General features: G+C 37.1%; 2 protein-coding genes across 5 annotated transcripts; one reads left to right on the forward strand and one right to left on the reverse strand.

Annotated features, from left to right (window-relative positions):
• Positions 1 to 6,065: 6,065 nt before the first annotated feature.
• LOC116709722 (uncharacterized) lies at positions 6,066 to 11,430 on the reverse strand. Of its 3 annotated transcripts, none has more exons than XM_032548358.1 (3): positions 11,332 to 11,430; positions 10,744 to 10,893; positions 6,066 to 7,584 (listed from the first exon to the last, which is right to left on the reverse strand). In XM_032548358.1, the coding sequence occupies exons 2-3, from the start codon at positions 10,889 to 10,891 to the stop codon at positions 6,638 to 6,640; spliced, it is 1,095 nt and encodes a 364-aa protein (XP_032404249.1). In that variant the 5' UTR covers positions 10,892 to 10,893; positions 11,332 to 11,430; the 3' UTR covers positions 6,066 to 6,637. The 3 variants fall into 3 exon arrangements, with proteins under 3 accessions (XP_032404249.1, XP_032404251.1, XP_032404248.1); XM_032548360.1 differs by lacking the exon at positions 11,332 to 11,430 and adding an exon at positions 11,272 to 11,306; XM_032548357.1 differs by lacking the exon at positions 11,332 to 11,430 and having other exon boundaries at positions 10,744 to 11,225.
• A 6,886-nt stretch (positions 11,431 to 18,316) lies between these two features.
• On the forward strand, positions 18,317 to 37,077 carry znf362a (zinc finger protein 362a). Of its 2 annotated transcripts, none has more exons than XM_032550668.1 (9): positions 18,317 to 18,757; positions 24,054 to 24,117; positions 26,867 to 27,107; positions 28,200 to 28,325; positions 29,552 to 29,879; positions 31,669 to 31,893; positions 33,769 to 33,847; positions 35,217 to 35,375; positions 36,667 to 37,077. In XM_032550668.1, exons 2-9 carry the CDS (start codon positions 24,055 to 24,057, stop codon positions 36,784 to 36,786), a joined length of 1,341 nt encoding a protein of 446 aa, XP_032406559.1. In that variant the 5' UTR covers positions 18,317 to 18,757; position 24,054; the 3' UTR covers positions 36,787 to 37,077. The 2 variants fall into 2 exon arrangements, with proteins under 2 accessions (XP_032406559.1, XP_032406560.1); XM_032550669.1 differs by having other exon boundaries at positions 18,318 to 18,757; positions 26,900 to 27,107.
• The last annotated feature ends 17,585 nt before the right edge of the window (positions 37,078 to 54,662 follow it).

Consider the following 54,662-nt stretch of genomic DNA (forward strand, 5'->3'; position numbering starts at 1 on the left):
GTTTGAGACAACAGGCCATACTCATCATGCTGCCTCTGAATGTGGGTACGTCTCTCAGCTCAACGCAGTGATTTTTATCAGAGGACAGAACGCCTGTCCTGTCATGAACACGTTGTTCCTGGGGGGAACATGTCCATTAAACAGCCACTGAAGTCTCCTTAGAGAGATTTGATTCCTGTGTGCTGCGGCTCTCCTGAGGCAGGAGTGTGAGGTTTCTAATCTTGCAAGCAATATGGGGACGAAAAGCAGAAATGACGCCTCCATTTTCATTCTGGTTACCAACAAGACTTTCAGCTATGATGCTGGTGGCATGAACAGACTCATCATCGGTGTTATTGAATGTTCTGGGATTACTTACAGTGCTCGGTGGCTGGAGGCCTGTTATTAAGCTCTCAATGTGAAACAATGAGACAAAAGATGCCCTCATTTTCTGCGTTTCCATTACAAATGTCCAAAAAAACTTTGTCTATATTCCACTAATGTAAAAAAAACAACACAATTTTGCAATTGCAGTGTTTCCATTAAAGGGGCTGTATTATGTGTTTTCCAAGCACTTAGTGCTATTTATAACATAATCAAGTAACTATATTACCTTCAGTTTTTATAAACATACTCTGTATATTAAACATGACTTAAAAGAAATACCGTATTTTTCAGACTATAAGCCGCTAATGTTTTCCTACACTTTGAATCATGCAGCTTGTAGCCCGGTGCGGCTTTTCTGTGGATTTTTCTTCTCTCTTTAGCAGGAAGTGAATCATTGGAAGTCAAAATTGGAAATCAAAGAAGAAAGCTCTAATTTTCATCTAGAACAAGCACATGCTAGCGGCAGAAATGTTTTCAAACTCATATGATGCAGCTTGTAAGTTGAAGGCTATCGATCTGGCAGTACAGATCGAGAGCCGCTGCTCGTAAGCTCGGCGTGAACGAATCCATGGTTCGGCGTTGGAGACGCCGGACCATGGCGTCTCCATGGTTCATTTATTAAGTGAAAAACCGAGAGCGGCGGAGATACCAGTGGTTTATGGCCCGGTGCGGCTTACATATGTACGTTTCCAGTTTGTTTTTTGTTTTTTTAAACTTGTAGGTGCGGCTTATAATGAGGTGCGCTCTATAGTCCGGAAAGTACGGTAATTGTGCCTCTGTCTCTTTCAGAAGCTCCTGCTCTTTCCGACACTCCCCTTCCTGCTCATCATCACAACACCCTTCGTTTTTACCAGCTTACTGAGAAGTAGTTCCTAATAACCTGAGTAGATGCGCAATTCCACCAGGTGTTTGCCTCTGGCTAGTCTGAAGGAGCCGAGCGGGGGAGTCGTGGGGAACGGCCACTCAGTCAGGCGGAAACTTGGAAGCTTTTAAACTGCAGCTCCAAGGAGAAGGAAGAGATTATAACATTTAGAAAAACTCAAAAAAGTCGATTTTACAAAATACTGCTCCTTTAGATAAGAAATATAATTAAAATCACGCATGAATAAGTTTGTTCTCACCATAAGTCATTAGAAAAACATGCTGCACTGTCATTCTCCTACAACTTCCTGTCTGGTTGTTGATCCCATGTGATGTGAAAAAAGCTTTTCCATTGCAAGTTTGCGAAATAGTCTAATTTCAATATGGCTGAAAAACCACTTCATCCTATCCTAACACTTTTTTTGGAAAAATGTGAATTTTTTAAAAATGGGAATGTCTCTATTATGCAAATGTATTTTTATTTAAGTCCATATATGGACAATGGAAACACAGCTACAGTCTCATCGCCCCACCGGCTCCCAGGATGTTTCAGAGATGATTTTGAACATTTGTTTGTTTTTAAAGATGTTAAAGGCATTGCAGCTTCTTATTTATGTGACACCTGGCCCAGTCAGGGCTTTTTGTTCTGCTGACCAACATCTTTTGGAAGTCCTCAGGTTAAAGTCCAGACCGTGGGGTGACCATTCATTTGATGGAGGCGGTCCAAAACTCTGGAATTCATTACCTTTTTAATTGTGGCTCATCAATGATCCATTTTTGTTTAAGTCTAAACTAAAACCACATTTGTTTAGAGCCGTGTTAGCACACTGTGACTCTTATGTTTCTACCAATGTTGTCACCGTGTTTTTATTATAATCTGTTTAATCCTGCATGAATGGAAAGCAGTTTGGTTCAGTAAATGTTGTAAAGTGACATACAAACTAATTTTATTATCTGACTTAAATTAGTCTGCAAGCCTTTTAAAAGGTACACACATGCTCTTACGCGACTGTGCATATTTTTGAGCTGCAGTATAGGAGGAATGGAGAGAGAGAGAGTGGACTTGGATTCAACCCCAGGACCTTGCTGTGAGCAGCTGAACCGTCCCAGTGCCAAATATAATTCTCAGTGTTTTGCTCCCAGTGTAAAAAACCCTGAACTGAATCTCAGATGACTTGAAGAAACTATTCGTATTAATGTCTGCTTCCCTTTCAGAGGATAACTTTACAATTAGTCAACAACCTGATTGCTAACATTCCTTCTTTCCCTTCATTCCTCTGGTATTAGAGGTCTAATAATGAACAACATGAGTTTCGGGTCCTTTTCTGGGACAGGGCGCCATCTGGTGGTGAGTTGTGTCCTCAACTCACCAGAGCAGGTCAAGTTACTTTTGACCTGCTGTTTCTCATTAGTGGGTTGACAGGACCAAGCTGAGGAATTTGGTTAATGCATTGGATCAGATTCTTGTGTTATTTCTGAATTATGATGTAATACAACTTTGTAATAAAATAGAGAAATGATTCCTTGACTAGTTCCTGGACTCTCAGAGTGGATCCACCAGCTCCTAAGATAAATCCAGGGTAAAACAGATTCTCACTCAGTTTGTTTTTGTTTTTTTGGGGGTTTTAAAAATTGATTTTCATAACTTTATGTAAACATCAACAAAAGTAAACAAAAAATCAACCCACCCCAAATCAACAAGGAGCACTGCAGTGTCCATCTCACTCAGTTTTAATGTTAATCTACAACATAAACTTTTGTGTCGATACACTCCTGAAAAGTGAAGATAAAGGAAACTGTGGGTTGAGTGTTTACTAGTTTGTGTCCTCAGAGCACTTAATATTCCTGATCTATAAGGATGAGTCGCTACCAAGCTGCTGCAGAACCTGATGGCGTTATTAATTCCTTTATTCAGTGTGCTAATAGTGTGTAAAGGCAGAAAACGTGCAGGACCGCGTTCCTCGATGAGCAATATTGGGAAGGACTGAATTAAAGCACAAAAGGGAAACAAAGTGTTGCAAACATGGATTTTCCTTCCGGTTCTGTGTTTTCATGTTGAAAGTCTGTTTGTTTTTGAATGGGCTTACTGAAATCTCATACTATTATGTCTTATTTTTGTCCTTAATTTCCAACTTTTAAAAAAGCAAACTGCATTTTTTTAATTAGCCTGAGTGGTTTGGAGCAGAATGCTGCACCGACTTGTCTGATTTGGCATGGGAGTAAAAGGCAGGATCAGAACGTGTTCCTTGAAATGAGAGGCTAAAACTCACAGCACCAAGTCTCAAACCTGCGGACAGACGTTTAAATCAAGTGGATTGAGTAAGGTTGACCTTTACGGTGAGGTCAGAGGTTGGAGAAGGGTTAACGTTGGTAAATACAATATTGAACTAAGACACAAAGGATGCTGGGAACAAAGATACCACCTTGTCTGGGCTGGAAAAAATCTGCTGATGCTTGCAGACACAATATCTTGTTTGCTTAACTAATCCACACTTAAGCCAGCACCATTTTAAAAGGATCAAGTTCTTCTTGACCTTTATTTTGTTTCATGTTGTCATTTGGACACAAGTAATGAAAAAAAAAACAGCAAGTCAAAAAGAAGGGATTTACAGTGATGAAAAATGAGGAAATTCAATTATTTGTCCTTTAATGTCTAAAAAGAAAAGTCATATATTTATTATTAAGCAACATACTTACCCTTGTTTTCCTCATTTAACAAACAATATTACCAAAATAAACCCTAAACAAACAAATGACCCACAGCAATAGCCCGCTGTAGGTCAGTTGATGACATTGTAGGTTTTTTGCCGACTTCTTTTAAAATCTTGCGGTCTGCTTTCTAGATAAACTTGTTGGCCGTTGTTGTAAGTGAGCACCTCCTACATGGAAGCAGCTTCTGAATGCATTTTCAAACTTTAATCTACTTGTTATGTTGCTTTTGGATGAATATCTTCTTCCTGGTTTAGTGGCCTATTTGCCGATGATGGTAAAGGACATAATTAACTGGATAATGACACAGCAACTGTGTTTCCAATACAAATGTGCACAAAACATTGTCAATGTTCCACTGCTGTCAAAAAAACACAATTTTGCAATTGTTGTGTTTCCATTAAATAAGCAACAAAGCATCAATACGCACCAAAATCGCACATGGATAAGTTTGTTCATGTGATGAGTGATTAAAAAACATTCCATGTCGTCATCCTCCAACTACTTCCTGTCATCTTCTTCTTCATGGTTAGCGCCATTGGCAACATCCGGTTGTTGATCATGTGACTTGTGTTTCCATTGCAGTTTTGCAAAATACACAAATTTCAAACACTTCATCCTAGCAGCAAAACATTTTATTGAAAAACATTATTTTTTAGAAATTGGTGTTTCTATGAAGCAAATTTCGAAAATATCAAATTATATGGGAAATGGAAACGTAGCTTTTCTCCTCAGCTTCAGCCAGAATCTTTACGCGATATTTTCCTTTTGTTCTTGATTTTCACATTTCGCTCCAAATCACGTTTCCATGGCGTTTTCCCGTGTTTATACTGTTTGAACAGACAAACGTGTCGCTTTTAGGCGTCTTGAAATGTTTGTCTTTTTGACATCGTCCCTGAATTCATCTGATTTTTCATGAGGTCACACAGGAGGACATTTGTTTGAGGTCATTGCTTTAAAATACAACCAGAAGCATAAAAACTCAGATATTGTGAATCAGCCTATCAGGAGCTATTGCATCATCATTCAAGATTTCCCAAATTTCATAAAGGTAAAAATATTAGTGTGGGTAAACCTATGTATTTCAAAACTGATCTATAATAGGGAATGTTTACTTTAAATTCATGCCAGTGAAGTGATATTTGTCTTGCTTGGAGTGTCTGTAGAGTTGTAGAAGATTTGAATTACTCCATGGCTGAAATAAGTAGCAACTTTGCTTAGACTTAAATCTTACAAGAGCCTGTTCCAAGTCATTGCATATAAAACATGTTTATCCATCATATTTCTTATAACCACGTGATATTTTTCTAACTTTGCACCTGGCTGTTCTTGTAGAGTGTCCTGTCTGTAGGGAAAGCAAATTGAATAAGAAAAAAAAAAACAAATTTCTCTTTATGCAAAACAGCTTCTTCACCACCTCCAGCAGATGAACAGAATATTAAAGTTATAAGTTTCAGAAGAATCTGAAACAGGAACTGAATGATGTTTCTTTCTTTAGGATGACAAGTTTAGCTTTAACCCCAAGTTGCTTATTGATCAGCGTATTGGTGTATGAACGTGTGTGGTTGGGTTAATTTGGTCAGCATGACACCTGAGTGAAGTTGGCCCAACTCCTTCAAATTAAACAAAATTCGTGTCAAATTTGTGCGCAGATATCGTTTTAAATGTATTAATAAATGTTTTGTTAACGTATTAAGATAACCGGTTGACTATCCCTGGTCAAAATCAAATTCCCATAAATATGTTGTCAATCAATTGTACTACATTTGTGCAGCAAAAATTTCCCTTTGTCATTATAATTTTTAAGATTAAAAACAATATATAAAAAAACGTCTCCAGAGGTCACCAGAGATTGACCTCTGCCCTCATCCCCACATTAACAAAATAAAATAAACTTGACCTGAAATATTTGTGCAGCTAAAACATTTGTAGCACAGTCTGTTTACACCAAAGTTTTGTTTGGTTGATTCTTGGTAATCTGTGGAAACATTTATTAATATTTTCTAAATGATAGCAATAAAACATTTGATACCAATAATAGTAACATTTACTTCTCAGTTTCACCGGATTTTATTTAAGGGTATCAGAGTAAAGGAGCAGAATACAAATGCATGCCACACTTCTAAGACTTTTCTTGGTGAAAACTTCTTTTTTTATTTCACTTCATACAGTTACACAACTTTGTGCTGGTCTCTCCTTTAACATCCCACTCAAATATCATTGAGGCAAAATGTAAAAAAACCCAACATGGATGATTTTCAAGGCACAGACAGTCTGATGACCCCATAATAGCAGGAAAAACTCCATCTGTTTGCCCTCGAGTCCCTCGGTTTTCATTACATATATCTTCATGTCAGGCAGCATCAGCAGACTTTATGTTACACATTGCAAGATGCTGTTTGCCCCTGGATCAATCTCACATAAACCGTGGCTTTGTGTAAAGACAAACGTCTGAGGAAACTGATGCCCCGAGGAATTTTAAAAGTACTTGGTGTTGCTCTGCAAGCACGCCTTGACCTGCCTCCTCAGCACCTCTCTGCACTCTACAAGTACTATCCCCAACATGTGAAAAGCTGCCTGGGAAGGTGTGTTTACTCTCCTGTCAGAGCAGCGTCAACAGGTAAAACAGCCGCCTGCACACTGGGACCACTCTTCATGGTTCTGCTGCAAACATTCATCAGCTGTACTCTGGCTTTGTTTCTTAAACCTGTGAGACTCTGAGAGAGGACGCTGTGTCTCTGCTGTTGGACACAGATGAAAGTAAAGACTTGATGCATCCATTCAGCAGAGAGTCTATAGTCCTGATTAGACAAGTGTTCACACTGAGGTAGAAGGGAAGTGTGAACATGCAAAGCACGCTAACAAACGCTATTACTGTATTCTCCTCCAGGCTTGGAAAACCCCACTGTTTCCGTCTGCTCAGGCGGGTTTGATTTGAATCCAAGCGCTGCCCTCTGACTAAATCCAGGTAAACGTGTTTCTGAGTCCTCTTGACCTCCTGTCTTCCCATCTTTTCTGACAAGCAGCCATGGGAGATGAGGGGAATGTCTCCATCAACACACTTTGGGGTAAACATTTCTGGATGAAGCGGCTTGAAGGTTGCAGGCGCCGCTCCATCCTGTGTTCTCTTTGGTTCTGCAGAAGTCTGGTTTCTCCTCTGCAGGCCCGTGCTAACAGTCAGCAGCAGCCCGAGGAGAACCAGGAAGGCCACGCTCCAGTAGGGATCCATGACTCTGTGCATGGGACTGAAGAGGTTAGGAAGACATCTGATGAGAGAGTCGGTTTTGTCCAGACAAGCAGCTGTCCACCCTTCCTCCAGCTTCCAGTGCCACCGGACACTGAACCCCACGGCGATCCACACCGACAGGCAGCAGAAGAACCCCACCACCTGTGGCAAGCTTTCGCCTTCATCCGAGACGCTGCCGACCTCTTCCTCCTCATCATTACAGAAAATTGTCCGGGAATCAGCTGCAGCGTGCGGCCACAGCACCCTGATCAGGGTCTCCGTAGCGATCAGAAACGTGGTGAGGAGCAGCACGGCTCCGTAGGTGTGGCTGAGGAAGAGCAGGAAACGCAGGGCGATGACGTCACCTGGTGGGTTCAGCTCAGTCAGCCAGGACTTCAAGACGCAAAGGAAACTCAGGAAAGCTGTGGGAACACAAGAGAGTCAGCAGAAGCCCAACTACCAGCAAAAACACAGGTTGTTTGTTTTAACAAAGCATCAACTCTAACGGAAACATTTCATATTGCAGTAAGCTTAGAGAAAAGTAAAATCCTCAAAGTAGTGGAAGACTGTTACTTTATCTGAATGAAGCTGCATTATGAAACCTTTATAAAAAATTTAAAAAAAAGCTCTTTACTGTTAGTGACATTTGTTGAATATCAATGACGTTCAAGTCGGATGAATGCGACCTGGCCGTACAGACACAGCTCACATTTCAAAATGTCTGATATGTTCCAGTTTTACGACCACATATCCAAGTGGCTTGGGTCACATTTGTAAAACTACAACCTGTATTGTTTTGTACCACATAAGGGCAAAACAAATCTAATTTAGTCACTTCAGGCTGCAGTTTTTATCGCCTCAGGTCTTTAATGACGGTAACAAAAAAAGGTGAATCTCGGTTCTTCGGCAGGTATGATATCATGTAGTAATTCTGAAGCCTTGGCAATCAGTGTTTGCAAAATTTGAGCTGTAATCATCAAAACTAACTCCCACCCAGCCTTTAAAAGCTTCCCACATGATAACGTCGAGCAAAGAGGAGTGGATAGAGGACATCTCCTTGGTGCACACCTGCCTTCACTGAAACTCTTGATAAAGGTTGAGTCGGTTCAATCTGAGTGCAGAACCTCGACTGGCTTTGTTGCATGTTCAGTAAGAGAGCTAATACTGATACCAGCTGCACACAGCTTCACTTCAGTAAGCTACATTAAATTCTCATCTTTAAGCGGCAGAAAGAACCAAGTGAAAGCAGAGAAAATGATCAGTGAAGCAGCGCTGACCCTGGACAGGCAGGAACATTCAGATAAGAAGCTTCTGCTTTTCTGGCCAAGAATCTAATCAGTGGCTGAGGTGCAGACAGAGAGAAGCAGGGCATGTGCATTACACATTCAAATTCAAGACATACTAGATAGTACTTCAAGTAAGGAGTTCAGAATTTAAATGTGTGCACTTTCTCAAATCCTTTTGATCAAGCCCTTTTTTTGCTGAAAACCTTTTAATCATTAGATATGCACATCGTGTTGATCCACCTCCTTCCAGACAGCACAAAAAGCACAAAGTAATGCAGAATTATGTAGTGTAAGAACAAAGATCCATGTTTTTTTAAAATATTCTTCTCTTAAGTTTGGTGTAATTGTATTCAGAGGTGAAACGTCTATAAGAAGTCCAGTTCTTTTGACTGCAACATTTAGGCACTTTGATAATCACAGCCTCTGCCAAAGATGAAAGTAGATCCAAATTCATTGAGAGAATCTATGAAAAACACCAAAGATAGCACATTTTGACAAAATGTTTCTGCAGAGTATGTTGTTTTATTGTTTGTGGATTGATACGTTTGACATCAAAGTTAAAACAAATGAAAACCTGAACTGCAAAAACAAAATCTTACCAAGTATTTCTGGTGTAGTTTCTAGTGCAAATGTCTTAGTTGTATACTTGAAATAAGACACAAATAACTTGGTAACTTTTCAGCTAAATTTAGGAGTTTGTCAGTAATTCCTTCATATTGATGAAAAAGTTCTATCATCGGCAGATAATTTTACTTATGATAAGATATTTTTCCCGTGTTATAAGTAAAATAATCTTTTAATGGAACTAGTGCTTTTTCAACAATATGAAGAAAGTATTTACTTAAAATAATTTCCTGTATCTTTCTGAAAAGTTACTTATAAGTTAGTTTTGTCTTATTTCAAGCGTACTAAGATATTTTGCACTAGAAACTAGACCAAAAATACTTGGTAAGATTTTGAGTTTTTGCAGTGTGTTGCAGACTTTTGACATGTAAAAATAAAAGTAATGCAGAGCATTACGCAATAACATTGCACAATAATAGAAAATCTTCAGATAGTGCTAATTATAGTGAGGCATCAGATGACGATATCAGTTGTGATATGTTTTTATTTTCTCTTTTTGTCACTTTTGTTTTCATCACTTTATTAGGTTTAGCATTTGTGAAACATCATTTTTGTCTGGTATGAACATCTGTAGCTGTGAGACTGGCTGAATATTACATTAGTGTGAAAAAGACAAGTTCACAACACTTGGAATATATTAGGCAACAATTATTGCACTCCAGGCAGCCCTTTGAGGTATAAATATGATATTTGATATTTCAATGGCGACATACTGTACCTGCCAATCATTGTGCAGTTTTAGTAATACGCCTTGACATAAAGTTTAAATAAATGAGAGAAGGTTTTTATGGAGCATAATATTTACAAATATTATATGGTAGGCGAGATTCCTGTCCAAAAATATTAAAAAGTACCTTAGATTAATAAAGTTCTTTGTCGCTTTATACCAATTTCACTAAAGCTCACAAAATACTAACTGAACATGCCTCAGCTTCAATGTATTCTTAGATTTTGATTTTTCAGGTGAAGCTTAAATTTGTCTTAAGGAAGATTTAAACCACGTCACTATGAGTAAGTTCATTTCATGGACAGATCACAATGTTCGTCACTTTCTCATCGATCGAAGTTTCTCTGAACTTTGACTAAAAGTTCAGAGTTTTTTTATATAACTTACAGGCAGCAAATGCAATATTTAAAGAGCCAAACATTGTCTAGATATGATTACATAACTGGATTAATTTGAATGTATTTGGAATTGAATTGGATTAAAAGTAGCTTGATGTGATTTGAGATTCACAATCGTTGTCGTGAATTGTTGCCACATAAATGAAGCGCATCATTTCAAACCTGCAGAAAGCTTTGAGTCGCCAGGATCAAAAGGTAAATTAGTGTCTAAAAACTTCACACAGGTTTAATGTTTGATCACGCCCTGCACCATCTTTGGGTGGGGTGAAGGATAAATGCTCTGCAGCACCTGCGACCACATCTGAACTCTACTGGCATCACTTCAGCAAAATGAAAGCTAGAACCACTGGAGGTCAGCAAAACGCCGACCTTCAGGGCATCAGGACTGCAAATCTAAAACAGCACGAAGGAGCAGTTTGCTGACAGTGGCGTTAAAAACAAAAGCTTCTTTACTGGGGCTTAGGGAGCGCTTCATGGACAAAAATTAACTACAAACATGTTGAATAAGAGGTGCAGGTTAAGTGGTGCACCTGATTTTGTCCTTACCTGTGACCAGGAAGTCTGTGAAAATCAAGAGGGAGCAGCAACAGAAGCTGACAGGACTGTGGGACGCAGCCAGAGACGGCAGGACGAGAAAATTGCAGACCAGTTTACACGCAGACAACACCACCGCTCCTTCCAACACACCATCCATGTCTGCAAGGAAACAACAAACATGGACCAACAGGTTTTTCTTTCTGCCCCAGGGAGGAGGAGCTCAGGAATGTCAGGAACGCTGCAGGTAATAATCCAGCTACACAAGAGGAATATCTTCTGTGAGATTTTGCTAAAAATGATTAAAAAGTAGACTTGTCAGTGAGTGCTCTAAGAGTTTTGGATCAATATTTGCTTGCGTCCATTGGTCATGAACCCTGGACCAGACAGAGCTCAGGGACGAGTTCGGCTGTGTCCCTGAGTCAACAAGAATGATACAAATAATTCAGATAAACCAAACCACAAAACTTCACAATCACACTGGTTCAAACAGGAGGTAAAATATTTCTATAATCTTTAAGAGATTAAAAAATGTCTTACTGAAGCAAATAAATCTCTAGAGAGAAAGAGAACAGCTGCCATGAGGTTATTAGTTCTTACCTGCTCTCAAAAGAGCCTGACGAGCGGCATGTCAAAATAAGCTTCAAATGCTTCATCCGCTTTCCTCACCTCCCCCTTTTGCTCCACCCTCGCGGGGATAACGAGCCCTCCCTACCCCCCGCCGCCACCGCCCCTGCCCTTCCTGCACCTGGCCTCTGGAGGTGACAGCGCCTGTGCGTTTCTGGAGGGTGTGGCTGTGTTTGTGCAAGCTACAAAACCAGTGGAACAACTAGCTAGCCATGCTGCAAACAGATGCAACATGTTTGTTTATGTGTGTGTCTTTAAAGGGAGACCTGCTGATGTAGGCCAAGGGCGTGAAAACAACTCCTCTGCATCCAGTTTGTTCAGGTTAAATGTTGAATACACACCATGCAGGACTTTATATAAAGCCAGGTCAAATGGTGCATTTTAATGCTGTGGTAAGGTCCATTATTACAAAACGGTGAAGCGAAACATATTTAGTGCAAAGCATTTGAAAAGAGGAAGTTATTTTTATTTTGAAGAATGCTTAGCAGGATCTGCTTTTGTCTTTAGGTGTTTTCGGTTGCTAAGTTACGAACAGCCTTTATCAGCTGTCGCTGTTGTTTGTAGTTGAGATGTCCAGCAAACAGCTGAACCTCCGTTATGATTGAAGAAGCTTTCACTACGTAATATTTTGTTGCTGAAACCCAGGAATAAGGACTTTATTTATTTTTCTGAACAAAGTGAAGCTAACGGTTTGCAGCCACCATGACGGAAGCATTGGTGCGGTTAAAAGAGGAAACAGCCGACCAACCATAACGCATCGACAAGGAGAGTCCAGGTTTCGATTGTATGTGATCTCCAATGTGAACTACAAACGACTTAAAAGTGTCCAGCATGGGACACAATAACGTCACACTTAGATGTGACTTGTCTTGCCAACTGCCATAAAAAAGAAGCATTCAGTGTTTGCGGAAGTAAGCATGAATGCTAATGGTGGAGCATATCTTATGATTTTGAAGTTGTTGTCCAACCACAGCCAGCACATTAACAACTTCATCCTCACAATAGTTCGCCATGGTTGTTTATCTTCTCGCTTGCGCGTATCAGGACGTAGAGTGGTGACATTTGTCGAGTATCAATGACGTTCGAGTTGGTTGAATGTGACCTGGACGTTCAGATTCAGGTCACATTTGGAAAGATCAGATATGTATCAGATATCCAAGTGGCCGCAAAAATCTGGCTTGTGTTGTTCAGACTGTCAGAAAAAGATCAAATGCAGGTCGCATTAAGGCAAAAAAAAGTCTCCTCAGGCTGCAGTGTGAACGCAGCCAAAGACCAGCTTCTGGACAGCTTTAGGGAAGCAAAGCAACGTTTCGAGAGCTTAACAAGCTTCGAGAGAAAGAAAGCTCCCCAAGCTTTCTTGCTTTCTTGCCATTGTTGCTGTTCTTGCCAGATACAGCAATGTAACAGAGGACTACATGCAAAACAGTATCTGGAAGGAGGTGGCAGATGACAAACCAGAGGAAGCGAGCCAAGAGACTGTGAAATACTACATGCTCCATCATGCTGTGGTAAAAGAGGACAAAGCCACAACTAAATTCAGAGAGGTATTTGATGTATCCTCACATGATGATAACAGTCCATCCCTCAATGAGTGTCTGACTCTGCACACTGGACCTAACCTGAACCCAAAGGGAGGGTTAGGTCCACATTTAGCTTAATATGTGGACCTAACTCATCTAGTTTAAATGAGGTGTCCTGAGAATGAACAGATTTGGTTTTGGAGTGTCTCCCTGTCCGTTCCTGCTTGCTGCCACCATTATAAAACATCTGAAACACTGGAATGGAAAAGCCAAGGGCAGTAAAGGCTCTCAGAGATTTAGCATTTAGTTGACTTTATTTCAAGCGTACCTACTGTGCAGGAAGCTCTATATGTGACAACTGCAGCACAAGGACATTCAGGTAGGCAGGAACCTCTGCAAATGAGTTACCAACTCATCTGATCTAAAAGCCATGTGGAAAGAGAATGGAGTAGAGTTGTGAGTGATGCGTAGTCCTGTGGAAATGTGCTTACAGTACTGGACCTGGTTTGGAGACCGGAACACAATGATTTTGTGTTTAATCAAAAGGCGCTAATGGACATTTTGAAGGACAGAGAAAATGCAAAGAGACGTGTAGCTCGTATATTTGACCCTATTGAGTTTCCTGTCAGAGTGAAGTGCCCTTTCCAAGAAATGTGGGAGAGAGGATTCAGCTGGGATGAACCATTACCCACTGATTTGACATAGAAATGGGAGCAGTGGTGTACAGGAGCTACCACTGTTGTACCTGGTGGCCATTCCCAGGTGGTACCACAACGTAAAGTTGCACGTCTACTGTGATGCAAGCAAACTAAACCACTGTTAAATTTAGAGAAGTACAACAAGCTTACGACTGTATTAAGAATCACTGAAAACGGTTTGTTACCAACACAAGAACTTGTCAGAAGGTTCAGGGAGAGTTAACTGCAGAAGAGCTTAGTGCAATAAAATGTACCGGATACAGGCCACACAAGAGAGTTGTTTTAGGTCTGAAATATCCAAGGTCAAAACAGAATGTGAAAGCAGATTCTGAAATCAAAAATTTGAAAACATTTTTAGATGAAAATGGTCTATTAAGTGTTGGGGGAAGACTGCAGAACTCAGATCTTAGTTTCAGAGAACAACACCCCTGGACACTACCAACAAGTCACAATATTCTGAACTATTAGTTCAGTCATGTCATGAAAGGGTGAGGAACAAATTTAGATTTGGATAGGGAGACAGCTTGTAATAGACTTTGTTTCAAGTTGTTGGATTTGCAGAAAACTCAAGGTCAAGGCAGCACAGCAAATTACTGCTCCTTTACCTCGATACAGAGTAACCAAATCACCTCCTTTTGAAGCTGCTGCTGTAGTTTTTTCTGAACCTTTTTATGTGGGGGATGAAAATGGGCAAACTCAAGGAATGAAACAAATTATCACATGGACTTGTATTTCTCACTGCTCTAATCAGGCCGACCTGGAGATTTATTTCTGCCTACACATTACAAATTCAATAGTTACTCCTACTTTGTAATGGTTCCAAGACCTTTTACAGGATTTCATATATATTGTATTTCGGAAGTTTCGACCAATAGCATCATTTCCTCGGACGTGCGTAGTTTTTCTTGGTTCACTTCATAGCGAAGGATAATTCCAGTAATCCCACAGCTACAGTATCGTCGAGTTGTCATTTCCTCATCTATCCGAACTTCCTTCTGACTTCTTGGATCCAAACTACCTTTACTGAAGCGCAACGATCCTTTTCATGTCAAAGTGACCTGGAACACTTCATAACCCATTTCCTGACTAAAGCTGCACAAACAACATAATCCTTCTACAAAGACTCATACATTTAAAGTCATAAATGTACGTTTACAAGATATATTGGAGGCCCAGGATTAGTGATACCATGAAGGGTTCGGTTTCTTTGTTAAACATAAACAGAACGACAAAAGAGTTTTCAATTGAAAGAATGAACATTTTTCTTTGAGTTGAACAATCGATCTCAAGTTGAGACAGGAGGTTCAAAACCTCCAAGTCATCAATAAGCAAACTAGACATCTAAACAATCATTTCTTTTATATTTAATTCATGTACATATTAGTTGCTGTCCAGTGCCACCAGGTACATTATTCAGCTTATGCATATAGAAATAAACTCTTTTATATTGGAAACATTTTGCAAAGGCTCATGAAAAGCTCTCTTATAATCGAGTGAGAATCTGCAAACTGTGGAAGAACTTTCAAATAAACAAGTCAAATATTTTCAGATGAGTTTATCTCATCCTTGAACTCACCCTTTGACTCAACCTTTGAGATGAGTTGCACTCTCAAAGGTTTTATTAGACTGGAAGTTCTGGTTTTAAACAGAAGTTGTTCTGTATCTTTTGTGTGTGTTTTGAATAAACACTCTCCAGGCAATGTTTTCCTCACCAAAACATCGATGTCTGCTCAGCTGCCACTGAACGTCTTACAGAAACAGTCACATTACTTTGGCTATGTTTGGCTCATGTAGTTTGTACTTTTTTATTTTTGCATCTTTAGTTTCCTGGTCTAATTCTATAGGAATGTGTTCAGTGATACATTCTTTAAAGTAATCCTTTCAGCAAAATTTTGTTATAAAGTTAATTTATTTGAACTTCATTTCTTCTACATTAACAAACTCTTCACTGCAGAAAGTGAAAAAGTGAATAAAAAATATAAATCACATTATTTTCAAGTGGATTCACTTGAATATTGTTCAATCTGGTTCCATCAAGGCCATATTAATATTTGGAACTATAACTCTGCCACTGGTATGAAGCCGAGGAAATAACCCATGTTGGTCAAAGCCATAACAGTTATTATGAAAAATGTCATTTTCAGTTATTTATGACACCGTGTGCCACATCTGAACTTGAATTTGACCACCTTGAGTGAAGAAACCACAATTGTTCCAGTGAATAATAAATTCTGGGGCACTTGAAGCTGTGTCATTTATTACACAGTGGCTCTTTGATGTTTTTTTTTTACAATGACTATTAAAAACTTGGATTAAAATGATAAAGAAAGAGCTAATGATTTTGATTTTTAGGTGTTTCTCCAGCAATTAATTTCCATGAAGAATAACACTAAAGATATCAATAATATGTTTTATGATCTGTTTTTATTATTAGGTTGGAGTATGTGTGCTTTCTCTACATCATTTTCCATCACATAGAAAAAATATCAATCCTTTTTATGCAAAACTTTGTTTATCTTTACTTTAATCTGTAAAAGAATAAATAAAATGGTGGTTCATTTAAAGTTTTCCACCATATTTTCTTTATCTAAACTTAAAAGTTGTCTTTTTTTTGACTGTTTTATCAGCTTGTTATGGATAAATGACCCAGTGTCCTTCCTCAGTCTCTTTTATCTGCTCACATACACACTGCTGACATAAGCACAACATTTAAGACTGGCGACAGTCGTCTATCTTACTCATAACAAAAAGTGATTAAGGCAGGCCAACACCCCTTGGAGACGGTGCAGAATGAGAAGATAAAAGCAGAACTCACAATCTTTGCTTCACTTGGTTGCATCCCTACAGTGAGCTGAGAGGAGCCCAGCGCTGGACGCTGAACGTCACTCTGTGTCTGTTCCACTTGTGTGACATGTGATCCTTTTCTGCGTTAAAATCTGTTTTATATTTAACCAAATGTCATTATTTCTCAAGGTAATAACACTGAGGAGTTTTGGTCGAGTGCCTGAACTGGTAAACGGACCTGGGTGTTGCACAGAAGCATTACAACAAGCTCTAGCAGCCTTCATCTGAGAGTGATTTGATGTAAGGCCGGGTGGAGACATGCAGCAAAGGTCATCAGGTCGGGACCTGAACCCGTGACGGCCCATCAAGGACTAAGGTCTGCGAATGGGTCGCGGCTCCTCCTCTGCAGCACAGACAACATACAAGTTGTCTCTTTTGCAAGAAGTCAGGTGACAGCTGCGGCTGTAAAGTGGCTGTAAAAGTTGCAGACCCCTGAACTATCCGCTGTTTAGTTAATCAATTAAACTGGGACTCTAAGCAACTGGATTTAAATTGTTGAATGGGAGTTGCGACACAGAAAATACTCCCGTTTAGAAACAAGAGTTTCTCAGACAATGTTTCTGTTCTGTGCACCATTTTCTAACGCTGCTTTGTTGTTTCACCGCTGACGTTGCTCCTCCCATTAACCATAAAACACCTGTTGGGTGGAGTTGGGTCAGGGGAATTCATTCGGAGGCTAAAGATTGAAACTGTGTCCAGCAGGAGGCCAGTTTTAGCAGTGCATAAAGCACTCTGTTATGCTTCTCCCCATATCTCCAACTTCATTTAAATGTATTTGTTTCCTGCAGGTCCCATATTTCATTTCATGCCAGTTTGAGTTTTGCATTTTCCATGAATGTAAATAGAGGCGCTGAGCACTGACAATAACAGGTGCATGATAACGATTTACTTTGTTATTTGAGTTTGTCGTAGTGGCCCAACTAGAATCCTGACTGAAATCTGTGCAGGGAGTTAATGATTAGGGTGATGGGAAGGAGGCCATCCAACTTCTCTTACCAGGAACTCATCGCCAGAAATAAACCGTAAAAACTGCCGGTGGAAACATGCAAAAAATAAACAAATAAATGGTCAGCAATTATAAAAAAGATTACTATGTGATGCTAACAAAGTGGTATCTCATAGTCAGTTAATTACTGAGAGTGGTATAAATCATTTTTGACATTTTATTTTTAAATGAAATGTAAAAAAATACCACTACAAAAAAACAAGTATTATTTTAGAAAGTTGATTGTTTTAATATCTTTTGAAAGAGGTTTGTCCTATTTTATATCAATAATGACATGAAATTCCAGCAAAACTCAATAAAATAAAAACTAAAACCAAAGCTCTTCTACGGATTTTGGTCTTTTTTTGGTTAATATTTTAAAAGAGACATTTTCTACATCATGTTTTCTTAAATCTAGTGAAATATTATTAAATCAGAGTTTTAAATTGGATTTTTCAATATTTCCTAGATTGTATTATTTATTGCTTTTGATTTATGATAAATATTTAGTGCTTGTTTGATTTGTTGTTATTATTATTATTTACTATAATAGGTCACCATATATTTCCAATATTACAATTTATAATCCCAAACCAAAACAAAGCTTCAGTGCAATTTACACTTTTCTAAATCAGCAAACACTCAATAGGAGTTGTACAATAAAACAATTTGAAAGCTAAAACAATAACAGCCCCCTCTGAGTATCATTCGTGTTCTGGGTCCCGTGGACCGCCAGCTGCGGCTCTGTGGCTTGCAGCGTGGCAGCAGTGCCCTCTCCTGCTGAGCTAAGCACAGAGCACATTAGCATCCTGTCATGCTGCTGCAGCAGCTCACAGGATTACTCATATTTATTGCACATTATCTCCGACAGACACGCAGCAATGATACAGTGCACGGGAAATATAACAGGCGCATCCCTTTTCAGTCTCCAACTCCAAATAATCTGACTGTAATGACTACTTGCGAGGTTTATATTAAACATGGGGTGAGGAAAAGTGAGAGACGTTCATATTATAATTCATTATTCCCACAATAGTCTCCTACAGGAAGGTCTTGTAAAAAGTCGAACCCCCCTTTTTATTCATGCGCTCATTTTTACTATAGCGCCGCGGCGCCAAACGCGCACATCTGCGGCATCTGCACGGATCGGGTGAAAATTATGAGCCAGAAAATGGGTTAAAAATCGGTCTGAACGGGTTTTTCTCTCTGTACTCTGAGCAGCCTCTCGCCTGTAGCACCCAGAAGTGAACAGCAGGCGACCCGGAAGGCTTGAAGTCTGGCTGAAAGCAGGCAGAAAAAGGGGAGTCCTGCTCCGTTATAAATTTCTGTTTCTTCTCCTCTCGCTGGCGCAGGTATGTTGGTCTCTCCGTGCAAATTATCCGCCTCTTTATGCTGTTTTCCTCTCGCTCAAAGCCGCCGCGCTGCACCGCCGCTTCTCTTAAAAGTCGTGCAGAACTTGGAATAATAAAATAAGCATTTGCGATGCTTAAATGTTAATAGATGACGTCTTAAGCTGCCGTGCAAATAAAAGCCCTCCTGATGATCGGATTTCTGGCTCAGCTCGGCGCTGTGTAAGAGCCACGCTGATGGCTGTAGGAAGTGTCAGTGTGTGGTGTTTTTTTTTTTTTTCCTCGCCAAGCCGGGCTATTCAAACCTGCAAATCAAAGTAAACAATCATCCCTACGATTTATGCAAATTTGCCGCATGCATTCGCGTCGCAGTGGCCTTTAATGACACCCGGAGGGTTATCTGCTTGTAATAGTCCTTTCTGCAGAATATGGCGTCCGCTGGTTATAAAAATAAGACAGGGCTGCCATTTTTGTTTTCCTTTTGTCTGATTTTTTTAATAAACTGTCTGAGAATGTGGGAGAGGCGGCGGACAGACCGAGGCGCTGCAGGATTGCTGCTCTGTAGGGGAAAACTCACTCTTAGAGCTGGTTTAAAGCTAGGAACAATCCAAATCTGGAAATCAGCTTGATTCTGTTTCTTTCTAAGCAATAACTGGCTTAAGTTGCTCCTAACTTTTTTTTATCACCATTTTTTAAAAATAAAAACAACAACCTCACTGTAGGCCATTTCTCAAGAACCCAGTGTATGAAGCTTTCACAGCAGCTACAGTGGATATAAATCTGCGTTAAAATACTATTTTCTTTTACTATAATAAATACATGCATACATTTTTGCTGTCCGGTCCAGTTTAATAAGAAAGCTTTTGAGGTAAACGATAAATTAAAATAGGTAGACCTATCTCCTTTCAGACCCTTGTATTTATGTTTTGTTGATGAACGAATCCTACGCTTTAGTCCAGATATATGACGTGTAGAACAGATTGGTGTCACATATAGGACACAATTAGCTGCTGAATCTCATTCCGTGTTACTTTAGACTCTTTGCAGCATCACAGACCAGTTTCTAATTGGTCTTTTACCAGTTTTGAAGAAATATTCAGCTTCCATTTGTGACTATGTTTCCAGATTTTCTCCAGTTACTAATGACTGACCTCACTATGCTATGATGTTTAGACCAAATTAGCTGTTTTTGTCCTTGTGCCCTTCTCCTGACTGATACCTTTGTTTAATAAGCTGAATTGTGTACCCTCTCTGTAAATAATAACATCAGGTAAAACATGGAGATGAGCAAATGTTTAGGAAATCCTACTAGAACAACTGAACTTTATTTTTTGATGATCAGATTCTGGACTGAACCAAATAAGACTGAAAACTGGAACTGAAATGTGCTTCAACAAAGTATTCATTTAAGGACACTTATGCAAACCAGATTATTGCTGCTTTTTAATTTCTGCTAACTGATTCCAAACTGATTTGGGATTAAAGTTGTGAAAACATTTGTACCCGGGTTCATTTATTTACATCACAAAATCTGCCATTTTTATAGTGATGTCATGACATTTTATAACCACTGCACTTGAGATACCTTTCACTTTTTCTATAACAACTTACACTACTGGATTTTAAGGGTTTATTTTAAATATATATGTGGCACTTTTCATATGTATTAAACTAGTCAGTCAATATTATTGATATTTTTGCACATTTCCGTCAGTAAGACAAGGTGCAGATTTATTTTTACCCATATAGAGTCCAAATGAGACAGCATAGTGGACGCTCATATTTAATTTATTAAAGCTGAATACTTGGTCTCCACTGAACAGATGTGAAAATGTGGCTGTGCCCATAACATAATATACTGATTATTAAGTTCTGATACTCAGGTGGTAAATAGGCAAATTTAATCTAACCGTTTCTGAAAACAGTTAAAAATATGCAACAGAACGTGTTGCATATATTCAAAATATGTAATTCTAATATGAAAACTTTTAAATTGATAGAGTTTAGTGAAACTGTCTGTGTTTTCTTTGCAACCCAAACACTTTAATGTTGGATGTTCAGGCTCTTCTTTTTCAACTAAGTCACATAAAATGTAAAAACATCTGTTCTTTTTAAACACAAAAAGCTTCAAAGATCATATTGTTTCCTAAGTAATCATTGTACATTTAACATTATTGTTGAGGAACATAGAAATAAATACAAATATTAGCAGTTTAAACCTCCCATAATCCTTTGCTTCAGAGGTTTTGCTTTGTGATTGGTTTATTGATTGTTTTCCATTTTGGCACATTAGTTTTCAATGCTGGTGTTTCTGAGGGCTTTGCTTCAGTATTTGCAGTGAACGTCCAGTGTTCACGACATCTCAGCACTTCAATCACATCTTTTGGCTTTTAACACAATTTATGGAGCTCATATTATGAGGAGACCTGTGGCTGAACAGTTGTGAGTTCAATTCCAGCTCACAGGAAAATTTAAAAATTGCATGTATATTCAAGTATTCATACACCTTGAAGTTTTCCACCTATTTTCATGTTACATTCTTGTTGAGATTTTATATAGCTGGCCAACACAAAGTGGTTCATAATTGTGAAGTGGATGGAAAATGAAAATTTGTTTTTAAAAGTTTTTAAGAATCACAATTCTAGTTCAAGCTCAGTCAGATTGGATTTAGAGAATCTGTGAACACTCTTTTAAGTTTTTGTACAAATTCTTCTGTTGGATTAAGCTCTTTCCTTTGATTGGTCCGTTCCGACACAAATATGCTTTTGATCTAAACCCAATACCTTGCATCTCTGCTGGGGTGTTTAAAAGGGCAGTATTATGTAAAATTGACTTTTTTGAGCTTTACATCATGTTATAATTTTATTCCTTCATCAAAAACATGCCTGGAGTGTTGCTTTGATTCTTTCCTTCATGTTTGAGAAACATTTTAATCTCCATGGCAACCAGTCAGTTGTGCAAAACGCCTCGTTGGACCTAGCCCCGCCTTCGAGATCCAGCTCCTTCTCGGAGCTGCAGTTTCCAAGCCTCACAGAGCAACCCTCTCCCACTCAGCTCCTTCAAACTAGCCAGCAGCAATTAGCAAACACCTGGTGGAACTGAGCATCTGCTGAGCTCATTGGACGAGCTGCTTCTCAGTGAAATGCTGGTAAAAACATTATTAAAGGCTTAATAGAGGAGAGATGTTGTGATGACTTCCTGAAGGTGTTGGAAAGAGCAAGAGTTTCTTAAAGAGACAGAGGCCCAATTTCAAGGCGTTAATTTCAAGTCAATTTTTTTAAAGCCATGTTTGATGTATTCAGCATTTTTTACAACAACTGAATGTAACATAGTTACTTGAACAGCTGGATTTATATGTAGATTAAGTTACATAGAGGTGGACTCTGTTTACAAATTAGTTGACTTCTGTAGGAACTTGGTTGTATTTGGTTTTATTTAAGAGTGCTAAAGTAAAGAGGTTAAATACAAGAACATGCTGATTTCGTTTTTTTTATTTCATATGTAAAAAAGTAGATTTTACTTCCATATGAGATAATTATTACTTGCTAGATAATATAATTATATGATCTAGATCATATAATTATATGAGATCATATAATTATATGATCTAGCATAGATTATATGCTAGATCATATGCTATATGCTAGATCATATAATTATATGATCTAGCATATAAAACCCTAATAAAAGTCAGCAAAGTTTGTGGTTGTAATGTGAAAGGAAGGGGAAAAAGTTAAAGGGATATGAACACTGTGATAAATAATGATTTCAGACGGTGGTACAATTAGGTAGCATGTCTGAGTATAAGAGAAAATATCAGAAATGCTAAAGATTTAAGTTGTTTATGTAAAATTATCTAAGTCTTTGATAGCCTGGATTGGATGCTGTTTGGCATTTCTATATAGTATGACAAACTGATTAAGAAATTAAACTTCTGATGAACTGAACATAAAAAATGAAAACATATGTATATCATGTGAAGCTCATTTTCAGAATTACAAATAAACCTCTTTACAAAGGCAAACAAGAAGAAAATTATTCAGGACAGCCTAAAAAACTGTAATTAAGTACAACAAACAGAAATGCCAATTTCCTATTTGACTTAAACCCTCACTACAATCACGTTGTAGCTCAAAAAGCAACGCAAAGATGCATAAAAGCAGAAAAACTCCCCTGGGGCAGAAAGCCCCCATCGTTATAGAAATTTTCTGGGAGGTGCATTGTGCGGCTGTACCTCTAGATGTATCGGTTTTGTTTCTCTTGGCTTGCAGATGTGGGCTGTGTTATGCTTCTGCTAAGCCAAACAGACTTAGGAATGGCTCTGTGTGCCAAAGCATGCAAGGCAAAATGTTTTAAAAAGATCTTCAAGAGGGTCGGAAAAGAGAGGCTATGGAAAGAAAGGCCTTCAGAGCAAGACTTAAACTGCATGTGTTTCGCTTTGCCTTTAAAAAAGAAAGATTTTCAGCTGTCCGGTTAGACTTGATTAATGTAACAGAAGCCTTATCAATCATTGTGCTTCGCACTCGCAATCAGAGCTAAATTGTAGGTATTTTACAGCTTGAGATGAAAGAAAAAAGGGTTTGCACTTGGGACTAAACGCTGCATGTTATCAATTTAGATATTCCTTATTTACAAGTTTCTGCAACTTCTTATTCTGGATATACTTTAGAAAACACTCCACCAAATTTACCCTGGTTTTCTCCTCACCCTTAGCCAGTCTGGGCCCCTAGTTTGAAGGAGGAGACAAAAAGCAACAGATTAGCATCTACATCAAACTAGTGGGCTCTGTTATTTTCTGATAACTGTTGCACAACTAACAGTTGAAATCACATGCAGCCTATCTCAAAGTCTGCATGCCTGCAAAAGTGTGTCTGAGAATCCTCAGAAAAAGCAGCGAGTTTAATTTAGATTTACAAATCCTGCAGAATTAACTCACCCTGCTGGCTCATAAACATCCTCCCTGCTATCATTATAACATGTTGGACTGAAAATAGTGCAAGGATGCAAAGCTGGGTCAAACAGGAGCCTTTGTACACAATATTCTTGGAAATACGCTATCACAAGACTGATTATTGCACCAAACAGTCAGATGTTGTTTAGTTGTAGGGCTACCAACGTGGCTTTTAACCACATTAACAACAGAAACACACAGAAGTGTACTGAGCTATGGAAAAATCTGAACAAACAGGAGTCATCAAGCAAGAAAAAATACACACTGTGACAAGAGTTGGTTCAATATTTGCATATTTCCTGCCGTTTAGTATAACTGACATTTTTATTATGTGTGCATTTCTTCCAGGATGGCTGAACCGCGCTTTAACAATCCCTACTTTTGGCCTCCTCCTCCTTCTATGCCTGGCCAGGTAAGAACCACCTTTCACAACTAAAAACAATCTTAAAGTGAATCTTTTAGACTTCAATGGAGAAATACAGTTCTGTATGACTTAACTATATTATTATAAATAATAGGTTTTCTGATCCTAAGCTCTGATAAAGAAGGAATATTGTAAATATTTATTTGTTTGAGCTGTCGACAGATCATTTTGACCAAAATGTAGCACACAGAAAGGTTGATATCTATGCCCCTGGTTTTTACCAATAAATGATCTTATAAGCTGGATTTCAGTTTAAAACTACGGGCCCCTCTGAGTCCAAAAGTCTGAAAAATATATTTATTCTAATTGAAAGATTAATTAATAAACACAAAACATCTTTCAGCTATCTTGAGCTGTAAACTCCTGAAAGGAGTTCAGGGAAGGACACTGCTGCTGTCAGCTAAAACTCCCAAGAGTCAGCAGTTTTTCAACAAAAATACAGTTATATTCAATAATTTAAAATATTATTGAAAGTTAATTTATTTTACTATCTCAGCTCACTAAGGGAAAAACATTTATAATGATTTTCCACTTACAGTAACTGAAAACACAACATAAGATTAGAATAGCAATTTTAATACAAAAATGTGTCCTTTACAAAAAACATGTTAAGGTTAATTTCAAAAGTCACTTTTAATCTCACATTTATTGAATATGACGGTAAGCAGTATTCATAATAATAAAAAACAATAAACCAGCTTAAAATGATTGAAAATATGAAAGTAATGTCCCCTAATGACAGTTGGTTTAGTTTTTTTTTTTGTTTGTTTTTCAGTTTTGTTAAGCTGAACAAGCTAGTAGCTGCATTAGCTAGCCAGCATCAGTTAGCTGTTTAGCTAACTGACAGTTATGGTAGCCTCTTTAACTCACAGTACCTAAACAGCTCAACTGACCAGGTGTCGGTTTGGTAGCAGAAAATATGCCAAAAGCCTGATTAAGTTATTTGTAATTAGTTAAAAAGTTTCTTTCTTTGACCATCAGAAGCGGCTAACTGGCAGCTAGCAGCAGCAAGCAAGAGAAGATGAGCATAACTGCATGCTGCAACTGTGTTTCCACCATAAAGAGAGTTTAAAGGAATAGTTTACATACCTGTAGCAGGGGGATTTCTTATTTAAGTGTGTTTGTAAAAAAAAAAAAAGAAGTTTACAGAGCTACTGTAGGCTAATAGCTTTTCAGATGGATTGCACCTCTTTGATTTAGAATAGAATAGAATAGAATTCAACTTTATTGTCATTGCACCGTCACAAGTACAAGCAACGAGATGTAGTTTGCATCTATCCAGAAGTGCTCTACGAGATATAAATATTTATTTACAGATGTACAAGACTATGTATGTATGGACTATAAGGGGTTATAGCAAAGAGATATAGATATTGTGTATAAATATAAATATGGGAGCTGTATGCACAGATTATACAGATTATACAATTATGTAATCGGTCAGGACCCCACTAATAAACAACTGTGTGGTCTTGAGAACCTCTGAAAACAATTTAACTGGATTAGCTCAGAATAATTTAATATTTATTTATTTTTCTGTATTTTTTTTACTTTTCATACACAGGTCAAAAAAGAAAAAAAACACAATGCTGAAAAAAGAAACACAAGACAAACAAGTACAGAAATAGATCATATTTTAATACCAGTCAATGGCAAGAGCTCAAAGTGAAAAAAGTGTAAGTCAAAGTACAAGCTTATTATGCCTTCACTTTGTTTTACATAAGGCTTGATCAAAATCAAAGCAGCAGAATCTTTCATGCATATTTTATATCTCCAAGGAACCCCAGTGAAGTCTGTAGACAAACTCAATAACATAATAGCTATATTAATTAGGAAGCATTTAACGCTGATAGAACATAATAAAATCCTAATAAAAGTCTTGAAACCACAAAAAAAAAAAAACTACAGGTATTACAACTTAGACTGGAGGAAGTATTTTCTTTCACGTTTCACATTTTCATAAATACAAAGCAGTTCATAATGACTGTCTCAATCCTGCCTCACTTGTGGACAGAAAGCATTTTTACTGTAAAGTGTGAATATTTAACATGAAATAACATGGAAGCCAGATGGTCTCAAACTTTAGATTAATTTTAGTTTTTGACCAAATTTCAATGAGTTCCCTATGCTATCCCTACTTTTTTTTTACATTTGAACCTCAGCTCATAACTTATCTGATATTCACCAGCACAAAAGCCAATGCTTGATAAGAAGAGTGTTTGCATTTTATATTTTAATTTCATTTAATCCCCGGATTTCATCCCAAAACCACACCAAAGCATTTTTCACTGCCCTAAATGTAGTGACTGAAACGGCAGATTTATTGGATTACAATTGTCTTCTGCAATAACATAATAAAAGTTTGTCTTACAGAGACAATAGATTAGACTTTGGTTGAAAAATTAGAAACATTAAAATGTATTTCTCAAAATCTTTGAAGCATCAATTCAACAAAACCATAAAAGTAAGAAGAAAAATATGCACTTTTATATCCTCTATGTTCTGAAAGTCTTTAAAAGTACATAAATATCTAACTCAATTTCAAAAGTAGCTATTTATTTGCTTAAAGAGGTTTCAAACTCAAATAAAAACTAAACAGGCATTCCTTCAAAGTCTCAAAGCTTTGGCTGCAATGTCTGGTGTCAACCAAGAGAGGGCACCATTGCCCTGAGAAGTGTCACTGATTGAACTGATGATGGCTGTTCTTCTGTCACTAATGGTGGTTTCTGGCTGTCAGCTGGATAACCTAGTCTTGATCAATAAAATCAAGGAGCAGCTGATGGCGGAGAAGATCCGGCCGCCACACCTGCCCGCCGTTTCGGCCGCCTCCCAGCAGCCTCTGATGTCTCCGTCGGGCCAGGCCGAAGGCAGCCAGCACGGGATGTCCAAAGCTCAGCAGGGGTCCGGGCTGCACAGTCCAAACCCGTCGCAGCCTGACATCGCCCTGCATGCCCGCCCTGCCTCCAGCTCTGTCACAGGTACTCCAACTATGTCCACACATACAATTAGTCTAAATACTTCTTTAAAAACTAACGCTGTCAATCCATAAAAAAATTTAATCAGATAAATCACGCTCTGTGATTAATCATAATTAATCAATTTACTTAACTTTTTAACTTGATATGCAAATATGCAAGTTTTCAAAAAATGTTTGAGAATCTTCAGACAATAAAACATTTTCTTACTTCTCCAGGTTTTCATATTAAGAAAGATTTAAAAGAAATCTTTTTGTTTTAGACTTTTAATTTAGTAATAGTTTAGGGTTTTGTGTTTTTCATCATAATTTTGTTTTACCTTATTGTGACTTCTTGTTTGTCTAATTTCTTTAGTTTTAATTAGTATTTAGAGTGTGTTTGCTAGTTTTTATTAGTTAAATATTGCTTAGTGTTTTCATACTTTGTTTAATTATTAGATGGAGAATTCAAAAAGGTCAAAGTATTGTATTGTGTTTATGTATACACCGATTGGGTAATGAATACTGAGCAGCATGTACAATAAAAAAAAAGGTATAGTTTTCTCCCAACTTTTGCTGTCGTCATTTTGCAGACTAGCATATTTTTACTCAACTAAAAGCAAAAAATAGCCATATAAGAAATTACTCAAGTAAAAAATTATTTGGTAAAAAGTCTACTCAGGCACCAACTGATCAAAATATCAATCATTTAAAAAATGACATAATCAGAGGGACCAAAATATAAAGTTAAGTGGAAATTTTGGTATTTTAAGGATGAAAATGATAATAATTTGTATAAGTAACAAAAAATAACAAAAAAAAATTTTTTCAAATTTGTTTCATTCAATAAAAAAAAGTATTAAACGTTAACAAAAACTGCAGGTGTGTGTCTTCGCTTGGTTAATTTTTGGTTAAAACATGTTTGTCTTTCATTCAGTGAAGTTACTCACAGTGGGTAGAAAATCCAGAAATTATACCCAAGAGTAGCGATACTTCATGATAAAATGACTCAAGTACAGGGTAGTAAAATAACTCCTAAAAGTACTTTATTAATTGAATAAAAGCAACCAGTTACTATCTAACTCTGACTAAGACATATATTTTTCTTCTTAATTAGGTCGTATCCTTGGAGATGTGAACTTGAATTTGGACGACAAGGCGGCTCTGAAAGCCCGGGGTCTGTGGGAGGACTGGCACCTGCGTCAGCTCATAGACCATCCCTCCAGAACAAACCACGTCTCAGGTGAGCAAACACATCCCAGCGGTCCGCTGTGCAAACTGAGACAAACCCTTCCTCAGTGGGTTCACGTCACCTGTTCCCTTTTCTTTGTTCTTTGCTTTTTTGTTCTCCTTCAATGCTCCAGGTGATGCAGAAAAATAAAGATTCATTCATTAATTAGCTGGAGATTAAACCGACACTAGAGGCGCCTCAGAAAGCTGGAGGGAAGACGTGAAAATAAAATAAAAATTTTAATTATTAATTTTTTTATACATTTAATATGTTTTTTTAATTATTATTATAAAATATTAATTAAAATAACTTATGGAATGTGGAGATAGAAGACAGAAATAGTCAACAGAGGGAGCAATACACTGTAAAACACGTGAGCCGCATTTAGTTGTATCTACTATCTTTTACTCTTTAAGTCAAGTAAATTTAGTGAGTTTTAGATTTTGAACCTAAATGTGACTTTGTGAAAGATAAACTTACAGTAGTAAGTTGTGTTAACTTTTTATTAATTCTGTCAAACCTCCAAGAGTTTAATAAACTAGAGTTTTTAGGTTGGTTTTTAATGTTTAATTAAACAAATGTTGTTTTCTAAACACAACAATGCTGTTTAGAATGTTTAGAAAACATTGTTTTCTAAACATTTTTATAAAACAATGTTTAGAAAACTTGTCTCTTGTTGTTAAATCAACTTCATGAACTTTAATGTCTGAGTTAAAACCAAAACAATTTTCTGTTTAACTTAAATTTCATTTTCAAGTTAAACCACCTTCAAATGTTTTACAATGTAAATTTATGAAACAAGGAAGTTAAAAAATATAATATAAAAGATGTATTTAGTATACAGAATATTCACTGAACTCCAAAAACCACACAGCATTCTGGGGGATGTAGGCAAAGGAAAGGCTAGGTTACCTAGCAACACCCTATTAAGTAAGTTGTGGTTACTTAGCAACAACCTGATGAGTAACTTGCAGCAGTTTAAGGTTTTGCCACCGTGCCTCATAGATGCTTAAAAGTAAAGAACAAAGTGAAGTGAAAACTAGATAAAACAGGAAAGGTCATGCTGCCATTTTGCCATTATTTCAAATATTTAAAACAAAAAACTAATCAATAATAATCAATATCGAGTGATATGAAATACTTACATCGGGATAAATTTTTCAGCCATATTGTCCAGCCCTAATAACAGCTATAATAATGTTCAGTAATGTTCTCATCTTCACTGTTGTTCCTGTCAGGTGTGGCACTGGCATCCAGAACTGGGAACCTCAGCACTTCGGAGATCATAACCCCAACAACACCCACCTCAAGCAGCCACAGCCGGCTGGGTGGAGCCCCCACCCCTCACCTCATCTCAGGGTTAGCCGGCAGCCACGGGATCGAGCCGGGGAAGACCAACGGGGGCTTTGTGGGTCTCCTCGGCCCGCCTCCGAAGCAGGAACGGGGGCGCAAGAAGATCAAGGCCGAGAACGGCTCGTCGCTTTTGGTGGTTCCGTACCCGATCCTGGCCTCGGGCAACGACCAGTCCTGCGTCACCATCACCACTAAAGAGGGTAAAACCTACAGGTGAGAAAAAACTGCTGTATTCTGTGTAGAGCTGGACAATAAATCAGTACTAATATATATATATCACGATAGAGGTATGATCAATATCAATAGATAATACATCTGATAGAATATTCAGTATTCAGTATATAGAATATTCACTGAACTCTGATCCAGAACTGCACTGCATTCTGGGAGACATAGGCAGAGGAAAGGCTCAAACTCTCATGGCCAGATAAGTGAGATTGGTAGAACCAACTAGCTCATTCACTCTTTGGTTACCTAGCAACTCACTCACTCTTTGGTTACCTAGCAACAACCAGTTGAGTAACTGCCGCAGCAGCAGCTTAATAAAGGTTAAGCATGTTAAGGTTTCGCCAGTGTGCCTCATAACTGCTTAAAAATAAAAACAACAACAATGTGAAGAGAAAACTGTGGATAAAACAGGAAAGGTCACACCACCAGTTTGGAAGTATTTCAGATATTTAAAGCAAAAAGAAATTAGATGTAATGCTGAGTTGTTTTTGTTTTGACAAGACTTAGAAAATGAAGAGGAAACTGTTCAAGTTTTGCTTGCTGCAAAGCAGAAGCAAGAAGAGGCTAAATGTGCTGAGCAGTAAAGTACAGAAACACACCTTTGATACACACCGTCAGCCTTACCTCAGTGGTTTCACATTCTTCAGAGATATATTTACACATCATTTGTAGTTTAAGATATCAGGAATGACGGTAGTGATGATAACAATCTAAACTGTTGGTGCTGAAATATATATATAAAAAAGATCATTTTTAATCCATAAATTTCAGGGTACTGAAAGCAGGTCGACATGCTGAATAATTTGTCGGGGCTCCTGTTGTCATGATGCTCAGATGTTGTGGGTTTTGGTTTGTGGTTTTGTTTTGGGTTATTTCTAGATCAAAGTTTTGCATCTGTTTTTGTAAGTTTTTCTCTTCTTGAATAGTGTGTTTAGTTGATTCTAATTTATGTTTTTTTCATATTCTGTCAGTTTATTTTACTCCTTGCTCATTAGGTTTGGTCTTGCCACGTCATAGTTTATTTTTTAGCCCTGATTTTTAGTTTTTTCCATTTGGATTATTCCTGCCAGGTTCTTGCATCAGTTTTCTTAGTCATCATTAATGTAATTTATGCTGTTTAGGTTTGCTGTTAATTTTTTGTCTAGTAAGTGTTGATATGTTTATTTTTTTAGTGGACATTCTGTTCTGTTTTTCTCAGTTAAGGTCTGTTTCTTGATCATGAAGCTATTTGTTTGTTTCCTCTCCACTTAAAAAAAAAAAAAAACAGAAAACAGAAATGTAACCCAAGCTGCATCAAACTCTTAATATGTGAATTTCCTTCTGGGATCAAAAAGTATATTCATTCATTCATTCATTCATTCATTCATTCATTCACTTTCCACTAGTCTCTGAATGTCCATATTCTTTAGTATCTGACTTTATTTTGGGTATTTTATTAGCAATAAGTCATAATCATCAAGATGAAGAGAAACAGACTCTTGAAACACATCATCCTGGTTTTCTCTATTGAATTTAAACAGTATTTGTTTAAATTTCAGAATTTATTTATTAGATAAATATATTTTAATTTGAGATGTACCTCTATGTTTTCCAAATACTATTAAATAAATACTAAATATCTTAATGTTGTAAATTCATTACTAAATGCTTACTATTCAAATATTATTGTCCCACTTTTTTTATTTAAAAATCTGCACTATAAGAAGTTTTATTAATGATTTATTGATTTCTGTGTTTTCTTCCTGATGCATGTCTCCTGTTTTCCTGTTTCCAGGTGTAAAGTTTGTCCCCTGACCTTCTTCTCCAAGTCCGACATGCAAATTCACTCCAAAACGCACACAGAGGCGAAAGCCCACAAGTGTCCTCACTGCACCAAGACGTTTGCGAACGCCTCGTACCTGGCCCAGCATCTGCGCATCCACCTGGGCCTCAAGCCGTACCGCTGCTCCTACTGTGAAAGATGCTTCCGCCAGCTCTCCCACCTGCAGCAGCACACCAGGTCTGACCTCCGACAAACACACAGCTCATCTGCAACAGTTCAGGCTAGAGCTGCACAAAATAGCAAATATTAATACCTGCAATGTTGCAATTACAAATGACTGCTTTTATGCAGTATTTGCTAGTATGTTATATGCCATAGCTTTATACTTTTAATATCAGAGTGTTACACGTCTCAGCTGGGTCGAAACAATTGTAACAAATGATGTTAGGATGTCCCTGCTTCTCCTTTCTTCTGAGTGGAAAGCCTGAAAACATGAATAGCTTCAGTGAATGAACCGCCATCTTCTTCCCCAAACTCTGTCTGAGGCGAGGGGGCGGTGCTCCTCACTCTAGGCCTCCTGGTGAAACACTGTCTACATTTTGGTTCCTTTTTTTTCCTTTTGGATTTGACGTGGTATGTCGGTCAATTTCAGTCTAAAAAAACACATATATAATACATTGCAATACTAATAATTTATGTGGTGGCTTATACTCTTAAACAGATTTTCTTGACTATATAAACAAGTGATGATTAAAATCTCCCACTCTATAGTGTATCACAAGAGCAACACCTAAAGAAACTCAGGGCGAGGAAAACCCTGAGTGTTTTTCTCAGGGCGAGGAAACTCAGGGCGAGGAAAACAGGGCGTGTCAAACTCCAGTCCTGCAACTTTTAGATGTGCCTCTGCTGCACCACACCTGAACAGAATAATTAGGCCATTAAGGCTCTGGAGAACTGATCTACACAAGCAGGAGGTAATTAAGCCATTTTATTCCAGTGTTTTGTACTTGTGGCACATCTAAAAACTGCAGGACAGTGGGCCCTTGAGGACTGGAGTTTCACACCTGTGACTTAAATCATTTAACAAACAGCCACATACCACCTAACCTGAAGTTAATATTTTTTAATTAAATGATTAAATGATACAATTGCTGTTGGCCTAAAACAGCAAATCTAAAAGCTGAAAATCATTCATTACCAAGCAAAGTCATATACTGGTTATACAAGTAGTCCTGGGCTTGTTTTCTTTCCACCAGCTTTTCTTTTTAGTAACCTGTTTCCATCACTATTTTTTTTACCCTTCGAGGGGGTCTTTTTTGTGGACTCTAGTGTCCCTTAAATGACAGTGGGCCGACAGGAAACGGGGAAAGAGAGGGGGGAAGACATGCGGTAAATGTCGTCGGTCCGGGAGTCGAACCCGCGACGGCCGCGTCGAGGACTGAAGGCCTCCACATACGGGTCGCGCTAACCGCTACGCCACCACGGCACGCCCATCACTATTTTTTTTAACACAGTCCCGTAGTAAGCTAGCTGTAGCGTCGGACTTTGAGCTGACGTCACGGCAAATAAACGGTCGTTTACTTGCAGTACCTCGCTGACCATTAGGGGGCGCTCGCGGACCACCAGTACAAATCTAGAACTCAACCCAGAACAACTGGAACCAACATTTAGCTTTTTTACCTCAATAATCCCTATCAAACTTAAGATCCAGAGAAACCCCCATTAGTTTATAAATGATGGACTACTTATTCTTACTAAACACGGGGAACCAATATGTAGCTTTACATTTTTACCTTTTTGTCTTTCTTTTGATTTAGGTTTTTTGTGTGTACTTCCACCTAATTCATGTAAAGCACTTTGAACTGAAGAAGTTTATTAGTTAATAATTTTAGAGGGGTTGTAGTTATTTTGAATATACTGAGTTGGTGTTGATGCAACGTTCAAGAGCCAAAAAGTCATTTTAGATGTAAAAAAGGTTAGGGTTATGTAGTTTTGTATTTTTCCAAACTGAAAATATAAAAAGCCTTTTCTGGGTCACCTTATTACTTCATATTTGATTTAGGTTGCTTTCATCTTCCTGTTTTACCTGTTTTTGTGTCTTTTGTGTTTTAGAATCCACACAGGTGACCGACCTTATAAATGCCTCCATCCAGGATGTGAGAAAGCTTTTACGCAACTCTCTAATTTGCAGGTAAACATGAGCTGTTTTCTGACTCTCTGCCGCATTACAACAAAGGTTAATGGTTTAGAAATTGACGTGTAATGTGATCTTTGTGACCTTTTTGCCAAAGATCACAAAGAAGCCTCCTGTTTCACCTGATCTCATCAGAAACATCATCTGAACCTCATTTTTTTTTACATTATTTATTATATAGAGACATATTATAAAGTATTGATAGCAAAAGACTTCAACTCCAATTTGAGCTCATGAAGTGAAGATTTATATGCCATTGATCCTGTGTGGAACAGGAAGTCAGGAATTATACACCTAGCAAACCGGTCCCCTACAGAGAGCTGTAAAAGCTGCGAGTGGCAGGTCTGGTCCACCTATAATTCACCACAGTGACAACGTACCTTGTAATTTATACTCCCATTCTGACCAACATCTTTCACCTAACAACTACGTCACTATAATGACCTACTTTAAATCAGAGGAACTTAAATTTGTTGAAGTCAAGAAGTCCATTAGTTGTTCATTTTCCCCCAACATCATGTGGCCTATATCTGAAAATACACTGAAAAATACATGCCAAACTTTTAATTTTCCTCCCATGAAGTCATTTTTGTTTATTCTGGCTTACTGTGATGATTAAAAGTAAAATCTCTCTTCAACTTTAACTTAAAACTGAAGCTTTGGGGCCGAAACCAACTAGTATCTGCAATTATTTGGAACAAAGATGTACCTGCTTTTAAAAACTCTGATATGTATGTTAAATCAGTATGAATATGGTTATATTTTCATGTGTGTCATGATATTCTTCTGTTTTCTGTTGTATGATGTTATGTTTTCTGAACAGGTCGTTGTTGAAAATTAGATTTTGTTCTCAACTTACCCAGTTACATAAAAGTAAAATAAAGTAAATTGTGAAGAAAGTATCCCCACAAGCTGATGGCTAAAAAAAAAGTCAGGCATCTGTAACCCGGGGCTCTTTAAGCTTCTACAGTGGCTCAGTGGGAAAAAATGACAAGAAATCATTCAAATAAATGCTTTAAAAAAGTCTAATTTTAGCAGTTTTTCTATGCATCTTCATGCAGTATCTGAATGACACAAATGGTACAAGAAATGTGTTTTTGTTCACTCAAGACTCAAAATACCAACAAGTTGTTTTTACTTCAAAATGTCTTGCAGCTTCTTCAACTTTTATCAGATTGTATTTAGCTGAACTGAGGTCAAAATGGCTCTCGTGGTTCTAAAAGTTGCTTCCTAATCAGTGGGGAAGTTAATTTTACGTCTTTTTTTTTATAGGTTTGTTGAACAAGCTGACTCAGAAAACCCTTCTGTCTCCAGCTTGTCCTGAGGCACACAGATTAACCTGATGTGTTTGCTTTCTTTCTGAAAGTCTCACCAGAGGCAGCACAACAAGGACAAGCCCTTCAAATGCTCCAACTGTTTCCGTGCCTACTCAGACTCGGCCTCGCTGCAGATCCACCTCTCTGTACACGCCATCAAGAACGCCAAGGCCTACTGCTGCAGCATGTGCGGCCGGGCGTACACCTCAGTGAGTTCACAGAAACCAAGTTTTCAAAATTTAAGTTTGCAGAACTCAACTTGATTATTATCAGGTAGTTGTGATGATATAATAGTACGTGTGTGTTCCGCAAAACCTAATTAGTTCTCCTTAGTTAGAAACTCAAAATCTTGTAGTTTACATAAAATTAACTGAGCAACTTTGTGCAATTTTACTTAAGTTAACATAATAAATCTGAGTATGTTTTAAGTACTTAAATGACACCCAGTGCTTATTTTTTAATTAGAAACTACATATAAAAAAAGAAAACAACATGATCAAAATGGTTCCTGCTTTTTTGTTTCTCAAACTTTGACAGAAAATATTGAAGGCAGTTATGTTTTTTTCTTTCAAGATGATTTATTAATACTCAGACATTGAAAAACATAAAGAAATTGTCTTTTACATAATCACTTTTTTACAATATTTGACTGACGATATTGGAAGCAGTGTTAGTTTCCTCAAATCTTTTCAGTAAAACAAACAATCCCATGTTACGCTACACTTTAAGGCAGAGGAGGTTGGTCATGGTGCTGTTTCATGTATGCAAATGTAAATACCAAAAAAATAACTAGTACGAGCTGCACTGCTCATTATGGGGAACTGACTCCACACATGAAGCTTTGGAGTCGCCTTAAACATCTTAAAACAAATTTGTTTTGTGACAAATAAAAGTGGTTTAACTACTTTGGTGGCACAATGCATTGTGGGATACCCTGCTGGCCTATGAAATATTTAACCTTTTGTCATTTACTCAACTTTCGTAGATTAACTTATCAAACATTTTATGTCCAAGTTATGTCCACTTGAAATGGTTTATTAAATAACGATATTTGTATCGTATTTGATACTTTTTTGGCCTGTTTTGTGTTTAATTTGAGACTTGTATTCTGCCACCTACTGGATAATCATTGCACTGCAGGCGGTGAAACCCCCTCATTTCAAAATGTCCGCTCGCATAAGATTGGTCACTCGATTTTTCCAGGGAAGTCTTTGCAAATTTTAGGCAATTTTGGGTAAAAGTAAATATACATTGGTTTTTTTTTGTTTTTTTTTAATTAATGCTTTATATTTTGAAACAATGCACAATAACTTAGAAATTTATTTGGTATATTGCATTTAAATAGTGTTAAAATCTGTGTATCAACTTAGGTACTGCAGGTATTTAAGGTACTTTATGCAATATTTTTATAAAGTAATCTATGTGGGTTCTTTCACAATAATAGTTGCTCTAAAACCACTGTGTTTTGCAGTGTAAAGTTGTTTTTCCTCTTCTCTCCAGGAGACGTACCTCATGAAGCACATGCCGAAACACGCGATGGTGGAGCACGTCATGTCCCATCATTCCCCTCAGAATAGGACAGGTTCTCCCAATATTCCCATTCGGATCTCCCTCATCTGAGCTCCACTGCCGTCGTCTTTCCTCCCATCACAGACTCCTACTGCCTGACGGACCGCTCGGCTCCAAACGGAGGCAGGAATCATTTGGAGAAGAGGTTCTCGTCTGACGAGTTTTTCCCTCTTCTCTTTGTTGCTAAAGAGAAAGTATTAACGGGATCATCCAAAGATGATTTCAGCACTTTCAGGCCTGACACTGACTGGCCGGATATTTTTTTTTTATGGGACTTAAACAAGTATTGCTCCAGGCAGCTACATAGAGAATCTTTTTAAGTTTTGTGTTATACATATAACTCTGTGTTTTTTATAAACTGCTTTAATTAACTCCCCTTATGTCATATATTAGTCTTCCATTATCTACAGATGCAGGCAATCTTGCTGACAACCCTGGTGTGTAAAAAATGTCTCTAATTTACCGCATTTATACAGTAAAATCCGTATTTATACAGACTTTTAATACGGATTTTACCGTTTTTATACGGTAAATTCCTGGCAACCACAGCTGCCGGTACTTTACTGTAAATTATAAACTTTTTACAGTGTGGTGTGTAAAATGGCTTAAATTAAATTAATCTTTTATTACGGTGCCACAATTTAACTTAAAATTAAAGGAAATTCCAATAATTAAATGAGTATAACAAAAATAAATGTACGTTAAGAAGGCATAAAATCATACCAAAAAAATTGCCATAAGTGATTTTTTTCCTCTTGGCAAAAATAAGTTAGGCTTTTATTTTAGGAAGGTGATGATATTTAAAATGATCTAAACTGAAACATATAAGATGCTTTTTAAGTAAATCAGAACTTGGAAAAACAGATTTATTATTAAGTTGTGATTTTCTGGCTTCTTTGGATATGCAGCTCTGGAAGAAAAGACCACTTAACATGATCAGTTTCTCTGATTTTACTTTTTGTAGGTATATATTTCAGTAAAATGAACATTGTTCTTTTATTCTATGAACTACTGACAACATGTCTCTGAAATTCAAAGCACAAATTTAGGATTTATTTGCAGAAAATGAGAAATGGTCAAAATAACAAAAGGTTCTGTTAGACCTCAAATAATGCAAAGAAAACAAGTTGATATTCATTTAGGAACAACAACACTAATAATTTAACTCAGGAAGAGTTCAGAAATCAATATTTGGTGGAATAACCAGAAGGTTTTCAGTGGGGTTCAGTGCAATGGGCTCTTCGTTTTTTCCAGAACTGTAAATGTGATTTTATGCGAGAGAAAAGCCTCATCAGACCTACCATCACAAACACTACTGGGACTTTAACTGGAAATATCTGCTTTGGTCAGATGAGAGTAAAATTAAGGAAGGAAAAAAAGGATAAACATTTGGAAATTCTCCTCATCCCCAAAGTTAAGCATAGTGGTGGATGTGTGATCCTGTGGAAAGTACTTGGGAGTCTGTAGGATTTAGATGCCATAAATGGAAAACAAGATTATTTTCCTTATTGGTAAATTTACATTATTGCATTTTCAAAACAAAAAGATTAATTTAAGGGTTATTTTACACATCTCTTAGGTGGTTTGTCAACATATTTGTCTGTAAGTTAACATAAACGTGTAGGTTTGTGTATTCATGTGTATTTTAACACTAAGGCATTCGATGTGTCATCATCTTCAGTTCCAGTGATGTCTTCGCCTTCTTGCCAAACTCAGAGTCAGATGGAGAGGTTTGATTAAACTTCACCGACAGTCACCTGAAAAAAATCTAGGTTGAGGAAACTGTTGAGTGTTTTGCATCACTGCAAAACAGAGCAGAAAAAGCTGAAGCATTCAGAGGGTAAAGGCAGAACTCCTCAATCCGTTTCCCTTTGACAAAAATATGATTTTTTTTGTTGTTGTTTTGAAAAATAGATGTTATTCACTTAAAGAAATCATGTTATTTAGCATTTTTAGTTGACGTTCTCTTAATAATATCCTTGTGCTCTCTTGATGCAGATACTATAAAAAGTTATCAAAAATCAAATCAGATTTTATTTGTGTATCATATTTCAGCAGCAAGGCATTTCAAAGTGCTTTACATGATAAAAACACAAAAATCAACAACTGAAACATTACATTTTTCCAGGTGCCATCATTACTCATCAAATATGTTTGGGAGCAAAAGGCAACTGGGTGTTTAGATTTAAAGTAACTCAGTGTTTCAGCTGTTTTTCAGTTTTCTGGAAGTTCGTTCCAGATTTGTGGTGCGTAGAAGCTGAATGCTGCTTTTCCATGCTTGGTTCTGGTTTTGGTTCTGCAGAGCAGAGCAGAACCAGAAGACCTGAGAGGTCTGGAAGGTTTATACAACTACAGCACAATAATGTATTGTGACATGTCGACATGAAGCTATTTAAATTTTTCCGCCTCTTCTTTGTACTTGTCTTAACTGTGAAAGGCCTGTGTGACACGGCTGCTCATCTTTATCTCATTTTAGGATCATTTCAAACACCGTGCTTTCACCTGCTGCAGAAATATAACTCTGATTAAACAAGTTAAAGGAACAAAACCCTTACTAATCTATTTTCAATTATTACATTTCATTTTCTCAGACACAATGTCTTGTTCTCTGAACTCATGTTGGACACACAAACATGTTTGGATTCAGTTTTAGTTATTTCCGTCGGCTGTGATCAAAGCTGCATTTTATGTGCTGTGAATAACTTTTACTGATTAATTTTACACGCAGCTAATGCAAAGCATATACATGTATTTATGTGTATGCTTTGCATGCATAACTGTCTTTCCATTTTATTTTGTAAGACTTTGGTAAAGAAGCGTTATCTAGACACAAGCTGCAGAAAAATAGTTTTATTAGCCTAATGTTCTAAAAAATATATAACGTTTACATCAAGGTGAGGCTTTGTAAAAGAATGAGACAAAGTCGGGTTTATAATTTTACCCCCCTTGTTTGTTGTTCTTGGACAGAAAATACAGATGTCCCTCGAATGCAAAGTGACGTTTTGATGTTTTTTGAGATTAAAGATTAAAGATGCCCATCGATGCAAATAGCTGTCCTGGTTTAATGAACGCTGCTGGGACATTTAGACATTCCCTCTTTTCAATGAAACATTCCAGTGTTAGAAAAATTGGAGGTTGTTGGAAATTTTTATTGCAACTTGATGACCCTTTTGGGGATGAACTTGTCCTTTTTGCTATAGCCACATTTATTTATTTATTGATGAGCTACTTTGTTTTATGTCATGCATTTTTTTATGTATTGTGTTTAGATGCATGGGCTCTATCCATAAATCATGTTTTAGTTTGTTAAAGTTGTTTAAAAAGTCTACAGTTTCCAGGAAGTGGGCTTTTTTTCAGTGACTGGTTTTGCAGTATTATTAACTAGGCTGCATTGTGAGCCAAGTTAAAAGACCAAATAATCTCTAATCTCTTCTGAACCTGAAATTATGACCAAGAATTATGACAAAGAGATCAAAAACATGTTTTCTTCTCCACAAGTTAGTTTATCTGTTTAAATGTAAGCATTAGTGACTAATGTGGAAACAAAAAGAACATAAAAGAATCCATGGATTCATTTTATAGATAAGCTAAACATCATAACCATGATCTTCGTCAAGGTTGATGAGACATTACAGTTTACAGCTGCAGTCTGAGGTGAACACATCAAACATGAAGTTTTCCATTTACTTATAAAAGTATGCGTTATTTTACAAGTGTTTAAGGCCTTAACTTTGTGTACAACACCTGAGTTAATTTGTAACCTACTTAACATTTGTCTTTTATGTCGGAGCATGATAAACTCTGTAAATAAACTACTAACTGTCAAAGCAATTGTAATAAAAGTGTTTTTGCTGATTTGATGTTATTCTATCATCAGATAAACGATGTTTAGATCGTTCTGTGCCAACCAGAAGTTTATATACACTCAGGAAGTGTTTTGATTGGACAGCAAAGAACGTCTGTAAATTTTAGACACAATAATTGAAATCTGTGTTAAAATTATACATGGAGGATAAAAGAAATGTGCACGAACACTAATTTTTGGTTATATTTCATAGCCGTCACAAAGTTGCTGCTGTTTTTCTTGTTGAACACTCTTCATAACAGAGTTGGAAGAACTTGTTCAAATTGATTCGTTTTCCTTTTCAGTCCAAAAATATTCAGCAAGTTTGAAGTCGGATCCACTCTAGAAGCTTAACATTATCCTGCTTTATTCGGGCCAAAACCAGTTTGGATTTGGGATTGGGACAAGTATCCAGTGAAACGCTCAAACTGCGTCAGAGTATCAGATATCTAACTGACTGTTTTTCTGATGTGAGGAAATTGTCTGGGATGTTAAAAAGTAACCCAGGAACTAGTCAAACGTGAACTTATCGTAAATCTAAAAAAGAATAATGAAGAGTGAACTGATGACTTTTGGAGAAACGTTTTCAGCTGGACAAAGACTGAGATGTTTTGTTTAAAACAAACCCTTTATGGCCAGCTGTAAGGCATGGTGGTGGCAGTATCATGGTCTGACTTGCTGCCAATGCTACAGAGGCAATGCGCTAACTTCACTTTGAATCAACATCTAGACATTTGGAACTTGGAAACAACAGAATAAAGATCCCAAATGCACATTAAAACTGTTTATGGATGGAATAAATCTGATTTGACCTCAAACTTATTAAAAAAATGTACAGAGCTCGTCTAAAACGCAGGATCATACCAGAAAACCAACCACTTCTAATGAACTATTTCAGTAAGAGGAGAGGTCAAACAACTAGCCAGAGATAAGGCTGGGCCTTTTTAATGCTGGTTAATTAGCAATTTGCTGAGAGTCAAAAAAAAAAAAAAAATAAACGTAAGAGGGGATCTAAATGTATATATTTGAGCCTCTATTTAAAACCTGAAAGCATTAGAAAAATAAACCAATCAAGATGTAAATTAGATCTTGTATTCTAAATAATTGTTTTCAAATTCATTAACTGTACAATCATTCCACCTCAGGAAAAGAAAGGATCAAATTAATCTGACAAAATGTAGAGTTCATACAACAGTCATGTTGATAAGGATCAAAACCTTCCTGTAATAAACATAAGCCTCTCCTCCCAGTCCTCCCAGTTCAGGTTAACCAGTGATTTATTATAATGTTTTCGATTCTTTTCTCGTCAGACATCTGCTCAGGATGGGGAAGGTGTGAGAATTGGACCCACCAGTGGTGTTGGGTTACCGGTGTCCATGTTCGTCACCTTTCTGTTAAACAGATGGAGGATAACGTTTCAGTCTCCTAATCCCTTAACCGTCACCCTCAAAACACTTTCATGTACGTCAAGTGGAAGCGATCTGAATTAGTGTCTGAAGTAGAAATCCAACAGATTTACCTTCACAAGTGGAGTGTTACAGCTTGATGATGAGTGATGAAGATTATACTCTGGAAGTCTACTTCCAGAACCGAGAAACCACAGCTTCTATCACCATATCTATAACAAAATGCATCCCCTGCTAAAATGGAGAAATAAAGAGTCAAGAGGGATTTTACCTTTTCTACATAATTACACTTATCCTCTTAGCTACTGGTATGAGTTTCATATCAATAGGATGATATTTGAGGAAAACAGAGAGGGCATGCATATTTTGGCAGGCTAATAATAGGCCTTGCCGTAAAATGCATCCCCTGCTAACATGGAGAAATAAAGAGTTAAGAGGGATTTTACCTTTTCTACGTAATTACACTTGTTCTCTGAGCTACTTCTGTAAGTTTCATATCAACAGGACAATAGACAGGGGATACAAATATTGGCAGGCTCAGAAATTAAAGTGCATCCCCCTACATTAATAGACTAGACAGTAGGCTAAAGGATGATATAAAATGTTCTATATAACGGGCTTCTGCTTTGTAATGCTTTAAGCTATTATGGTGTTAAAAGAAAAATCGGGGAATTTCAAACCATCTGCGGAGAACATTTTCATCAGACACTGACTGAAAAACGTTCGACTCATATGTCTCAATAAAGCTGTAAAAAACGTATTTATTTCAATTAATCTGCGAAATAAAACCCACCGTTTAATGGCCTACATGGTTAAGAAACGTGATAATGTTACGAATATCTTCAAAAGTTTCCTCTTAGGTCATATTTCAGTCCGTTTTCTCATCAATATGCGAGAGTTTAGAGCGATGCGCGCTCCCGCGACAGGGCACGCAGCTCGGCAGGCATGCGTTTGGAGAAGGACCTCGCTGCAGCAAACAGAAAGGGGCGGGGACGGACCTTTCCGTCAGTCCCATACCTTATTTGGAAATGGGACTATTGCATTCCGGAAATGAAGGGGGCGCTATTTTCATAATCACTAGTATAAATACCTTAAGACGCGGAGTTAAGAGGAAAGGAAGAAGAAAGAAAGAAGTTTAAGAGGTTCTTCCACTGGTGTTCGGCGCACGATCACGGATCAATGCAAAACTCACAAAGTCAACAAAAGGTGTTTTTACCTTCTTAAAATTTTTTCACATAGTAAATCAATACGCTTTTCTAGATTAGGTTGAAAATATAATTAACAGCTGTAAACTAGTGAAATTCGTAATTCATACAGGGGAAGGCTAATTTTAGCATGTAGCATAGCTAATTATTATCCTGCTGGGCACCATTAGATAAAAATAAAAAAGTAGATAATATGTTTAATTGAAAAATGTTTTTTATGCTCAAACTTTGTTTTTTATTTTCATTATACAGATCCACGTATCTATTTGCAACATGAACATAAATATTGCTGTTCCCTTTGCTCATACAAGCTTCAGAACCATTTAGCACAAACTGCTATGGTTCAACATAACGGTATGTATAACTACACTTGAAAAATATAAAATATTTTTTACATACTTACCAGTTTTCTAGTGTTTTTCTTTTATTTTTAAAGGTTAATCTGTTTTAAATATGTTTTGTACACCAATGTTAAATTTCTGGAAAGTCTTAATATATTTTATAAACTAACAGCAGCCATTATAGTTGGGTGTAGTACCCAGATGTGATACTCTAATGATGAGTAGCACAACTTCAATATAGTTTTAGTAAGTAACTGCAATAAACTACACTAGTAAGAGTAACAAAGTATTTGGTGAAATGGCTATTATTATCTACTGTTTTACTGATCATAATGTGCAATGTGATTTTTTACTTTGTTTGGTTTTTTGTTTTTTTCAGATGCCTTTAAATGTTCTTGAAGCTGTTCTCCAGGAGGTGATACCAGCACAGGGAGACTCAGCTTACCTCACCGTGGCATTGACCTGCAAGTGCTTTGAAGCCGTTGTGTCTGAGCCAGTTTTCAGGAAGAAGACTCACTTTGCTTGGCTGGATGGTAAGGACCTTTGACTTTTTTCACCTAAAACATGTGAAATTAGATTTCAACTACATGAAATCGATTTTTCATTAACAGGTGAGATCAACTGGGGTAAATTTTCTGCAGTTGTAACGTGTTTTTCCTGCAACCGGTAATATAAAGACTGTGGGCTTCACCGGCAACGGAAGACGAGGAGAGTACCCTGGTTACTACTGTGATGGCCGACCTGGACACTGCACTGGCTGTCAATACTGAATGCAAGGAGAATATTAGTTGCTTTCCACAATCTTTCACACATTTCAGTTGTCACACATTGTTCGATTTTTTTGTGACATGCCATTTTAAATCATTTCTGCTGAAGAATATTTGCCTTTTGACTTGTGCAGTCATCCTTTTTAATAATGTGTTCTTTCAATATTATTTACATTTTTGAATGTTCCTTTTGTTGTAGCTCAGTTGATTTGCATTATTTAGTTTTCATAGAAATGGTGCCGTTTCCACACAAAGTTACATTGTGGCTGTAAATTGTTGGAGAGAGTAGAACCAATAAAGTAGTTGTAAATATATTGTAACAGCGTTATTTAACAATAGGATAACCTTGTTTAAAAAATTTTTAATGCAAGCAAAGCTAATAACTTGCAATATTTTATATGTGTAAATACAATGTTTCCTATACTTTTTGAACAATGACTGGAATCAATACAAATTTTCTTTACAAACCTGACATACAGCTAAGTTGTTTATGTTTTAACAGTCAGAATCAACTGTTGGGGTTTTTTGTAATAAAGTAAGCACATACAGAAACATATTGTTCGGTTACAAAGTCATAATACAAACATAAGATTAAAGGTATCCTGAGCCTGACTTTATGAAGAGAGATGAGTCCGGTGCCTTTAGGCTGGGATGGAGACACATGATCAGGTGATTGGCTGAGCAGGTGAGATGAAGACAGTTATAGTTAGAATTTACACATTGGTTTAATTTATGTAACCAGTCACTTTATTCAAAAAGGTTTTCATATAGAACAAAGATCATTCTCTCTGGCAGTTACCAGTGCAGTGTCTACTGCCGGGGTCCAAGTTTATTCTTGTCAAATAAACTTTCTAAAACCTACTTTCTGTGTGAGTCTTTCCAGGTTGAAGTTACATTTAAAGTTTTAAATGAATCACTTTGGGTTTTGCAACAATTTGATATTTAAGGTCTTTATTTTATGAATCGATTGCAATTGGTAGAATTGATATGGAATTTCTAAATGGAATAGTGGGACACCAATCAGTTCACTGGTTGAACTGGAGTCCTTATAGCAAAGGTTTCCAATGAGACATTATGGTAAACAATGATAACAGCTGAGCCAGGTCACCTGCAACCAAAATATTCTAGTTTTCTGAATGGCACTTGTTAGAAGTTCAGAAGTCCTTTAGTTTTATTAAGGAAGAATATTTTATAAATTAACTTTGGAAAAAAGTTTGGCTCTCTCTTCCTCTGGATCCCAGGTCATCTTGGCGGGCGACGTGCGGCGACAAGGAAAACAACAATGCGTGTTGACGTCACAGAATTACAGAGTTTAATCCCATACAAAGCAACGGATGAATTAACAACCAAAACCGCAGAGGAACAGAGATATACATTCATTACCTGAGACAGGAGCAAATAGAGAAAGAAAAGACAAAGAAAAGGCAAAGACGCGTCTTTGGAGAGAGCCGATGCAAAAAAAGCAAAATAGTGGCAGCTATCTGAATTATTACTCCTGTGCACGAACTCTTATACTGAAGGTGTGTCTTTCCTTTTTAATATATTCAATTAAGGCGTACCTCTGGTTGACCAACTGGAAGCTACCTTGGACACTCAGAAAAACTTAGAACTCCCCCTAATTTACGCCAAAGATCAAAGGCCATTTGCTCTCTGGTTCAACAAAAGAGCAAACAGCTGCATCCTGGCCTCCTGGGTTCTACGGTCATTTGGGTAAAGAAAAACATAAGATAAGATTTCACAGATACCTGTGGAATCCGGAGTCTCTCCCGTTATCTCTCCTTACATAAATTCTCAGGACAAACTTAAATCCAGTAATTTGGTTCAAGGAAAGGTTATCTTCACAAAAGCCAGTTTTGCTCCTCTGCACCCAGCACCTCAAAAGATTGAGTCTTGCCAAAAATAACACATAAAATCAACAGAACAAAATGAGGTATAATTCCTTTTCTAACCTATGAAACATAATATTCAATCCTAAGTATACAAGTTAACACAATCATTTTCCAAAACCCCATTTAGCATAAATCCTGAGCAATTTTCTAATACTAAACAAAACATTTTCATTCAAACAATTTCCATTTGATTCTGATATTGTCACAGATAGTACAATTTTCAAATACATTCATCATTTACTAGATTAGTAGTTCTAAAATTAGATAATACAATCTTCGTTAAAAACATGCTATTAGTACTTAGAAAAATGTCTTAGAAATTAAATGTTAGTGGTTTCAACATTCTATGTTGTATTCAGTTTTACACCATCCCAGATGTTGGTTCTGGAAGACTTTTGATCTTCTGTGAACCAAACAGACTTCTCTCCTCCAGGCTCAAGTGATACTGCCCTTCAGGAGATGCTAATTTTTATGGCCTCCTGTCCTCTGATAACACAACAGGAGCCTCATTGAGAGATACTTTGAATACTTGCCCATCTGGTTTAGTTTTAAATCCTTAACACAAACCTGTTCAAAATTAAGAAATTTGTTCAAAATAAGAATGTTCAATATACCTTTTACACATGCCGTAAGATTAACTGTATTAAGCACTAAAAATAATCATTTTTCCTCAACAGTTTGTAAATTATATTCACAATGTGAATAATAAGAAAAATATTTGGCAAATAAACAACAAAAGTGCACTGTGAATGGACGTACTAAGTTGGCCAAAATTGTTGACTAAATGTTTTACTGACCAAACCTCTTTTCCATCTAGTTCTTATTTAATAAGCCAGAGGCTATTATATTTTAGATTGTAACTTATTTATTTTAAGAGTACCATTCACAACATCAAAATATATTATTTGAACTTCATTTGCTTATATCTGTTTTCTTAATCTGCGATGGACTGGCGATCTGTCCAGGGTCAGCAGCCCTCAAGACCCCACTATAGGGATAATTCATGATAATTAATGGATGGATAAATGTGCTCTTAATGTAATGTACATTTGTCTCCAAAATATTGATTTGATTCATGTTTTATGGCTTTTGTTTGTGATACATAGGCTGTAAGGATAGATAAATACATCTCCATGTTTCCTTATTGTTGCTTATTTTAGATTGTTACTAATATAATTTTAAATAAAGATTTAAAAATAAAAAAGTGACGTACCACGTGACAGACATACCACGTGACATATCACGTTTTGTAGCCATTTCTTTACTATTTAATTTGTATTTTTAATGTTGAAAATGTTCTTGGGTGTTTTAAAAGGTGTTGTCAAATAAAATACGTTATTATAATTATAACACGATCGGTACAGGAAATAGTGTCACTAGCGCCCCCTTCATTTCCGAATGAAATAGTCCCATTTCCATATAAGGTATGAGACTGACAGTTGTCCGTCCCCGCCTCATTCTGTTTGCTGCAGCGAGGTGTACTTGGGCGTTTCTCGGCATAACACCGGCCAGGTCCTGAGCGTCACTGATACTCGACAAACGTCACTATTCTGCATCTTGATACGCGCAAGAGGAATAAAAACAACAATCATGGAGGACAGTAATGATGATTAAGCTGTTAAAGTGCTGCTCTGGTCGGACAACATCTTCAAAATCGCAAGCTCCGCTCGACCGTTAACGTCCACGTTTACTTCCGCAAACACTGACCACTATTTCTTCATCGTGGTTGGCAAAACACTGAGCAAGCGCTCTATGTGTGACGTCATTGCGCCCTTTACTGAACATGCGGGACACTTTCAGGTCGTTTGCAGTTTACGCTTGAGATCACATACAAGTCAGCCTAATAGCATAATTGCCTAAATTATTAGGCTGGGGATTGGAAGTGTGAACGACCACCAACAAAATATCCGATCAGAGTCCTCAAGGCTCACCGCGCTGCATGTTTTAGGTATTTCCTTGCTTCAATCCAGCTGATTTCAATTGATGACTGATTAACAGGCGTTTGTTGAACTGCACTCAGTTGAATCAGGCACATTAAAGCAGGGAAACCTCTAAAACATGTAGGACAGTGTTGGGAAACACTGGATTAGACAAAACACCGGAATTGGGTCATTCGGGCTGCAGTGAACAAGCCTAAAAGTCACTCAAATTAACCATCCTGAAATGGCAACGTTATGGATTTAAGGAAAAACATCGGTAACATTTTTATTTGAATGCATAAGACTGACATGACGCTGGTATAAACATGAAGGAGTCTGAATGACTGTCATTCCGAAAATAACGACACTTTTAGCGCAAAATTGACACTTTTAATGACTTTTTAATGCAACTTTTAGTACGGCTTTGAATTAAAAGTGCCATTACCGAACAGTCATAAACATGTTCATAACAGATGTTTTGTCATGTCAGACTTATGCACACTCTTTCAAATAAAGTGCTACCAAAACATCCATCTTTTCCTTATTATTCGGATATTCCGCAATTATAAATAATTTTGGGTAATCTAACAGTTTTACATCGACCTGTTTACAGTATACAAGTCAAAGTGTCGATGTCAATAATAATAATAATAATAATAATAATAACTAGAAAATTTCGGAAGAAATTTAGCCGGGGCCTGCCGAGGCGCGCCCGTGGGTCTGGGCCCGGCGTCGTCACGCCACAAATCGGCGTCGACGCTAAAGAACGCCGCAACGTAATCAGTGGCATGCGGAGAATCGCAAGAACGTTAAGTAAGGCGGACGTGCACCATTCAGTATTATAAAGTAAGTATATCAGCTAAAATCAGCAGAAACGCTAATGTTAGCGTCATTGCTTTCATCAGTATGTGGGAAATCACTAGGATATTTTCTGTAATTGATTTACTCCATTCAGTATACTAAACATTGCTAAAAAGTAAAATAAATAGCTAATAGCTTATTGAAGCTAAAATGCTAACGCTAATGAACCTTGCATTGAACTGTTTAGTAACAGTTCAATGCTCATAAACTGCAGGAAGGCAGTTCATTAGCATTTACCTAATGATTGTCACAAATATAAATTTTCAATAACGCACACACACAACATATTACAGTTTAAAAATATATATTGACCTTATGTTAAAGATTTCTACAAACTTTTTACAGGTAAAGTTTACAATGAACCAAAATTACAACATTTAAAGAATACCATAAATTTAAGAATCTAATGTCTCTGCAATAAAAAGAAATTGCTATCTTTTTTATTTTTAAACAACACCTCATATTGTTAAATAACTGATTTTACGTATTCAAGTTTTAAATATTACATTTGAGTTTGCATGGATGTAAAATTACTGCTCAGTTTAAAAATTACAATATTTTTAAACTGAGCAGTTTAAAAATATGCTCAGTATTTTTAAACTGCTCAGCTAAACTTCGCTCTTTAGCTCGTTAGCTTGTCGATGTTTCAGTTTTATTCGCTGGGAAAATTATTCTTTGTCTGCTTTGAAGATAAGCAGACAAATAATAAAAAACAAGTTTTGATATTAACTCTCAACTTCATTCACAAAACTTTTTCGTTATTTATTACACAACGAACATGCATTTCACATAAGAACAAAACAATGAGGTGACGTTGCCTGTCCTTGAACACAACGCTGATCCATCTTCACCCTGTCACCAACTCACACACATCCTCATTGTGTTGTGTTCTGTAAATAAACACAAAACACAAGCAAAATCAATAAACTATATGCATATTCCAGTATACTGAGTTTTGGTTTTACATTCATTCTATTTAAATGTAGTTTGTTTGTGCTTACCAATGTTTTCTGGCCGGATGTCAGGCACCGTTTTCCCCTGGTCAGTTCGTCGATGTCTGGTTTTAGTTCTATTCTGTGGCAATCCGCAAAACGGCGTGTAGGTTTTCGTCAGTAATGCGCGATCTGTGCTTGGTCTTGTTTAAAGTCATTATTGAAAACATCTGTTCGCACAGATAGGTGCTTCCAAACGTGGACAAAACACGAGCTGCATGGAGTCGAAGCTGTGGCATCAAATCAGGGGGCAGTAGACGGTAAAAGTCCTCGATTGAAACATCACGGGACTTCGCTCTTTAGCTTGTTAGCTTGTCGATGTTTCAGTTTTATTCGCTGGGAAAATTAATAATCAGCTTGAGGTGACTCTGCTGCACTCTAGTGGCGAGAAGCCGTAATGTTGGTTGGTAAGAATCGGAAGGCATTATGGGATATGTAGTTTGCAGTCAATTCGTGCTCAAAACCTATTTTAAGTCAATCAATGGGGCTGTAAAACGGTGGTAGGGGGGAGAGGGCCACATAAAATGACGTAGCGGGCCACATGTGGCCCGCGGGCCTTGAGTTTGACACATGTGCAATAGAGGATCTATCTGCTGCTCATGCAAAACAGTCTATTTTAATCCCATGTGTAATAGTCATTGGGTTAAATCAGTTATATAATGCTGAAAACGCAAGTAGTTGATGTAAAAATATTCAAGGCTTTTATTTTGAAATTTTCAGTATGCTTCATTTCAAAGGGCCAAACTAATACCATGTGTAACAGTGCTTTGGATGAAAAAGTCAAATAAAGCCAAAAACAGCAATTACATGATGTAAAAATATTCAAGGCTATTATTTTGAAATTTTTGTTAAGCTTCATTTCAAAGGGCCAAACTAATACCATGTGTAACAGTGCTTTGGATGAAAAAGTGAAATAAAGCCAAAAACAGCAATTACCTGATGTAAAAATATTCAAGGCTTTTATTTTGAAATTTTCATCAAGCTTAATTTTAAATTGCCACACTAATCCCATGTGTAACAATTGCTGGGTTAAATCAGTTATATAAAGCTCAAAAGAGCAATTTTCTGATGTAAAAATATTCAAGGCTTTTATTTTGAAATTTTTGTTAAGCTTCATTTCAAAGGGCCAAACTAATACCATGTGTAACAGTGCTTTGGATGAAAAAGTCAAATAAAGCCAAAAAGAGCAATTACATGATGTAAAAATATTCAAGGCTTTTATTGTGAAATTTTTGTTAAGCTTCATTTTAAAGTTCAAAACTAATCCCATGTGTAACAGTGCTTTGGATGAAAAAGTCATACAAAGCCAAAAACAGCAATTACATGATGTAAAAATATTCAAGGCTTTTATTTTGAAATTTTCAGTATGCTTCATTTCGGCTTTTATTTTGAAATTTTCAATATGCTTAATTTTAAAGTTCCAAACTAATCCCATGTGTAACAGTTACTGAGTTAAATCAGTTATATACAGCCCATAGCAGCACGTAGTTCTAAAGGCCAGTTCTCAGTCCTGATCTGTTTCAACTGAGGATAGATAGAACTACAGCGATGCGTATTTGTAGTCCAAATCAGCAGCCAATAGCCTCTTGAGATCCGTTGCTATGTTAAATAAGTTTCACACCAAGGTGTGAAGTGTTAGTGAAACAGCCTGAGAGCCTCAGAAAATCCTGTCGCATGACTTTGCTCTGAAGCACCGTGACAGAAAACCGTACGGTCTAGATAAATTTCGAAAACATTTTACCGGAGCAGACAGGCGTATCAATGTCAGGACCGATTTTGATACTAATCGTGCGATATTTGTGGCCATGATGGCGATTTCAAAAATGATTTGGGTTGAAAAAGTTGTCTTGATCTCTCACTCTAAGCAGCCAGAGACGCACTCTAACTTTAGGAAAAATGAGAAACTTTGGGTCGCTTAGAGACAAATTGTGGACAAACCGTAACTGGTATCGACGAGCCGTCTTCACTTTCGAAGAGATCACAGAAGTATCTACAAAATGAAATTTGAATGGCATTTCTAGGTGAATTTGTGACGACACAGAAAATCCTCAAAAATAGGGTATTTCCAGGATTTTTCCCATTGACTTATAATGGGTTTTTTTTCGCAGTTTTTTGCGAATTATGTCGCCACGTTAAGCCCAAATCCCACCAAAAATAATAGCTCCAATGGCGTGAATTTTCTGCACGTTTTGATACCTCATTTGTAGGTGTGCACCCAGCGGTATGAGCCGCATTAACGGTGACGGAAGAAAAATAAAGAAGAAACTTAAAGAGACGCTTCTCTCCGACAATAGTAATAGGTTCCTGCCATTGCTTTGCATGGCAGGCCCCAATAATAATAATAATAAAAATCCTGTTTAAAGATATAAAAAAGTTATGATGAAGTAAGTATGAGTGGAGAAATTTTGCTTTAATTAAGTTTCTGACACAGAGGTGAAACACGACGCGTCGCTCCAACGACGGAAGAGAAGCGATGATAAAGACGAGGCTGAAAACAGAAACCTGCTCTGTTCACGTTAAAATGTTAACACGTTTAATAATTTTCTGTCAGCATGCAGGTTGTTGGTCATTCTCTGACTCTTACAGGATGTGGTAATAATACGTTAGGCTTGTCTGATTTCTTTCTCTTACAAAGTCTGCTATAAATAGTGAAACCTTTCTCTGGAATTGGCCATCAGCGCGTCGACAAAAACATACAGAAAATATTGCACAACTAGTAAATTTACATTTATTATTATTAATATATTATCCATCCATCCATATTAAATTATATATATCAAATTATTATATAGTATTATCATAATAATAATACATTCATAATTTTATTATTATCATTATTATTACTTTTGAAAATAAAGAGGACAATGCATATTAACCAACATGAATTGCGTAAATATGCCAGATTTAGCCAGAGAGACTGATTAATCTGTATTATTCCCATAATAATCATTGGTATTAGTGGGAATCACTGCGTTTGAGCTGGGACCAGTAGGGCGCTGGTTTCATGTCTGAAGCCAACTCCCCTTTTCAAAGTAATAGGTTTCTTGAAAAGGGAGTGACATGCAAATTAGGATATTGTACAGACAACCTGCTCCTACTGTGGAGCTTTATGCGCCGTGGCGTTTAACATGGGAAGCGTTTTGGATTAACAAAAGAAACCTACAGGTAGGCAAAAAAAAAAAAACATTTTAAAATGTTGTGTAGGACTAAATCTTTAAGGATTGTTTTTTTATGAGCCTAATCGGTCTGTCCATCATCTGCCTAAACCTTAGCGCAAAATTAAGTTATTAATAAGAAAAATCGATCAAACTTGGCGGGACATATACTTTTTATTATTTCCCTATGTGTGTGGTGTTAGAAAAAGTTTCAGTCTCACGTCAAAACGCGTAAAAACAAAGCGTGCAGCATCTGCATCGCAAAATACCCGACTGATTTTTCTTAATTTACAATTTCGTCAAACTTTGATGTTGTTTATTGGGGTTTTTACGAAACAAAATGGTGCATATGTGATATGTAGTTTAAAATACATTTCACGGGAATCTGACAATTTTTGCATACTGAATAAATTATTAAGATTTATTAAGAATATGAGTCGAAATCGGCATTTTGACATTTTGAAAAATGGAGCAGCCTTGAGCAATCGCTCTGAAGTTTTATTGTCAGATTCCCAATTTGTCTGAACATGACTTGTTCTGACATGTACATATGCTTTAGTCCAGATTGCATCACAGACGGGTTTAATGTTCGTTTATTCCTACTTCCTGCCCAACAAAGATGCAGTCACACTTACGATCGACTGGTTGAGATTAAGATAATAAAAAAATATACAGCAAAATAGCAAGAAAGAAGCAAAATAGAAAAACCAATGACATATTTAAGGCAGCTTGGTGCTTTTGAGTGCCAGACTGTTTCACCGACATCAAACCTGTTTTACTGCTCCACTTTTCACAATCAAATCCAAAACTAGCTGTGGCCTCATCATGACTAAGAGCGGTGCGGTAAAGTCGTTTGTGTTTTTGTGGAAACCTGACACACTTTCAGATCAGACATGAACTTGACTCTTCGCTCAGACTGGTGCTGTTTTAAAACGGCAACTTCATCTACAGGCAACTCTATAGGGGATGTTGTGGAAAACGAACCATTTCATTTTTCATCTTCTTCTCATCCTGCTCATAAAAATAGATATCACAAATTAAATACAATCAAATATTTGAAACTTTTTTTTAGGTCAAATCAACAATTCTTCCTATTGACACAACAGGCCTGAAGGGACGTTTAGTATCGAATTAGTCTATATATCGAATTTGGACTGTTTACCTCACTAGAAAAACTGAAGGCTATTTTTAGAAGAAAGCCCCCATTTCTTTGTTTGCCACATGATTTGTGGATGGATGAGTAAGTTATAGCTTATGGTGGTGTCAGCATCATGCAGCGGGATGAAATCAGAACTAAATCCAGCTGGGACGAACAAAACTTGAAAACTGGTGTTCATTGAGGCTCTTCATAAAACAAAACCTTCATGGTTTGTATTAACGTCTCATCCTGTTGGTTTTAGACGTTTCCTTGAATTATTAAATAGACCTATTGGCCTTAATTCCCCTAATATTTACACTTGTCCCCACCCTGGGGTTGCATCATCCTAATATCAAATCTCTCTGTATTCTTAGAATAAACTTATTTCCAATAAGAAATTAATCTTCTCC

This window comes from Xiphophorus hellerii, chromosome 20 (assembly GCF_003331165.1).
Source record: "Xiphophorus hellerii strain 12219 chromosome 20, Xiphophorus_hellerii-4.1, whole genome shotgun sequence".
NCBI classification, from domain to species: Eukaryota; Metazoa; Chordata; class Actinopteri; order Cyprinodontiformes; family Poeciliidae; genus Xiphophorus; species Xiphophorus hellerii.

Excerpts from the sequence above, each read along its gene's own strand:
- znf362a (XM_032550668.1), top strand. The coding sequence starts at position 24,055 with ATGGCTGAACCGCGCTTTAACAATCCCTACTTTTGGCCTCCTCCTCCT. Across the intron at positions 31,894-33,768 it reads CACCTGCAGCAGCACACCAG|AATCCACACAGGTGACCGAC; the intron begins GTCTGACCTCCG and ends TTTGTGTTTTAG. Across the intron at positions 35,376-36,666 it reads GCGGCCGGGCGTACACCTCA|GAGACGTACCTCATGAAGCA; the intron begins GTGAGTTCACAG and ends TCTTCTCTCCAG.
- LOC116709722 (XM_032548358.1), bottom strand. The coding sequence starts at position 10,891 with ATGGATGGTGTGTTGGAAGGAGCGGTGGTGTTGTCTGCGTGTAAACTG. Across the intron at positions 7,585-10,743 it reads CACAGACTTCCTGGTCACAG|CTTTCCTGAGTTTCCTTTGC; the intron begins GTAAGGACAAAA and ends GTGTTCCCACAG.